Raw genomic sequence first — 72,089 nt, 5'->3', positions numbered from 1 at the left:
AGTATCCATGTGTGTTTATGAATACCTTCTTGAACTGAGTTGAGGCCTTTCCTGGCTGGACAGAAAGAGCTCTGAAGCCATGAAGGCCTTAATAAAAGAGGCTGTTCCTCAATTTGCAGTACTGGTTTGCATTCAGGGTGACAATGCTGCTGCCTTTGTGGCCCAGGTCACGTAGGATGTTTCCCAGTTCCTCAGTGTAACTTGGAATCTCCATACACCCTGGAGACCACAGTCCATGGGAAACACTGAAATGGTGAATTATACCATAAAAAAATGTCTTTTTCTAAGACTTGCCAAGAAACTAATCCCTAGGATAAGGCACTGCCTATTGCCCCACTTACAGTAAGGGCAGACCCCAGAAGCAGCCTCAAGTTGTGCCCTTTTGAAATTCTGTGTGGGAGACCCTTCCTGTGCTCTAGCTCTAGACTGCAGGATCCCAACAGCTCCCTCATCAGAGAGCCAGATGCCATAGACGTATACAGTCCACTGGCCTGATGCTAACTGCTATTCATGAGTTTGCTTCCAGCAGGTTGCGGTTCCCAGTGGATGTTCCCTTACATTGCATCTGTCCTGGAGGCTGGGTGCTGCTTAGGACTTGGAGAAATCAACAACCTGAGGACAACCTGAAGCCCCAGTGGAAGGGGCCCTATGAAGTCTTGCTGGTGACCCAGTCCTCTGTCAGGCTCTCAGGAGTCAAGCACTAGATTCATCATATTCAGGGGAAGCCAGCTCCACTGACTCCAGGCCCAGAAAGAAAAATTAGGAGAGATAGTGGGTTCTCATGAGTGAATAATTGAGCCCCTGACAGATTTTAAATATATCTTCAAGAAAAACTCTAGATAAGCAGTTTATCTTCTTGATAGAATTTAAGTGAAAACAATTATTCTGTTGATTGTAATCATTATCTTAAACATCATGGGAATCTTTGCTACTGTCATTGCTTTACATAAAAAGTTGGGATACCCCCTCCCACATTTCCTAGATATTTAGTTCATATGGTTATGCATCCTCACCCTAATAACCATTATTGTCGGGATTCTCTGTATCTGCCACATCCTAGGCTACACAGAATGATCCCCTGCTTCCCTTTGTTCAGATACCCTTAGGGTTTAGGCTTACTGAGGATGCCAATTTAGTGCTGTGACCTCACCACCCTCTGCCCCTCCTCCTTTTATCACACAGCCTAGAATGGCATGACCACGCAGTAGTTAAACTACCCCAAACTATTGCAATAGGGAGAAATATGCTTGTTGGATTTGCCAACATCTTTCAAAAAAAAGTCTACCATCTGTGACCCCTGTTACTGACTTTTTAGATTTCCCTGACATGACCACTCACTTAAGCTCTTCCTGTGTCCCTGACCACTTTTCAGGCTCAGTTGATCACCCATCAGGGTACCTCTACCTCATGTTTTGACTTGTTCCAACTTCTGGAGATCAACCAAGAGCAGTGGCCCAAGGGACCACCTCAATCCCTAGTTTATTGGACTAACAAATGTAACCTGGATCACACAGGGAATTGAGTTAAGGAGGTGCCAGCTTTATACCAACAGGTAATGTACCTGAAATACCAGACACATGGATTTTGGAAGGCTTGTTAATATTATGACACTTGGTTTGACTCCATGATGTCTAAACTCTCCGTGAATGAATCCATAAATGTATACACCCTTGGAGGTCTCACATACACAGCTCCAAAATACACATTTGTCTGTGACATGCAGGTCTGACCCTCTGTCACGGGGATGGACCCACTATTGTATACACAGTCTGCACATAGAAGGCCGTTGTCTGCTACATCGCTTCATAACCCCTTTTACTCTAATCCCAGAAAATAAGAGTCTCCCCCATCTCCCCTAAAGACTTAAGAGAGCATTGCCAGGAGGATACCATGGTACCTTGTGGCAAAGCGTGCTGGGAGTGCTCATCCCCCTTGTTATGGAGTACATGCCAGCAGAGATACGACTAGAAATCTGTCTGTGCCTCCAGGTCTGATGGCAGAAAAGACTTCAAAGAACCTCAAAGCTCAACAAAGTTCCCTCAACCCGCTAGCTCAGGTCCCAGGTGATCAAGCCGTGCTAGATTTCCTATTGGCTAAACAAGGGGGGTATGGGAGGTATCACATCCTACCTGCTGCATCTATGTAAATAACTCAGGAGAAGTTGAAAGCTGAAGAGAAAAAATTTCCCAACAAGCTGTGTGGCTACAACAGGTCACTGGTAGTGACCCCAAGTCTTATTTCCTGGGGCTTGTTATCTATCTCATAGTCTGCTGCTCACTTAAATACTGTGCCAAGGCTGTAATGAGAGTACTCATGCTCTTGTCATGAAAACCTTAGGTCTGCAATTAGCCACCTGTGAATACTTGAAAACAACTGCAAACAAATTCAATTCCTCTTATCCTGGGCTCAACCCCAAAATACCCCTTGTCAGCAGGAAGAAGCCAGATGGGTCATCTGTCATTTTCCATCTCATTAGCCCACACCTCAGAGATGAGATGGGATGAAGCCTGGGGGAAGCACAACTGTCCATTATAACGTTAATACGAGGCAACAAGGCAGGAAGGACGACATGAGTCTGCACTCTGCAAAGGTACAGGCATAGGGGAAAAAAATAATACTGGCCATTGTTCCAAAGCTTGCTTTCTTATAATTCCTCACTTCTCAGGAGTCACATATCTCATGGTCATGAAGATCCTTAGCTTTCTTCACTGCTCCCATAGATAATAGCACTTTGTGAAACCTAAGACTGGCCTTTGAGACATCTTCCAGGCCCTGCATTCTGGTGGACCAACTGACCCAACCAGACCAGTGGCCCATAACAAGGAACTGACTGCACTGATCTTGTGACCCCCACCCAGGAACTGACTCCATATAAGAAGACAATTTCTTTTTTCTTTTTTTTTTTTTTTTTCAGTTTTTGTCCAGGGCTGGGTTTGAACCCACCACCTCCGGCATATGGGGCTGGAGCCTTACTCCTTTGAGCCACAGGCACCTCCCAAGAAGACAATTTCTATACCCCTATGCTTTCCCTGAACCCAAAGCAATGAGCGATACTGATCCCCTGGCCTCATGTTTACCAAACTGTCTTTAATAGCCCTGGCCCAGAAATTCTTGGGGAGACAGATCTCGGATATCTCTCTGTGTCCTCTCTTTGTGCTCTGTGACAATAAACTTTTTGTGCCACAGCTCCTGCTGGTTCATTTACTGGCTCTTCTCTGTGCAGCAGGCGACACAACCCTGCTGGGTGGTAACAACTGGACCTCCGTCTCCCCTCGCCATGTGAGGGTATGGTAAGAAGGCAGCTGCCTGGCAGGCAGGAGGAAAGGACTCCCTAGGAACTGAATCTGCTGGCACCCTGACCTCAGACTTCCAGCCTCCAGCATGGGAGAATTACCTGTCTATTATTTAAGCCACCCCGTCTGTGGTCTTTGTTTTGGCAACCTGAACTGACAATGCAACCCCAAAACAAACACCAGTTACTCCCCCTTTCCAGTCTCAGAGCCCAGCTTTAGGGAATTCTGGTCACAGCAGTTATTCATTCATGTAACGAGTATTCGGTGACTGTCTCTGTGGCAGGTATTGTTCTAGGCCTAGTGATCATTTGATCAAACGCCTGCTCCCTGGGGCTAACAATTTGATGAGAAGACAGACCATAAATAAAAACATCATAACAGGAGTAGATTACATGATATGTTCTGGCAATGCATTGCTGGGTAGCAAATAACCTTAAAGACTTTGTATTATCTCTCATCTGGTGGCTTGAATGGGCTCACCCAGGCAGCTCTTCTGCTTCATGTGATATGGGCTGGGCCTGCTGTCATCTGGAGGCTGACTGGCCCAGGACACTCAAGAGGGCTCCCTCCCAGGACTGCAGCTGGTGCTGGGACTGTGAACCAGGTGTCCTGGTTCTCCTCCAGATGTTCCACGTGGCCTGGTAGGTCCTTGCTCCGTGCCAGGGGTCTTGAAGGGAGTGTTTCAAGCAGCCAACTCAGAACCTCAGAGGTCAGGCGGTTTCATTTTCTCCAAGTTCCAGTCACCAAAGCTAGTCACAGATCCAGGAGAGCAGGAATAGGCCCATGTCTTGAAGGTAGATGGCAAGGTCACATTGCTAAGGAGCCTGTGGGATGGGAGACGTGGCTGGGGCCATCTTTGGACAGAGACTTTTCATACTTAGAACGTGATAGGAAATGAACACAAAGAAAATCCAAAGCAGACAATCAATGCAAAGTAACACAGGGGGCTTTTAAACAAGGTGGTCAGGGAGGGCCTCAGGGAGGAGCCATCTGAGCAGACCTGAGGAGGAGAGGCGAAGGAAGAACATTCCAGACTCAATCTGCACATATCCAGCACTCTGCATGGGGGCTGACCCAAACCTGCAGCAGGAATGGAGGTGTCACACTCAGGGAAAGACCCCTGCAGGGAGTGGTGGGGCGCTGGTCTCCCCTTCCTGCCAGGCTGCCAGAAGTCCTGGGATGGGGGAGGGGAAGGCACTGGGGTGCAGGAGGCCTGGGGGAGGGGGAGAAGCTGAGGTGTGTCCCACCCTTACTCCACCTCTACTCTTCTCCTGCATCCAGTGCCCCCAGGTTGTGGTGACTGATAGGGAGGCCCTGAGGGCGATCACACCCTGCCAGGTAGCTCCTCACCTGCCAACAGAGCTCTGACCTGGGGCACGAAGGGGATGAGCTGATGCTGACTCAGGACTCAGAGAAACTCGATGTGGGGAAGACCAGACACGCCAGGCTGGGCAGCTGAGGGTCACCTGCCTGGTTGAGCCCATGGGCCCAGAGGGGCCCCTCAGTGTGACCGGGGTAAAGTGTTGTCAGAGGACCAGGGAGGAGGGGGGCGCATCTCCTGCAGCCTCAGCCCCACTCTCTGCCCCTGTACCCCAGGCCCTTCCCTCCCTCCTAAGTGGACCTGGCAGGTATGTCCTTGGTCACCCTCTGATCACTCCCACGTTCCCCTCACGGGAAGTCCTCCTGGCTCTAACCTCCTGCATTCCTGCTGCACCTTCTGCCCAGCCTCAGGCCCTGCCCTCTCTCTCCTCTTCTACCCCAGGGGTAACAGCTCACTTCCCACTGAGGAGCCAGCCCTATGGGAGAGTCTGAGCTCTCACTGGGGCTAGAAGAAAGGAAAGACTCCTGGGCCAGGGACTGAGGAGGGAGAACGGGCACAGCCAGAGCAGAAATTGAAGATTTGAGGGAGATGAAGTAGGCAGATGTTTCCACATCTATTTTTCTCTCATAGCACAGGGGAGCCATCCAGTCCCAGGCTCAGAGACATGGACAGAACAGCAGGAAAAGAAAAACATTTCACAGGAAAGAAAAGTATGAGATCCCTCCCTCTGCTGTCTGTTTCTTCTGGTCTATTCTGGGAAATTTTCTAAGTGAAACTTGTTAGTGAAATGTGAAATTTCTTTTTGAGAAAATCTCCAAATATTAGAAAATAACATTAATGGTTAATCCCAGCAGGCTGGCAAAACAGGAGCTTTAGGAAATAAAGCCAGGCGTGGAGAGTTGTGAGGTGGGTGTCACAGGCTGCTCTGGACAAGCTCTGATATGGAGAAGGAGTGAGACCCACGGACCTCCCTATGTGAGCTCCAGCTGGTCTGGGACCTCTGTGTCCTCTTTGGTAAAGTGGAAACAGAACCCACGTGCAGATCTTGCTTTTTACGTATCATTCTACAATAAAGGAAGCAGAGCTCCTTAGAAAAAATAGCTGTTTAAGGAAACGCAAGATGAGCAGGGAAAATCATGTACTGCCAGCAGGGGCGTGTTCCTTTCCCCAAAACACTGGGGTGGGAGTCAAAGGGACAAAGGAGCCAGCATGAAAAAGCTCCCTATGGACAGAGCCAGAATAATTCACAAAACAATAATAGTATTGGGCGGCACCTGTGGCTCAGTGAGTAGGGCGCTGGCCCCATATACTGCGGGTAGTGGATTCAAACCCGGCCCCGGCCAAACTGCAACAAAAAACAGCTGGGCTTTGTGTCAGGCGCCTGTAGTCCCAGCTACTCGGGAGGCTGACACAAGAGAATTGCCTAAGCCCAAGAGCTGGAGGTTACTGTGAGCTGTGATGCCCCAGCACTCTACTGAGGTTGACAAAATGAAACTCTGTTTCTAAAAAAAAAAAAGGAATAATAGTATTGACATACAACCCTAAATGTAAAATAAATATATATGTCCTACTGAAATACACAAATGATTGAATTAATAAATAAAAAGGGGAGAAGGGGAACATCTTCCCTAGAGAAGAATTCTACATAATATATGATGAAAGTCTCTAAATCAGGAAGTAGAGCTTAATTTCCTCCACTTTGAATGTGGGCTGGGCTTGCTGATTTGCTTAAAAGGATAGAGTATAAAAAGGAATAAAGAGTAACTGTACAGAAGAAAAACTGGGCAGACACTTCCTTAACCCTATCTGATCCTATGTTGGACCTCACCAACATGATTTTATTTGTGTTTATAAACAAAATTTTTTAAAAAAACACTTTAAATATTTTGTGCAACCTAAAATAGACAATAAGTCTCCACACCTGTAGCTCAAGCAGCTAAGGTGCCAGCCACATACACTAGAGCTGGTGGATTCGAATCCAGCCCAGGTCTGCCAAACAACAATGACAACTACAGTCAAAAAATGGCCGGGTGTTGTGGCAGGTGCCTGTAGTCCCAGATACTTGGGAGGCTGAGGCAAGAGAATCGCTCAAACCCAAGAGTTGAAGGTTTTGCTGTGAGCTGTGATGCCACAGCACTCTACTCAGAGTGACAGCTTGAGGCTCTGTCTCAATCAATCAATAAATCAATAAATAAATAAAATAAAATAGACAATAAGATCATCAGATGAGTTCATATTTATGTTTTTCTCTTACAGTTGTAGGATAATTACAAGTACTCCACCAACCTCTTTTCCAACACAAAATCAATTAACAGCTGGGGAGTAATCCAGTGGCAGAAAAATTGGATTGGGAAGGGTTAACCAAATGATCAAAGTCATGTTGAAATCTTGGACCCCTGAAATGGTGTGATGAAAAGTGCACGTCACTTCTACAATGTGCTTACCAAGTCCATAACCCTAAACTAATCAGAAAACATTAGATACACCAAAACAGAGTGACCATCTACAAATTATCTGGCCAATATTGTTTAGAACTTTCACGGTCATGAATACAGGTAATGACTGAGACACTCACCGGTCAGAGGGGACTACAGAGATATGACAATGAAATCCATTAAGACGCCCTGGATTTTATTCTGCTACAAAGAAGAAAAATAGTAAAAAAAAAAACCTGAAGAGACTATAAAATCCAGACTTCAGCTCATGGTATCATGCCAATGTTACTTTCTTAGATGTTTAGCCACCACATGATTGTTTATAAATGTTGATATTAAGGCAAGCTGGGTGAAGGGTCTATGGGAACTGTGTGTCTTCACTTTGTAACTCTTCAGTAAATTTAATGTTATTTCCCACAATTTTTTAATTAAAAAAGGTGAAATGAATTAGATAGCCTAATAAAGAAATTGAATCAATAGTTAATGATATTCCAAAACAGAAAGCACCATGTAGGGACAGACTAGAAATATCATAAAAGAAAAATGCCGTAAAGCATTTGTAAGGAGTTCAAAATAGCAACATCCTGGCTCCCTATATTGAAAGCTGAAAACAGCAACAAAAATAAAAAGATTGAGAAAGAGCAGAGAAAGGGAAGGAGGAAGGGGGGCGGGGTCTCAGTGTGTGACACATCTCTGGGGGGGCAAGACACAATTGTAAGAGGGACATTACCTAACAAATGCAATCAGTGTAACCTGGCTTATTGTACCCTCAATGAATCCCCAACAAATAAAAAAAGAAACGATTAACTTAATCATGAGTTAAGATTAGATTAAGAAAGCAGGTGTTTGGGCTAAATAGAATAGACAATCTTTTACAATATGTATTCTCTTTTAAAAGTTAATTCTAACCCAGACCCTTTGTCCACTTCTACACAGTATTCCCCTTAGGTCTTACACAAGACCATCCGTATGTCACACGTAGGGACATAGTTTTCTTGACTCCTAAATAATCATGATAAATCAACGCATGCTGTATTGTAAGGGATTGTGAAACATAACAAAAGGCCTGCAGAGATTTCAGAGCGGCGGCATTCTCCCTCTTTACGCTGCTGAGGGTGTTCGCCTCTCTGAGCCTCATCAGCTGTGGCCCTGGCAGTAGACGAGTGTGAGAATCTCTATTTGTCACACTGACCTCCTTTGCTTTGGCCACGTTTTAAGGAAGTCAGTGGAGGCAAACAGCAACAGTACCAGGTCCCAATGAGTTCACTGGTGAATTGTACCAAACATGTCAGGAAGAAATTATGCCAGTTCTCTATAGTTTCTTCCATAAGACAGACACAGAGACAACACACCTTATTGCATTTCATGAGGCCAGCATGAATCTAATGTGAAAATCAGAAAATAAAACTACAAACCAATATTGTGCATGAGCACTGATTAAAAGAAACTTCAACCAAATATTAACAAATGGAATCCACGGTTTATAAAAAACCTATACTCCATGATCCTACCTAGGATTTATCTAAGGTATGCGAAGCTGGTTCAACATTTCAAAATCAGTTAATGTAGTTCATCATCTAATAGGCCAAAGATGAAAACTGCATTATTATATCAATAGATGGAGAAGAAATAGTTTCTGCAGTTCTAGAAAATCTACTACCCACTCATGAAAAGAAAACTCACAGTGAACTAGGAGTACAGAGGCACTTCCTCAGCTTCATAAAGAATACCTACCAAAATACCTACAGATAACTTGATACTTAACAGTGAGAAACTAGAAGCTTCCCCACTCCAGTCAGGAGCAAGGCAGGGATGTCCCCTCTCACCAACGCCTTTCAACATCCTACTGGGGGGCTGAGCTAATGTAATGACAAGAACAGGAAACGGAAGGTGTGCAGATTGGAAAGGAAAAAGGAAAACTCTTTGTTCACAGGTAACATGACAACTATGTTGAAATAGGACAGAATCAACAAAAATGTCACCAATCCTAACAAGGTTGCAGGACACAAATTTAATGTACAAAGGCAGTGGCTTTCCTTGTGTTAGCAATGATCAATTGGAGTTTGAAATTAAAAACCCTATGTCATTTACATTGGCATCCCCCATAATTGAATATTTACTATAAATCTAATGAAATATGTGTAGGATCTCTGTGAGGAAAAACTGTAAAAACACTGTTGAAAGAAAGCGAAGAACTAAATCAATGGAGAAATATTCCATGTTCACGTCTACAAAGATTCAATAGTTGAAAGATGTTGGTTCTTACCACTCAACAGGCTCCCTATAAAATTCCCACAAAGTAATTATCTGGATATTTACAAGCTGATTCCAAAGCTTACACAATGAGGTAATAGAAACAGGTTATCCATGTATAACAAGATACAAGGGGAATAGAGCCAGAGGACTGGCAATAAAGGACTTGGAGAGTTACTATAAAGTTATACACAGTAATCAAGACAGTGTGACATTGGTCAAGGAATAGACAAATAGATCAAAGGAACAGAATAGAGAGCCCAGAAATGCGCCCACATAAACAGAGTCAGCTGACTGTGACAGAGGGACAAAGACAATACAACAGAGAAAAGAAAGTCTTTAGAATAATTAGTGCTGGAACAACTGGACATCTATATGCAAAAAATCTGAAATAAAAAGAGCTCTCTTGAAGGGGTGCTGTGCAGGTCACCTGTGATACGAACAATAAATGCCCAGCAGGGTCTCTGACACTTGATAAGCTCTCACTTTAAGTTAAAGGGTGGAATTCAATATCCCTCAGCCTCCATCCCCTTAAGAGTTTCCCATGAAGGAGACAATGATTTGCATCAGTCACCTGGCCCTGCTAACCCCTGAGTAGGATGAACATCAGTCACCTGGCCCAGCCAACCCCTGGGTAGGATGCAATACTGAAGGGGCCATCAGGACACTTGCCACAGGGGGCACTGCTGCCCCTTGACCATGTGCATGGTGCTGACCATAATCCCCTGCCTGACCCTGGCTGAAGACAGGCCCCTCCTGCAGAGGCCAGGCCAGAATTCTCATCTCATTAAAACTCTCTGATGACTCAGGAATAACAGAAGGGAAATGAATATACACAGTTACTTAGCACCAGGTGATCCAGTTTACATATCTTCATTCCTTCATTTTTATGCTTATGAGATCCACAGCTCATTCAGTATTTGAATTGACCCCAAATCCATCAATTTCCTTAATTTTCACACATGATCAAAGCCAACAACTATTTTAAGTTATGGTTTAAGATGACCCACTGTAAATTATTGGGGGTCAGCCCATTGCAGAGTTCATAACCTAAGAAGAAACTTAGATGGTTGGAATGTCCAGGTTTCAAGGACACTTGTTACTACATCATTCACATTTTCTTCCAGGAGTCCCATTTGTTGGCATTTTGTCTCAGTAGGTGCTAATTTCCCAATACAGTTAGTTTAGCTTCAGTGTTAGTTGGTGGTGTGTTCCTTAACCTTACACTGGAGACTTTCACATGTCTGTAACTGTAGTACTTTGGATCTCATTTGTAATACACGGCAATTCAAGAACGAGTCACACATAACCGTATCACTAACAGACAAAAGGGAAAGCCCCTCTCCCCTAAATATTTCACAAATGTTTTTGGTTCTTTTTCCACCAAGTGGGAACAAGTCAGATAATTGGAAACGTGAGGTCTCTGTCCTCATCTGCATTTCTTCAGCCCCCAACTGTGAGAACCACTGATCTCTAGGAAGCTCTCCCTGCCTTGTTCCTGGACCTGCCACCATGGCAGAGGCCACATTCCCTCCCACTCCAGAGTGATGTCGCCACAGCTAACGGGCCAGCAGCTGTACTCTCCAGCAATCCTGCCTTCTCAGGCACGTTCTCCTGTCTCAGCGCTTTTCTTCTCCCAGATGATCTAAACTAGGGCCATCCACTCCCTTTTGACACACCTCTGCCCATAAGCCTGAGGCTGTGCCCTCCACTCCCCACAGGGCACCACTTACAGCACCCTGCAGGAAGCCAAAATCTCTACACAGGGTCAGACACACACACACACACACACACACACACACACACACACGGTGTGCACAGGGCTTCTCTTTAAGAACTCTTGAGGGAGGCGCACCAGTCTGGCAAAGCCTGACACTGGTGTCCCTGTCACATGTCAGGAACCTAGGTGACAGTGATACAAAGTTGCCAGACTTAGGAGGGAAGGAAAACCCCTCCAACATTCATGCAGAACAGGGACAAAAAAAGGTCATTCTAGGCAAGCAAGAAAAGAGGAAAAGGGAAGAGAGAGGAAATCAGTGCTTGACCAGGGCAGTGAGCATGAGCTTTTAAGTCAGGTGCACGGGTTCTCCCACCAACCAGCTGTGCAGCCTTGAACACACCTGACCCTGAGCTTGCCCAAAAGACACCTGCCAATGAGTGAGCCCTGAATGAAACCATCTGAGGCAGGTTCCTCAACCGCAGATGAGTGGGGTAATTCCTGCCTTGCGGAGTGGACGGGAGTAAGTGAGAAAAGACACGGTGCTGAGAGACACAGACACACGCCTGTGGTTGGCTGGCATCAGTGTTTTCCAGCAAGTTCTGCCTCAACTGGCAGGAACATTTTTCATATCAGAAGCAGGAGCTGTTCTGGACTCTGTCTGGGGCCAGGCTGGGAGCGAGGTGGGGGCAGCAGAGAGGGCAGAGAACAGGCCTGGGCAGGGCCTGGAGGGAGCCAGTTCCTGGTGGCTATTGGCTACTCAGACAGCTCTCTGCCTTGCCTGCCCTGGTCCTCCGTCTGCCTTGGCTCTCTTGGGGCTGCTGCCTTCACCTCCTGCCCTCCTGGTCCTTAGAGTCCCAGGGCTCTGAGGGGGTGCTGCTCCCAAAGCCCCAAGGCAAGGCCAGAAAAGAAGACCAGCTCCAGGGGCTGGGAAGATGAAGTCCCCTCCCAGGGTAAGTGGTACCAAAGGCAGGGGTGGAGGACATGAGAAGAATCTGTACTGGAGGGATCCCCTCAATCCCGCCCTGTACCAGCCCCACCCCTGCAGCTCTAGGCCTAGTCCCAACTCTCGGCTCCCAGTGCCTATCCCCGCCACCCCAGTTCAGACTTCAGTCCAGAGACACAGACACACGCTCTCCTCACAGCAGCACAGTCCACAGGATCCTTGAACAGGAATCCCCGTGTCTGACAGATAAGACCACACTCCCTCAGCCCTTGTCCCAAGGGTGGTTCTGGGTGCTGCCTTGTCAGGTGCTCCTGTCTCCAGCCTCACAAATCCCCAGGGAGAGCACGTGGTTGTCAAGGTGTGGGACACTGTCAGTCTCCAGGGCGAGTGTGTGTTAGACTGTACATGAGTGTGTGTGTGTGTGTGTGTGTGTGGTGTGTTAGCTTAAGTGTGTGCACATGTGTGTGAGTGCCTGCCTCTCTCTGCCCAGTGTGAACTGGGGTTGTGTGGTGAGAGTGTCACCCCTGCTTCCCTTGCTTTCCAAAGTTGCACCTCACAGCACCCTGGGTGATGGATCATCGAGCCTCATGGGTATGAAAAAGAAAAGAAAAATAACTGAGATTGTGCAGTATGGGGAGAGGACTGTCATCACCCCGCTCTCTGAACCTCTCCCTGTGGGTTTGCACTGGAATGTGAGATGCGGAAGACCCCCTAGTACTGCTGGGGGGAGGGCACTGCAGCACATGGCCCCCAGGCCCTGACCCAGAGAGGGTCACAGCTGGCTTGTTGGAATGTGCAGCCCAAACCCAGTGTAAACGCTGCCAAGACTAACTACCAGCCCAGACCAAATACTCAGCGTGTGCTCAAAGAGGAGCTGAGATCTCAGAGGGGATCCAGGAGGGCAGAGTTGGGTGGGTCCAGGGAGCAGCCAGGAGGATTCCAAACCACAACCTTCCACATGACTTCCTCCCTCATGGGTCTGGTGCCCACCAGCAGGGACATGGCCCCAAGGCCAAATCCTGGGGTGATATCTCCTCTCAGTGCCATCCTTAGGGGTAGGGGCTCTCAAGGGGACAGTCCCTGGGTGTGAGCATTGGCTGACCCCTGGCCTGAGGGTGATCATCACTCCAATCCCCCCTTCCACCCACTCCCTGGGAGGCTGGGGGCTGGGCTGCCCTCTGCATGGCTCCACTACTGCGTGCTGGGAGGAGGGACTGTCCTCAGGGCACCCCAAGTGGGGTCCAACTGCCCAACTGAGGGGGTGCCCCTCACAGGCCATGCTCCCAAATGATCAGTAGTTGTTGGTAGACAGTGGTGTCTGCTTCCAACTCCAGGGACACACATGAGCCAAGAGACTGAGTGACCCATAGAAACCTGAAAGGAGTGACCAGGATTCTCTTAAGAAAGGCAGACACTTCAACAAAGAAACAGTGAAGAAACAATGGACAATCGAGACTTCCAAGGCCCCTAATTTGCTACTGAGAGCACAGGGAAGGGCATGTGTTTGGCAGAAATAAGGGAAAAAGACCTCAGTGAAGGTGACACATGTCTGGCACAGGGAAGGAAAAGATTCACAGAATCAGGGTTGCAGGCATCTGGGCAGGGGATGAGATTCCACCGCCCTTCCAGATTTCCCACTGACCATGCGGGCTCAGCCCTACAGGGTTCTTGATTCTGGAGCCACTTGCCAGGTGCGAGTGCCCTGAGGATGCTGTCAGAATGGGTATTTGATCAGGGAGACGCTCCTGTGAAATGGCCATGTGAGTGTCCTAAGGTGCACCGAGAGAGGCAGAAACCTCCCCTGGAGCAGAGAGGGAGGGTTTATTCTGATATTTTAAGAAGTACAGTCCATGAAAGCAGGGGTCAGGATGTCCTCATCACGGCTCCCTAACTGCCCTCATCCATTTGCCTCTGCTTTATGCAAAGGAAGCCCCCCCAAAACATGAGAGCCCCTGGGCCATGATGCTGAAGCCCACAGTGATGCCCTTCACCCCCTTTCCTCTCCCCTTCCTGGGGTCACGGCACCATTGAGACAACAGGGCTCTGTTGTAAAGCACCAGCATGAGAGGGGAGCTGCCAACCGCACCCCACCCTTCATAATGAGACTAGGAAAAGAGGGCCTGAGACCCAGCACAGCTCCAGCAGAGATGAGAGGGTGAAGCCCAGGATGGGGAACAGCCATGAGGGTGGTCTGCCCAAGGCACCAGACGTCATCACAGGATGGGCGCCCTCTCAGGCTGTCTGTGGGGGGCCTTCTAGCTCTCCATAAACTCTTCTGCTGAGAACTGTCAGCAGATCAGCAGCAGTAAATTCAGGGTTTTTATTCTGTAACCATAGCATTACTCTCCCTAACCCATGAAACAGACTGGGCTGCCCCTCACTCAGATACAGAGGGCTGCGAGTTCTACACGCTGCTCCTTTCTCCATCACGTCCAGCTCAGAGATCAAAACAGCTTCCTGTTACAGTTCCTGAAGCTCTCTCCTGCCAGGCCTTGACTGATCACAGCATGTTCATCAACAACAGCTTAGACAGGCCAGACGTAGACAGGCCGCACGCGGTGGCTCACATGTGTTATCTCAGCCCTCTGGGAGGCCTATGGGGTAGATTGTCTGAAGTCGGAAGTTCAAGACCAGCCTTGGTCTTGAGCAAGAGCGAGACCCCATCTCTAAAAATAGCTGGACATTGTGGCGGGCAACTGTAGTCCCAGCAAGTTTGAGGTTGCTGTGAGCTAGGGGAAAAAAAAAAAGAAAGAAAGAAAAAGAACCGTTAAGACAGGAGAGGATCCGCAGCCATCCCTTCTGAAGTCTGAATTCACTGATTGTTCCAGTAACTCTTGGGAATCACTGTTGACCCAGGGCTTCACTAGAAGAGAAAGTAAATTGTATTCTTTGGATGGTTGAATTGAAATCTACCCTTGCTGTCTAAAGAAGATTTAGAACCCATTACAAGAAAGCAGCACCACACAGGAATTCCATATCCAAATGGATGAAAAATTTAAAGAAACAGGTTCTGTTGATGATAAGCCATGGTCTGGAAGGCCACATGTTACTGAAGAAACGGTAGCATCTGTAGAAGAAAGCTTGCAAGTCCAAGAAAGTCATGAAGACAGGCATCCCTAGAGCTGAGGCTTTCAAAGTCTCAGACAAGACTCCACATGAAAGCGTACTACAAAATATGAGCACAACAAATGTTGTTGGAAGAGGATCATCATGCATCACTAACTTTGTCACCTGTTCAATGAAAAACTTAGCAACAATAATGCATTTCTGAGTAATTTAATGTTCTCTGATGAAGCAACATTCCACTTTAGTGGCAAGGTCAACAAGCATAATTGCTGTATTTGGGGAACTGAAAATCCACATGAGTCTGTTGAACATGGAAGACATTTTCCTGAAGTTAACGTGTGGTGTGCTTTAGGGAAAAGATATCAAGTCATAGGACCATTCTTTTTTGAAGGGTGTGTTGTTAATGGTTCTAGCTATTTAGAAATGCTGCAAAATTAATTTATTCCTCAGCTTGTACGATTAGGACTGGTAGAGAATACAGTGTTTGAACAAGACGGTGCCCCTGGTCACTTTGCATGTCAGACAGTTTCTACTTGAGAAATTCCCCAACAGATGGATTGGCAGAGCTGGACCATATTCTCAGCCTCCATATTCTTCAGATTTGACTCCATTGGGTTTCTTTTTATGGGGACATATGAAAACTAACATTTATTTAACCAAACCTCCATCTTTAGAAGACTTGCCAGCTAAGATAACTGATGTGATTGCTGGTATTACTGAAATTCAGCTTGAAAATGTTTTCTGAGAACTGCAGAATTGTATTACCATTTCTATGAGTAATACTGGTGGACATGTTGAAAATTAATAAGAACAACAAAAAAATAAAGAAGAGGAGCTACATTTCACTGTTAGGCATTGAAAATTAATACTTAATTTTGCATCCTTTGATTAACAAAGGGTTGGTAAACTTTGAATCTTTGGCACATGAATAGAAAAACATGGGGTATATATAATACCCATAAATTGAATTTAAAGTGATATTAAAAAACAAAACTTCCTGTTAAACAGTTTTTATCCATTTGTATATCTTATTATAGATTATGTACAAGTAACATCTAAATAAAATTACACTTTTAACCCTAAAAAAGAAGAAAGAAAACTGCCCTTTAATCACAGAAGTCTGGCTTGGCGCCTATAGCTCAAGCGGCTAAGGCACCAGCCACATACACCAGAGCTGGCGAGTTCAAATCCAGCCCAGGCCTGCCAAAAAACAATGACAACTACAACCAAAAATAGCCAGGCGTTGTGGGGGGCGCATGTGGTCCCAGCTACTTGGGAGGCTGAGGCAACAGAATCACTTAAGCCCAGGAATTGGAAGTTGCTGTGAGCTGTGATGCCAAGGCACTCTACCCAGGGTGACAGCTTGAGGCTGTCTCAAAAAATAAAAATAAAAAGTAAACACAAAAGTCTTCTAAGACAATGAATTCATATGGGAATTGGTTACAAATTCAGATTTTTGTGTCACCCATCACAGATGACTAGACCTTATGCCCAATTCCAGAGAGGGCTGGATGTTGGTATTTATGTTAAGAAAATATGGTCAGTGCCTGCAAAGTCATGACACTGAGATTGCTTAAATTTTCCCCTAGTTATTAAAGAGTGATGTTTTCATTTTGATTTTGTCTAGTGTACGTATCTGTAATTTGCCTCACAAAACCTCTACTATTTTTATGAATTAAAAATAAAGATGACAGCATTTAAAAAAAGAAGAACTGCTAAGACTCTACATATTATGTCATGGAACCGTTGCATGAAGTTTTCACGCATGGGCGGTGCTGCAGAGTACGGGTCCTGCTTTTGAAATTGTATATTAATAAAGGGGGCCACAACTCTCTCTTTATTTCTACTTCCACAAACTATTTCTTCCCAGCTTATATAGCTGGTACTGCACGTACACATTCTAATAATATACTTAATTGGCAGCCAATGGTTAATATGATAAGAGTACAAAGAAGCCATGCAGAGCGACCACAAAAACTTATTCAGCCATTTGTCTGAGAAAACAGGTGCATCATATAACTGAAATGCGCACTAACTTATCTTGTTTTCCACTTCCAAGGTCCCTTCCAGGTCATTCCACAGACAGCCAGACTCTGTTTGCAGAGTTTGCCTCCCATTAGACTAGTTTTGCTAATCAGCTTGGAGGGTCTTAAAGGAACATCCCTTCATATGAACTCTAAGAAAGCTTCTTGAAACATAAGTTAATGGCACTTGAAGTTACATTGAGGCTACAGGAACTAGCATAATCTCTTCCCTGTGCTAATTCCAAAACTTGGCTTACTACAAAAAATGTGGGGACAAAGAGGAATATTCTACAAACAAAGCAGGAGAGAGGGCAAAGGGGGGAACAGCCAGCTTGGGGCATCTGAGGCTCTGCCATGTGCAGAGGTGCCCTGGGCCTTTAGGGAGAGACAGCACGGCCAGACCCCAGGGATCTCAGCCCTCCTACAAAGTAATACTCATGTAAAGCCCCAACGAGGGGGATCAAATCTAAATATAAAAATACACACAAAGGAGAGGAACTGAGGCCAGGATTGACCTGCCATTCTCAGCCTTTCACCTCTATGGTCTCGGAGAACAGCTCAGCCTGGAGATGTGTGAGGCTCTAACCTGGAGCAGCACCTGCCCCCTATGAACAGGGACAAGTCACAGCACCAGGGGAGAACCAGACAAATAGGCAAGAAGTGACAGAAGAAGGAACTTTACTGAGCACAGGGAGGCTGCCCCCCACTCAGCACCTGTCTCCTCCCCCTGCCCAGCACATACTCAGAATCCAAGGAGAGAGTCTGACCTCCATGTGTTCTTAATACTCAATAGTGGTTTACCACATCTTCAAGGAAAGGAAATGAGAACAGTAACTAATAGAGCAGGAGGGCTCTAGGGTGAGTAAGTAACAAGGGAAACACTGTAACCATTTCATTCCGAGAAAAGGCAGGGTGATCCAGGGAAGGGGACCCACAGCCTGGACATTAGTGTATGTGGAGAAGGTTCTGGGGGATCAGGGAGTGCACCCCTCTCCCCACACCCTCCCACAGGTTCTGCAGGAAGGAGACAGACTCACCAGCTGAGCAGCTGGGGGGAGAGAAGTCAGGGGACAGACAGGAGAAAAATTCCTGTCTCGCTGGTCCACACAAGGCAGCTGTCAAGCTGTGGAGAAAATGACAGGGACCAGATTCAGCCCAGCCACTCTCTGTCTTGGTACCCTGAGCACCACAGACAGCCCATCCCCCACCCTCAAATCACAGACTCCCTGCACCCCAAGCTGCCCCCACTGCCTCACCCCTGCTAGCATCAGGCCTCGGCATCATATTTTAAGAAGGTGTCAGCAGTACATCAGTCTCAGGGACCCTGTCACCCCTGGAGAATGACAGTAAAGAGGCCCAGGCAGAGCCCACAGGAAGGGAGGATATTGAGAGCAGGATCAGGGACAGGAGAGGCACAGAATGGGCTTCCCCGGCCACCCTCTCTGTGCTGGTATTTACAGAGTAGACACTCCCAATTTCTAGTGAGAAGAGAAGATGCTGTGAGGGACCATGGGGGAGAGGGGCCCCGGGGGTCTTGAATACTTTCTCAATATGCTACTCAGCTGAGATTAGGGAGTTAATCCCAGGACCCAGGAGAGAAGGAAGAGACAGTATGGGACCATGTGGTCACTCTCCAGGGTGTCTGTTTGCAGCGAGGGTCTCTCTTCAGGGTCCAGGGCACCCAGGAGCAATGTCCTGAATGTTGCCACCCTGCCGTTCTCACCTGTGAATGAGGCTGAGCCCCTTCCTCCTCCAGCACAAACAACTGGGAGGATCAGTCCACACACCCCTGTTCCCTACACGTTGATTTATTCTGTCTGATTGTTTGATTTAATATTTTATAGGTCTTGCAAGAAATGAATAAAGTGGAAGGATAACTTCTTCGAACCTGAGAGAGAACTTCTTGGAACCTGTAATCCAATATGAGACTCAGGTTCTGGGTGCCTTAGGTACCTAATCTCCAGTGTTTAGAATCCTCATGGAAGATCAGGGCACATGGAGTCCAGAGATGGTCACAACAGCTGAAACTCCCTGGTGACGAGGACCTTCCCTGGACCCTGGGTCTCAGGGGGAATAACACAGCTGAGTCCCTGGGTCTCCAGCCTCCGACCTCTGTGGTCACCTGCACTTTCTTGGCCTTCCTGATGCTTCCCAGCAGCCTCCTCTCTTCTCTTAACTTCTTCCAACCCAGGAAAAATGGCCACTTGGCCAGGCAGTGGGCTCTGCACCTGTCTGCCTGTCTGCCTGTCCCCTCAGCTCCACCAGGAACAGGAAGTGGCACTGCAGCAGAATCCCTAAAGGTCAGATGGAGCAAAGCCATATTTACAGCCCCTTCCATACCTGAGAATTTCTTCTGGCTCATCACAGCCCCAAGGAGCAGAGCAGCAAGTAGCGCTCAGCCAGTGGAGTAATAATTCCATTTTCATAAGGACACACATGAAACTCTTTGTTCTGACTTGCTCATGTAGATGTTACTCACTCCACTTCCTCTCAGAGAGCCTCCTAACAAATTCCAGATCTCTGGTTCTCATTTCACACTCTGAGGCTCATGGAGTGAAGGTGATGAGAAGCATCTCCAGACCGTCCTCCCACGTTACATCTGTGTATATAAGTTACAGACATGGATATTTTTCTTGGAAGTTATCATTTATTGACATAAAATTTAATCATGGGATAGATGGATATTATTTCCCTTTTTTTCTTTTTCTTTCTTTTTTTATTTTGAGATATGATCTTATTCGTTTGTTACTCAAAAAATCTTATTTTTCACTGGATTTGGACTAAGACGTGGAAGCTCTCAGAGAGGACAGCCTGCGTCTCTGGGCAATCTGTTCCTGGAGCTTTTCTTTGGCCTCTCTAATTCTCTTGGCCAAAAGTTCAGCATATTCGGCAGCCTCTTCCTTACTTTTCTTACTATGCTGTTTCTTCACAGCAATACACCACCAGCGATTATGTTGCAGGACACAAGGAGTTATGAGACACTGATGGTCCTCAGTTTCTCTTCTTGTTTCTTTAGGGCTTTCTCACAACATATCAGCAAACATCATCATCTTTGGACAGACTGAAAAGTTTGCAGATTCTGCCAGCTCTTTTGGGCCCCACACACCAAGATACCACAGCGTCAGTCAGTCCAGGGATATCCTTCTCTCCTTTTTTTACAATAACCAAGTTGAGAACGCTCATATTGGCATCCACAGTGCCACCCGCACAGACTTGCGCTCCCTTTCTCCAGTTCTCCGTGGTCTGCAATGGGAACACCCTTTACTCATCACTAGGCAGACCCGGCCGTGGGTCAAGACACCCTGCTTCATGGGGAAACCTCGTTTGTTTTTCCACCACTTTTCAGATCACATAACCCTTCCATTCTTCACCCAGCGCATCAGCAGCAACTTCTGTGGCCATACGCTTCCCATAGAAAGTACGAAGGTTGCATTCTTCATCCACTTCACTGAGTTTCTGGCAGCCAATGGCTGGGAAGGAGATACTCAGCTTCATCCTGAAGTATCTGATCACCTCCAAGGCATGGAAAAGAGCCTCCATTTTGTTTTCATTCCCTCTAAGTTAACATACTTAATTAGCCAATACTCTGGAGTTTCTCTCTTGGTATGTAACTTTCACAGAGCCAGACCAGACACCCTCCACCCTGTGCCTTTCTGCACTACTACTGGATTCACTGTTTCAAGCTGCACTGCTGCAGCCCATGCAATGCCCAGTCCTAGGGAAACACTGCAGACATTCTGGTCTCTGCAGAGGTTGGGCTGCTAGACCGCCAGGCAAGGAGGGAAGGGTGGACTAGGAGTTCAAAATAGCAGGGAAAATATTTGTTCAACTTTCATGCTGAGCAAGAGAGTGCCCAGGCCCACAGCAGGGTCTCTCTGGAGAAGGAGTCCCAGCCTCCAGTGATTCTCTCCAGTACGGTGAGATAAGAGGTCTTCAGTGTAGAGATCACACAGCAAGCCACTCTGCTGGGAGAGGGGATAAACACTTATCTTCTTTGTGATGGGTTCTATACCTAAAATTTGATTCCTTGGAGTTGCAGCTTGCCTCAGCAGGGATGAAGTGCAGTTATCAATCTTCTCTCTCAGTTCAGCTCCTGACCTTCAGCTTTATTGGGATCTTTCTGGCCATTATCTCTCCCTCTGGACAGGAGTTGCTGTTGAAAGCTGGCTCCACTCTTTAAGATCTTTGAACTGAACAACAAGCCCTTTAGGAGACAATCACATGGAATGGTTCCAGGGAAATCTTGGTCAAACTGTTAGGTAGCTACGTAGATATAAGTGGGGCAGACAAAGGATGTGGTTAGACTGTTTGGGACTCATTTTCTTTTTATTCCCTCCAAGTTAACATACTTAAGTAACCAGTCCTCTGGAGCTTCTCCTTGGTATGTAGCATAGTCCTACAGAATTGTAGACTGTACTTAGTTTCAAGCAATTGCCAACTTGGTCATTTGGAGCTCCCCTCCCATTTAGTACAACTAGAAAAGCACGGGAAAAATACTTATTTGAAAATCTGGTTGAAGGTATGGATGGGCTAACCAAGTAGTGGAGATTTACCAGGCCAGGAAGCAGGAGAAGGCAGAAGACTAGAAGAGCAAGTTGTGGATCCGATACAGTGACACAAGCCTCCCTGGCCAGAGGCTGACTTCCTGGATTCAGAACTCAGCACTAAATTGTCCCAATACTTAGAAGGTCTCATGGTCTCTCCAGAATTCAGTGCTCATTTGGGCAGGGCAAAGACTCTAACACTAGAGGATCCCAGCTTAGAGTTTGCTGCGTCTTTCATGCTAGAGCAGCGGTTCTCAACCTGTGGGTCATGACCCACTTGTAACAATGAAAATACATCCTGCATATCAGATATTTACATTACTATTCATAACACTAGCAAAATTACAGTTATGAAGTAGCAGTGAAAATACTTTTATGGTTGGGAGTCACCACAACTTGAGGAACTGTATTAAAGGGTCATGGCATTAGGAGGCATCAGGAAGGTTGAGAACCACACATAGACTGGAGCACACACCACACAACTTTGTCCAAGGCACCTCCCAGTGTTCTTTTCATTACCTTTGATTACTTCTAATTGCCTTTACTTACATTGGCCATGTCCTCAGGAATTGAGTGAAATCTCTGTGTCATCACTGAGTGGAGGTGAGGTGAGATCACCAGGCAGTCAGAGTATTTGTGTCCCTGGGTTCTTTTCCTCCATCTTGACCGGAGACCACTTCTGGAAGCCCAAGAACAAGAAACTGTAAATGTCAGAAGGGAATCCTAGACCACTGGTCCATTCTGCCCAGAAGACTCAAGCCATCTGGGGAAGTGGTAATGAGAAGTATGAAGTGTAGGTCACTCCAACACTCTCCCCTAAAAGGATCCACTTTGACTTCCATCAAGGAAGGACCCCAGGCACTGGATATGACATTCTTTGTGATTTCTGATAAGGAACTGGAGCAGACCCAGAGAAAAATAGGCCTTGATTCAGTTGAGATGAGAGAGGACTTAGGAAAGGGTCTGCGTTAAGTCAGAGGCAGTTAATAAGGACCCTCTTAGAGCCTCCATCAGAGCATGAGACCCAGCACTAATTCCTCTCTGCTGTTGCTATATTTGCACTGTGATAACTGGAGCTTGGAGGAAGGGGAAATAGTTACATGTGCCGAAAAGCGTATGAAATTAGACTTGGACATGATTCTGAGAGTGGGAGGGACTCTTGTCTTTCCCATGGTAGATGTGGGGCTCTCCATCGTCTTCTTTCTGATGCTTCAAGTGCAAAAGAGAAACCTCCCTGCTTTTAGCTGAGTAACCAGAGTAACCAACAGTGGATGTTGGAATTAAGAGAATCAGTGGCAGCCTTTGCCCCTCTCTCTCCATCCCCCAGCCCAGTGAATTTAAGACAAAGGCTTAGGGCTCTGGCATTTCATTCTCAACATGTGTTGTCCTTCTCTGGTTAAGAAAAGAATGACATAAAAAGAGAACCATGGGCTGTGATTTCTATGACACCCAAAGAACTGTTCTAGTGACCAGTGGTACCTTATGTTGTCACTGCTCCACCACTCAAATGCTGTGACCTCAGGAGAATCTCTCTACTCCTGGGCCCTTTTTATTCATCTATGAATCATGGATAAACACAGCCATTCTGACAACCTTACTAAAATGCAATGGGGACCAAGGGGTCAATGTGGACAGAAAAATCAAAGTGATGACATTTCCTCCTAGACAGGGATTTTTAGGAACATGCCCTTTAATAAGTAGAAGGAAAACACAAAATACTTGCAAGCCCTGGCTAAAAATCCCTTTAGTTTAGTAACTATGATTTTTCATCATCTTTCTATAAATTTAGGGCAAAACTTATTCCCTCAGTATCTCAAATATAGTAAGTATTGTTTGTGATTATATAACAATTTTGGCTGACAAGTTTTCTTATGAGTGAAACTGAAAAGGAATGGGAATATCTCTACTTTGCTGTTGTCCATGGTGCCCACAATGACTTGGAAATGACCCTATACCATTTGCCCTTGTCCATTTTTAATGGATCCATTCTATACGTCAAAGTCCTGTTTAATTTATACTCTTAAAGTCTCATGTTCATATACATAGCAGGGCAGAAAAGGTAACATTTCTCTTTTAATACACTAGTGCTATCCTCACAAATTACTATAGAATTCGAAGTCTTACTATTAAATTCTTGAACTGGCCACTCTGCACTTACATTGGCAGAACTGTACAATTTGGTAAGGTTGTCAGCAAGGTTTCATAGCATCGGTATATCAGCGTCTCACAGCTGTGCTCATGCAGGCCTGTGGTGCTGTCTTGCTGACTGGTGTTCATTGTTGTTACTGTGTATATTTGTGTGCCACAGGAGAATATCAGAGCTTGAATTAGAGCAACAAACAAACACTAAATTGCTTGTTAAACTTGGCAAGAATGGAAGTAAAATCAGGGACATGTTAGTCCAAGTTTGTGGGGATAATGCCATGAAGGAAATGGCAGTGTGCAAATGGATTAAACACTTTTCTGAGGGGAGAGAAAGTGTCACTGATGGACAGAGGTCAGGGTGGCTAGCAACATGCAGAACTAATGACAACGTTGCAAAAATTCATTGAGTTGTGCATCAAAATTGCTGATCAATGTGACAACAGTTCAATGGCCATTCCAGATAAAGACTTCCAAAATTGCTTTCAAGAGTGGACTAGGTGGTGGCGTCAGTGCATAACTTCTCAAGCAGAGTATTTTGAAGTCAACCATAGTAATATTCGGCAATGAGGTATGTAGCGCTTTTTCTAGGATGAGTTCATGACCTTAGTTCTCAGACTTCATAGGTGACTTAAACAAGAGAAACTGATTGTCTCACAGTGCTGGAGGCTTCACAGTCCACGATTAAGGTGTGGCCAGGGTTGATTTCTTCTGAGGCCTCTCTCCTCAACTTCTAGAGAGCTGTCTTCTCCCTCTATCTGCTCACTATATGACTTCAACAGAGGAATTTTGGTGGGAGGGGGACACAATTAGCCATAACAGACTGGATCATCCTTGGCTGAGCATATTCTAAGAAATAAAAGACAGAGCCTCCCTTTAACTGGACTCTGTTCCTTAGTATACTGAAATGTTGGTCTTAAAATAAGAACAAAAACAGAGAGTTATGATTTAGTTCTACCTATGAGATGAACTCTCCCTAAGTCTGACTGTCTCAGGACACCAACGCCCAGTGCTGTGCACTGCTCCCAAGCCCTGCTTTCTCTAGTGTCTCTGATTCTGTCTTTTTAACTGAGGATTCTCTCCCAGTATAGCAACCACTTCTGCTGCTGTGTAGCCTTTATTTTCCTTACATTTATGGGGAAAGAAAGTTGATTTAATTAAAGGGAATGTATGTGTGCATTTTTATCATGCTAATAATTTTGTACCTTTTTAAATAGCCACATCGTGCTTAGTTTGTTGGTTTTTAAAATTTTTTCATTGACATGTAATATTTCTGTCTATATGGGTACATGTGACATTTTGATACATGCACAGAATGTATAATGATTGAGTCAGTGTAGGATTTAGAAAATCCATCACCTTAGGCGTTTATCATTGCTTTGTGTTGGGAACATTTCACATCTACTTACCCTTCTAGGCATTTTGAAATGTACAACATTGTTGATAACTATAGTCACTATGCTGTCAAACATGTGCCCATTAACCTCCCTCTCCTCATCATATCCCTCTTCATCCCCCCACCCACCCTTCCCAGTCTCTAGTAACTCTCCCTCTACTCTCTACCTCCAGGAGATCAACTTTTTCAGTCTGATGTATGAGAATCTGTGACATTTGTCTTTCACTTAACATGATGGCTTATTTCACTTAACATGATGGCCTCCAGTTCCATGAAAGGGTTTTATTCCTTTTTATGGGCAAATAGTATTCTCCTGTGTGTATAGACTGTATTTTCTTTATCCACTTATCCACTGATAGACACTTAGGTTGATTCCCTATCTTCGTTGTTGTGAGCAGTGCTGCAGCAAACACGGCGGTGCAGGTGTCCCTTGAGGTTCTGACTTTATTTCCTTTGGATAAACAGTAGTGGGATAGTTGGGTTGTGTGGTAGTTCTGGTTTTAATTTTGGGGGAAATCTCCGTGTTTTACATAATAGTTGCACTAATATATGTTTCCACCAACAGTGGATAAGAGTTCCCTTTTCTCCACATCCTTGCCAGCATTAGTCATTTTTTTGTGTGTTTTTGGTGATATCCATTCTAACTGGGGTTCATTGCGATTTTGACTTGCATTTCTCTGATATTAAGATATGTTCAACTTTTTACATATACCTATTGACCATTTGTGTGCATTCTTTTAAGAAATGTCTATATAGATGCTTTGCTCACTTAATGGATTATTATTATTATTATTAATTTACTTTTGAGTACTTTGCATATTCTGGGTATTTGTCCCTTATCCGAGAAATAGTTTCCAAATATGCTCTCTCATTCAACAGGTGACCTTTTCACTGTGTTAATTTTATCCTTTGCTATGCAGAGGCTTTTTTGTTTAATTTAGTCCCATTTTTCTACTTTCGTTGTGGTTGCCTGTGCTTTTGAGGACTTACACAAAAAGCCCTTGCCCAGACCAAAGTCCTAGAGTGTTTCGCCTATGTTTTGTAGTTTAGGTCTTATGTTGAAGTCTAATCCATCTTAAGTTCATTTTTATTTGGAGTGAGAGGTAGGTAAATACATAGATTTATTTCTGAGTTCTTTATTCTGTCCCATTGGTCTATGTGTCTATTTTTATACCAATATCATGCTGTTTTGGTTACTATAAATCTGTGATATATTTAGAAGCAGGGTAATGTGACACCTTTAACTTTGCTCCTTTTATTCAGGATTGCTTTAGATATTTGGACACTATTTTTGTTCCTCTGGGAATTTTTGGACTATTTTTTCTAATTTTGTGAAAAATAATGTTGGCATTTTAGTAGGGATCACATTGAATGTGGAGCTTGCTGTGGTCATTTTAACCATATCAGTTCTTCTGATCTACAAGCATGGACTATTTTCCATTTTTTGGTGTCCTCTTCAATTTCTCTCATCAGTGTTTCTCAGTTTCCCTTGTACAGATCCTTCATTTCTTTTTTTTTTTTTTTAAATCATAACTGTATACATTGACAGATCCTTCATTTCTTTGGTTAAATTCATTCCTAAGCATTTTACATTCTGTATCTGCTGTAAATGATATTGCTTTCTTGATTTCTTTTTCAGATTGTATGCTGTTGACATATGTAAATGCTGGTGATTTTTTATGTTGATTTTGAGCCCTACAACTTTGCTGAATGTTATCAGTTCTAAGAGCTTTATGGTAGAGTCTTTAGATTTCCTAAGTATAAGATCATATCATCTGCAAACAAGGCTACTTTGATTTCTTCCTTTCTTTCTCTTGCCTAACTACTCTGGCCAGGATATTCAGTACTATGTTGAATAAAAGTGATGAAAGTGGTCGTCCCTGTTTTGTTCCAGTTCTTTATGAAAGACTTTGAGCTTTTCCCCCACTCAGCATGATGTTAGTATGTTGTCACATATGACCTTCATTCATGATGAGGTACATTCCTTTTATGCCTAGTTTGTTTAGAGATTTTCTTATGAAGGGATATTGAATTTTATCAAATGCTTTTTCTACGTCTATTGAGATGATTATGTGCTTTTTATTTCATTATATTCCTGAATCACATTTATTGATTTGCATATGTTGAACAAGCTTGAATCCCTGGCTTATATCCCACCTGATCATGCTGCATAATCTTTTACACCATCTGTGTCGTTAGTTTCAGTTTGCTAATACTTTTTGTTACTCATCATTTTTTTCTTAATAAAACTTTTTGTCATAAGCATTTCAAACTGTTCAATTTACATGTAAAAAATCTATCAGTGGATTTTAACAAATCTAGCCATGCCATATCATCCATGGCCCCATCAAGATATAGAAAGTGCCCTTTCCCTTCTTCCATTCAGCCACCCCCTCCCAGCAGCCACTGCTCTGATGACTATCACTACAGAGTGGTTTTGACTGTTTTAAAACATCATAGGAATGCACTCATGGACTATGTCCTCCTTTGGAGGTGGCTTTTGCATCTGCCACAATATTTATTTGATTTATATATATATTATTGCATGTATAAGCTGTTCATTTTTATCACTGATATCTATACCATTGTATGATTGAGTTGCAAATTTTTTACACTGGGGCATAGTCCTGGTTTTTGGCTATTACAGATAAAGCAACTATCAACATTCTGGTCCACTTTTTTGTGTACGTTGATCTTCATTTCTTGTGAGTAAATACCTGAGAATGGAAATGCTAGCCACAGAGTACTAGTTTGTTTAACTTCAGTAGAAGATAGAAAACATATTTTTTAAGGTATTGTTTAATATTCTTATAGGCAGTAGTTAAGAACGTAGGTTGTTCCACATCCTTGGCAACATTTACAGTTTTTAATTTTTACTGTTTTACATTTTACTGTTAAGCATTCTAATGAGAGCTTAGTGGTTTCATTTTGCATTTTCCTGATGACTATTGACATTGGGAGCATCTTCATATACACGTTGGCCATGCCCATATCTTCCTTTGTAAGTCACCTGCTTAAGTCTTTATTTTTTCTTTTGTAGTTGAGATTTTATTGGTTGTGTTGAGCATCAGTAAAGACATTTCAGTTTGTACACAATTCTTTTTTTATGTGATAACTTTTAATAGTTTATAGTGACAACATACCAATTTTCATATGTGTACACACATTTATATAGTTGTAGACCATAAGTACCCATATGGCAAAATATCTATCTCAAGGCAAAAAAAATCTTTCCAACTAAATAAACAGCCTTAAGTAATATTGAGAAAAACAAATGTAAGGTAATTTTTCATCAAAAGTGACTATACCATAGGTTATTTTTACTGTAAAAATTCAAGTAGTTATAAAATACTTGTATCATAACTCAAAAATGGAACTTTAATGCACACCTTCAAATGAAAAACATATTTTGATTATAAATAAAATAAATAGTTACTTCTGCAGCAATTCAATCATGCCATTATTTTCATGTATGTCTATATGGGATTTTCATTGTGAATAAGAAATATCCGTCCCTTTTTTAATCAAAGTATATTCTAATTATGAAAATATTTATTTCTTTTAAAAGATCGCTTTTCATAGGATACACACTGATCAGTATTTTAATTTTTAGGAACATCTTTAGAACGTGTACTGGCCTTAATACATTTTAACTGCATCAGTTGAGTCAAGTTGTACTTTTTTCATTTTCCCTAGTTATACAAAATCCTCTTTTCTCATTTTATGTTCAATGTGCAAGACTTTGACTGGCATCAAGTAATCCTCCTCTAAAACCCAATTTTTTCAAAGTTATTTTCCAGTTTTCCACACTTTCCAGTTAACCCCACGGAAGACATTTAATGAAAGTCATCTGAACAGAAGCAATACAATTTCAATCAGAACAAACAAATTAACTTATTTCACATTATGTAGTGACCTATGCAATCAACATTGAACATAACATTCAGTGTTCTCAGAATGAAATTTGTCCTTTTAACAAGATCATATATATATAAACCAAATAGTATACAGTGCTCTGGAGTTGGCACTGAACTGTTTCTTTCAGCCTTAATCTTATTTTCAACTCCTTTTATACCAGGCTGGGCAATGACCTTCAGCAAAAATTACAGAATAATTCTCTAACTAAAAAAAGTGTTGTTTTCAAATAAACAAAGTAGTTTCACAATGTTCTCACATCCCCAAAAATGGCATATGAAAAACCCAATAGAAATTCTTCTGAGGTGTTTCACCTTCAGTTTTTAAGGGCGTCCACAGCGAGTGAATGCTCCTTCTCACTCTCAATTACAGACAATAAGACCTCTCTTCGAATTGATGAAATTTGTACCACTTGCACCTATTGTGGGAAACTTCCCCTTCGAAGGAGTCCCGTTATGCACAAGTTTTTGTTGCAGTCAGGTTCCTGAGCAGAAGAATCTGGTTATCAGATTCAGAAGTTTCTGCCGGAAATTCGGTTTGTCTCCCAGTCTCCTGAGCTGAGCTGCACACTCCTCCTCGTCCGCGCGGGGCTCGGTGGCGCGTTCTTACGCGCCTTGGTTCCGGCCATCTCGGCAGGTGCCGCCGCGAACGCCGCTGCGCATCCCGGGGTCTCAGTCTCCCAGCCCGAGCACCTCGGGCGCCTGCAGGATGCCAAGTGCGCGCGGGCGGCCGGGCGGGACCAGGTGGCGGGACCGGAAAAACGAGAAGCACGAAGCTGCCAAGCACGCATAATCGTGCCCGGAACCTCTGAGGTCCCCACAATTCTTAACATACGTACCCCAAATCTAAAAAGCCATTTATTGTAATTCTTTTTTAAACAGTTATTCCAGTGACTTTCCAGATTAGAACTTGGAGGCAAATTTTCCTTAAGAGGATATCAAGTACCAGTATCTTCAAATGTTAAGCTGTTACGTAACGTAAATCCCACCAATTCACAATTTATTACCGTATATGCTGCGTACTCACATTTTCAGTCCTTCACAGCACAGTAACAAAGTTATTAGGAAAGCAGAACTACCACAACCAAAGGTGTTACAGAGTGAACACAATTCTGACAAGGAGAGCCATGATCATGGGAGTGGTTTTGTTTAGGAAACAATTCTACTAAAAAACAACATGGGAATAGAATTTAAAGTGTTCAAGACATTAAATGCAGGACTGGGACTCCATATGGCCATTTAGTATGCTTTGTATGACAGGATATAAAAACTAACCCGCATCTATGGACCGTTCAGCTCACACCCAAGACAGTCAAAGCCTCCCATCAGTCAACATCCCACACTATTTTCTGGTTGCACCAAAAATAAACAACTAATGACTCATTTCACCTCTTTACAAAAAGGATTTACACTTAAAAAAAAAAATGGGAAAAGGTGGGATTCCCTCCTTCTTAAAAATGTATCTAGAGCTACTAAAAAACTTTCCTTTGCAAAATAGTTGATAAAAATACTCCTCTGGATTATACAAGCAGGGAGACGGGACCACTGATAGATGTGGTGTGTGGCGCTACTCAGACTCGGCTTCTTTCTCTCCTGCTTCATCAGCGGCTGGACTCTCCTCGGTTGTAGCTTCTCTGTTTTCTGCAGGTGAATCTGCTTTAGTCTCTTGGTGAGCCACTCCGGCGGCTGTCCCTTTGCTCCCCTTTTCCCTTTTGGTTGCACTTTTTTCTCCGAAGATTTACCCCTTGCTGCTGCCTTTTTTGCCTTCGTTTCCACGTTTTGCAGGAGCAGGTTTAGCTGACAGCCACTGCTGACCTCCTCTTGGGCTCTTCCTTCCCTGCCCAGGGCAGAGCTGACCTGTGGGGATGGGCTCAGAACTAAAGTCCTTAGGGCTTTTTTGTTGTTGTTGTTTGTTTGCCATTTTATTCTAGAGTCATGGGACTTATTTACACATTCTGGAAGAAATCTTTCGTCAAATTAATGTAGTGCAAACATTCTAGCAAAGAACCTCCCTTTTGGCTCACTGCCCATTGCACAGTGGTTACCGCACCACATGCACCGAGGGTGGCGGTTCGAACCCAGCCTGTGCCAGCTAAACAATGACAGCTGCAACAAAAAAATAGCTGGGCATTATGGCGGGCACCTGTAGTCCCAGCTACTTAGGAGGCTGAGGCAAGAGAATAACTTAAGCCCAAGAATTTGAGGTTGCTGTGAGCTGTGATGCCAAGGCACTCTACCCAGGATGACATAGTAAGACTCTGCCTAAAAAAAATAAAATAAAAATAAGAGAACTGCCTTTTTTAAAAACATAAACTCTCCTGGAAGGCAAAACCCTGATTCTTCGCACATTATCCAAAATCATAGCCCCAATGATGAGAGATTTCCTATAGCTACTCACATTATTGTCTTTGCATCAGAAACCAGGCCAAAGCATTTAATTTCTCTGAAGGATCCAAGAACTGTTGGTGGAATTCATTCTCCACTGAGTAAAGCTTATTTAGAAGATTTCTCTGAGGACTTTGGAAAGAGCTAAATGAACATGAATTCTCTGAGGCTCGACCTACAGCAGATGCTCAGATCCAACCACCTCCCAGCCCAGCCCCGCCCCCCAGACCCATCACCTGAGGCCTATTTGCCCCTGAAGCCCACAGCCCTTCGTCCCTCTTTGACCTTCTGTCCACATCTTCTGGCTTCAGCTCGCACTCCCCCAGGAAATCTGTGCTGTTACCATCACTAGCGCACTATACTGCCAATTCTTCACCCTTCTTTACTTCTCAGCAGCCTCCTCCCTCTCCACAGCTCTCTCCTTTTATTCATTTCTCTCAATTCCTGTGGATTTACTTCACGAGTTTGTTATGAAGTTTTTCTAGCTGGAAGAAAGAACAGAGAATTATAAGATTTTTGTGAAACTACCACCCAGGATTCTCAATTCCTATCATTTTAACATTATTCACTATATGCAGAACACATGGAAAATCATGGAAATACCTGCCAAGTCCTCATTTTGCACAGTTCTGATGCTCATGCGTATCTGTCAACACTGTGCCGAGCAAAGCCAGGACCGCCAGGGGTAGGGGGAGTGTCTTGCATTTGATGTTGGCCTTTATATTTTTTACTAAGTTTAAAAAAAATGCCTTTGTTTAATATGTTCCCTGTCCTTAGACTTTGTATAAACTCTTTCTCGCTGGATGCATCATTCTGTGACTTTCTTGTTCAGTTAATATGCTCTGTGGGATGAATCCATGTTCATACACATACTCCGTTGGTTTTCACTGCTGGACAGTATTCCATGGAGGAATGTGCTACAGTTTCTCTCTCCCCTCCTCAGTGACCTTTAGGCCATTTCTGCTACAGACATTGCTGCAATGACCACCCTGAGGCCTCCCTCTCTGGTCCCTGTGTGACTTTCCCTGGGATGTGGATGTGGGAGGGGAATCACTGTGCCATGACCTCATGAGGCCACATGATGCCAAATTGTTCTCTGAAGAGGTTGTCCCAGTCTCTCCTCCTGTCCCCCCTTAGAGGCTCCAGTGACACCGTCCAGTTCCGTTCTCTTCCTCCCACACTGGCTGCTCCTCAGTTCCCTTCACTGGCTCCTGTTGTTGTAGCTCCAGAAGTTCCCGCCTTGCTAAGTGCTCTTGTGTTCCCCACTCCCAGAGTTATAGGAATCACGTATTCATGATAGATCTGTACTTTACAAAACAATTGCACCAGAACAGGCACTCTTCTATATTGCAAATCAAATTGCAAACTGGCAACATTTTTGTTTCTTTGCTTTGTTTTGTTTCGTTTTTTCTCTCAGAGACAGAGTCTCACTATGTTGCCCTTAGATGTTGCTCTCAGTAGAGTGCTGTAGCGTCACAAATCACAGCAACCTCCAACTCTTAGGCTGAAGCAGTTCTCTTGCCTCAAGTAGAGACTCCTAAGTAGCTGGGACTACAGGCGCACGCCACAAAGCCCAGCTACCTTTTGTTGCAGTTGTCATTGATGCTTAGATGGCCCAGGCTGGGTTTGAATCCGCCAGCCTCAGTGTATGTGGCTGGTGACGTAATCACTGTGCTACCAGCACCAAGTCCAAACTGCCAACGTTTTTGAGAGTGACAATTTCTGACCAAATTAAAAATCCATCCATCTATCAGTCCCACTTCTAGGAACACGTCCAGAAATACACTTGCATCCCTACAAAATGACTGCATTTAAAACTATAAGTTGCAGCCCTGTTTGTAACAGATGAAAAAACAAATAGAGGAAGAATCCAAATATCTATCAGTAGCAGACTGGTTACAAAGCATTGCATTCAAAAGAGCAATCTCTCAGAAAAAAAAAAGGATTGCATGTCTAGGCAATGAAGTACCATGAAAATTTTAATAAAAATGAAAGGAAACGAAAGAAGACATAGTAAGCTTTCCATCTTCTCTTATGGGATGCTCTCCATGATGCATTGTTATAAGAAAAAATAAGGTACAGGAAAACATAAATAGTTTGCTAAATCAGTGTGACACGGGGAAGACTACATGCACTTACATTTATTTTGCTTACACAAGCATAAAATGTCTCTGGAAGAATAAGCAAGAAACATATGGCAATGGCTGCCTGTCAGAGATGGGACAAGGTAAGAAAGACTTTTTACCTTTCAAAACGTTTGAATTTTGAACCAAGTCAAAACACAAAATAAATAATAATTCTAAAAGAGACAAAGCAAATAAAACTAAAATCTTCAAAATGAAACCCTTAAGAAAACTGATAGAAATAATTCTTTCACTTCTTTAATATAAAAAAAATTTCTAAAACATATCATTGCTTAAATAAGGATGTTTACTATCATTTTAATTCAGTATGTTACTTTCTTTTTAATTGCGTTATCTTTCTTTACATATATGAGTTTCTTTTATTAAAAGGTAAAATAAAGGCATAAGGAATTAACAAAAGCAATTTGTTTGGTGAAGAAAATTTTGACCAAATTTTGGTGTAAGCCAGAAAGCCCAATCTACAAGGGATCCTAGGTGGTGCAATGCCACAATTGTGGCTTCAGAGCTCTCAGGGCACCGTCTACTGTCCATGTGGAGTCAGAGCTCCTCTGGGCACATCACAGGCCCAAACAGCTGAGGGCAGCAGAGCAAGGCCTAGAGGTCAGTATGGAGAGGTAGGAAGGACCTCAGGGTGCAGGAGCCCCCAGATATGTGAGTAAAGCCCTGCCTCTGGCTACCCTCTGACCCATGTTCAGCCTCTTCCTGGATGTCTGCCATTCCCAGGACCCCAAGGAAATCAAACAGTCCTGCAGTGAGGTGGGCAGCTCCCTACGAGGGACCTGGTGAGGTCCAGTTGATCCTAGTCCTCTGCCTCACAGCTTTCTTCCAGAATCTTCTGATATAGAAACCAAACCAGACTGGCTTAGGTGATGGTTGTCAAAGTGAGGTTCCAGGATAAGCAGCATTGGCATTAGCTGGGAACTTGTTAGAAATGGGATTTTAAGGTCCTGTTCCAGACCTACTGAATTCCCAAAGAACTAAAAGTTGACCTTTCATTTGATCTCACAATCCCATTACTAGGTATGTACTCAGAAGAACAAAAATCATTTTACCACAAAGACACTTGCACCAGAATGTTCATTGCAGCCCACTTAATAATTGTCAAGTCTTGGAAGCAACTCAAATGCCCATCAACCTATGAATGGATTAGCAAACTGTGGCATATGTATATCATGGAATACTATTCAGCCACAAGAAACGATGGAGGCTTTACATCTTCTATTTTACCGGAACGGAGTTGTGACACATTCTTAGTAAAGTATCTCAAGAATTGAAAAATAATTATCCACCCAGAAGACCAAAAATCACATCATAACAAAGATATTTGTATCAGAATGTTTATTGCAGCCCAATTCATAATAGCTAAGTCATGGAAAAAGCCCAAGTGCCCATCGATCCACGAATGGATTAATAAATTGTGGTATATGTACACCATGGAATATTATGCAGCCTTAAAGAAAGATGGAGACTTTACCTCTTTCATGTTTACATGGATGGAGCTGGAACATATTCTTCTTAGTAAAGTATCTCAAGAATGGAAGAAAAAGTACCCAATGTACTCAGCCCTACTATGAAACTAATTTAGGGCTTTCACATGAAAGCTATAACCCAATTACAACCTAAGAATAGGGGGAAGGGGGAAAGGGAGGGGAGATTGGTGAGATCCAGAGGGAGGGGGATTGGTGAGGTTATACCTGCGGTGCATCTTACAAGGGTATATGTGAAACTTAGTAAATGTGGAATGTAAACGTCTTAGCACAATAACTAAGAAAATGCCAGGAAGGCTGTTAACCAATGTGATGAAAATGTGTCAAACAGTCTATGAAACTAGTGTATGGTGCCCCATGAGCATATTAATGTACACAGCTATGATCCAATAAAAATATTTGTATATAAAACCAGCACATTCATTTTGGATTCTTATGAATCTTGGAATATGGGCATATAAATAAAGAAATGTCTTAGAATTGGGAAAAAAAAAAAAACCAGCACATTCTACCCCATGATAGAATTAATGTGCAAAGCTATGATTTAATAAAAAAATAAAAAAGAGAAAGAAAAATAATTATCCAATGTGCTCAATACTAATATGAAACCAATATATAAACAGTAACAAACCCATACAAATGATAAAACACAAATATGGTCTAATAAGAGGGAGGCATAGTGCAGAGGCCCATTGCTGGGATCTCACCTAATATGCACAGTGGGAGAGTATTCAACATGCCCCTGGGTGAACGGCTCTTCTACAACTTTAACTCAAACTTGGAAGTGAGAACAATGGAACCTGAAATTTTGTACCCTCATATTCATTTGAAATAAAAATAATAATTAGAGACGGTTAAGATAAACAATATCAGAACTAAAAAGGAGACATTGTAAGTGATTCCACAGAAACACAGAAGATCATCAAAGACTATTATGAACAATGATACATGGATTGTACAAATTAGAAAACCTGCACAAAAATGGATAAATGTCTGGAAATATACAACTTCCCAAGATTGAACCAGAAAGAAATAGATCCCCCAAACCGAACAATAATGAGAGTGAGATTGAATCAGTAATAAAAAATCTCCCAACAGCAAAAACAACAAAAAGCCCATGGCCAGAAGCATTCCCAGCGGAATTCTACTAAACATACAAAGAAAAAGTAATATTAATCTCCCAAAATTGTTCCAAAAAATTAAAGAAAAGGGCATTTTCCTTAACTTACTCGATAAAGCCACATCATTCTAATACGAAAACCAGGCAAGGATACAAAATGAAAAAGAAAACTACAGACCAAGATCCCTATGAACACAGATGCAAAAATGCTCACTCACCAAGTTACTAGCAACTGAGCCTAACAGCACGTCAAAAAGATAATTCACTATGATCAAATGAGTTTTGAGGGGTGCAAGAATGCTTCAACACCCACAAATCAGTGAATGTGATATATCATATAAATAGAATTAAGGGCAAAAACCATATGATCATTTCAATAGATCTAGATAAAATCTGGATCTGATAAAATTTAGCATCCCTGCCTGGTAAAAATCATTAACAAACTAGGGAAAGAAGAGACATACCTCAAAATTATAGAGGCCATATATGATAAACACACAGCCAATACCATACTGAATGAGAAAAAGTTGAACAAATTCCCTTTAAGAACAGTAATGAGACAAAGAGTCCTACTCTGACCGTTCTTACTGGAAGTCCTAAACAGAACATTCAGACAAGAGCAAAAAATGAAAGGCAACAAAATTGGAAAAGAGGAAGTCAAATTGTCCCTCTTCTCTGATGATATGATTTTATGTCTAGAAACCTATAGACTTCACCAAAAACACTTACATTTCATAAATGAATTCAATAACATTTCAGGATACAAAATCAATGTATAAAAATCATCAATAATGATCTAACTGAGAACTAAATCAAGAAGGCAACCCCATTTACAAGTTAGAAAAACAATAATTAGGAATATATGCAAATAACATGTGAAGATCTCTGCTATACAAACTACCAAACACTGATGAAAGACACTGTAGCTAGCACAAACTAGAAATACACCCACGCTCATGGAAAGAATTACAATCATTAAAATGATCATACTGCCCAAAGCAATGTGCAGATTCCATGCATCCCCACCAAAATACCAAAGTCACGTTTCATAGAATTAGGAAAAAAAATTCTAAAGTTCATATGCTACCAGAAAGAAAAAAAAAAGCCCAACTAGCCAACAAAATCCTAAACAAAAAGAAAAAAGCTGGAGGCATCACACTGCCTGACTTCAAATTGTGGTATAAGCCTGTAGGAACTAAAACAGCATGGTACTGGCATAAAAATAGACACACAAATTAATGGAACAGAATCGAGAACCCAGAACTAAAGCCATATATCTACATCCAGCTGATCTTTAGCCAGGGCAACAAGAACACACACTGAAGGACACCCTCCCCAATAAATGGTGCTATAAAAAATGAATTCCCATGTGTAGAAGAAAGAATGAACCCTTATCTCACACCATATACAAAGATTAGGGCTTGGGAAGAATTAAAGACTTAAATGACAGACCTAAAAATACTAGAAGAAAACCTAGGAAAGGGCGGCGCCTGTGGCTCAAGGAGTAGGGCGCCGGTCCCATATGCCGGAGGTGGTGCGTTCAAACCCAGCCCCGGCCAAAAAAAAAAAAAAAAAGAAAACCTAGGAAAAATTCTTCTGGAATTGGCCTAGGCAAAGAATCCATGACTAAACCTGAAAAGAAAATGCAACAAAAACAAAAGAGACAAAGAGAACTTAATGAAACTAAAACACTTCTGCCCAGAAAAACAAATAATCACCAGAGTGAAGAAACAATCTGCAGAATGGGAGAAGATATTTGCAAACTAATATCCAGAAACTACAAGAAACTCAAATAGGAGCAATTATGAAAACAACCCCATTAAGAAGTGGGCAAAGCATGTCCATCTGGGAATTTTCTAAATATTCTAAAAGTTTCACCTCAAGTGTTTCCTCCTCTCCTTTGCAAAAATATTCACTGTTGCTCCTGGGCTTTCCTAAGTATCTTGCTCATACCAATCACAAAGCACTAACACAACATATAACTTTAGGCTGAGAGTGATGTCTTATTTACAACTATGTCTCCAGCAATGATTAGGCTCAGATACTTAATAAACATCCACAAACTGAATGAATAAACCAGAAGATTAAAGTATTAGAAAAGCAAAAAAAAAAAAAAAAAAGTGGGCAAAGCATATGAACTGATATTTTTCGAAAGAAGACACACAAATGGCCGATAGGCATATGAAAAAATGCTCAACACGACTAATCACAAGAGAAATGCAAACTAAAACCATAATGAGATATCATCTTACCCAGTCAGAATGCCTAATATTGAAAAGTCCAAAAATAACAGATGTTCTCTCTTTAGACAAAAGGCAACACTTATATACTGTTTGTGGGAATGGAAGTTAGTACAATCTCTGTTTCTCAAAGAACTAAGAATGGAGCTGCCACTGGATCCAGCAGTCTCACTATTGGGTATCTGCTCAAAGAAGAAGAAATCATTATAACAAACAGATGCCTGCACTTGCACGTTTATTGCAGCACCATCTACAATAAAAGAAACGTGGCTAAATTTCTTCTTTTTTACATTTGTGTATAGATACAGGTCTCAGTATGTTACCCTAGCTGGTCTCAAACTCCTGGCCTCAAGTGACCCTTTCAACTTGGCCTCCCATGTCCCTGCGATTAAGGTGAAAGCCACAGTATGGCTGATTCTTTGTGATTTCTGATGAGGAGGTGGAGAGGTCTCAGAGCTTATAGGTCTTAATCAAATCAGGGCCGAAATGGAGGCAGGAAAATCTCTGCATTGACTCAAAGGCACCTAAGTGTAAAATAAGGTCTCACTCAAAGCTTTCATCAGAGCACTGGGCTCAGTGCTAATTCCTTCCTGCCATTGCTGTATTTGTCCTCTGATAACTAGAGCTGGGAGGGAGAAGAAATCTTTCTGCGTACAGGCAAACATATGTAGTTAGAAAACTGAGGGACATGAGTCAGGGAGTGGGAGGGACCCTTGTCTGTTTCCATGGTAGATGTGGAGGTCTCTGTCATGTGTGTCCTGATGCCCCAAGTGCAGAACAGAAATCTCCCTGCTCTCAGCTGAGTGACTGACAGTGGAAGTTGGAATTAAGAGAATCAATGGCAGACTCTCCTGCCCCCAGCCCAGCAAATGTAAGACAAGGGATTAGGGCTCTGGCACTTTGATCTCACCATGCAATTTCCTTTTCTGGTTAAGGAAATAACCATACATATAAAAATTGAAGGCTGCAATTCTCATGACCCCCAGAGAACTGGGCTATGGACCAAAGGTACATGGGTTTGTCACGACTCCACCACTCAATTGTTGTGACTTCAGGAGAATCTCTCTTCTCCTTGGAACTTTTTGTTCATCTGTGAATCATGGATAAACACAGCTATTCCAGCAACTTTATTAAAATGCAGTGAGGACAAGGGGTCAATGGGGAGAGAAAAATAAAAGTGATGACATTGACTCCCAGGCAGGGCTTTTTAGGAGCATGCTTACTGTAGAAGGAAACAGGTAATACCTGAGAGGCTGTGGCTATAAGTCCCTTTTGGTTTAGTGATTATGATGATTTCTCATCTTTCTGCAAAATTAGTGGGAAAGGTACTTCCTCAATATCTCAAATAAGTTGAATGTAGCCTGTGATTATACATGAGATGGGGCCCATGAATTTGCTGAGTGAAACTGAAAAAGAATGGGAACATCTCCACTTTCAATACAATAATCCTAAATTATGTACATTTAATAATGTAGTGAAAATCTATAAAGCAAAAATTAGAACTAAAAATAGAAAATAGCAAACATACCATTGTTACAATTAGAGATTTGAACACACCTTTCCAGTAGCTAATAGAAAAATAAGTTTAAAAACCACTAAGTTTTTCTTATACCATTTTAGCACACTATCAATCACTATGGTCAGATATCATCTATAGAACTGTGTGTACAAGACTACAGAAGATACAGAGTTCTCAAGTGCACATTATACATTTCAAAAATAGCCCTATGTTGAGACAAAAAACAATACTGATCAAAGTACAAAGCACTAAAATAATAAAGAATCTTATTTTATAATTGTACTAAAAATCAACAACATAAAAATAATTAGAAAATATCTAAGAGTATGAAAATTATCAATACACTTCTAAATAGCTCATAGGTCAAAGGTGAAACCATGGATGAAAATTAGAGAATATTGTGAGGGAATAACAAGGAAATTAAAACATTTCAAAACTTGTGAGATGAAGTTAAAGCCGGTCTTAAATTTTATAACCTTAAACAACATAAATATTCTAGGATAAAAAAAATCAGCAAATTAAATACAAACACACAGAGGGAAATAACAAAGATAAAAGCAAGTATTAATTAAATAGGGGAGAGGATTGCAATGCCACAGATTGGTTCTTTGAAAAGACACTTGACTCAATTCTAATATAAAGGCAGTAAATGATCTAATACAAGGTGGGGGGGTAGGAGAATGAGGGAGCAGGGAAGGGGAGGAGGAGGGATGGGGGTCATGGTGTATGACACAGCTCTTGGGGGCGGGACACAATTATAAGGTGGACTTGACTTAACAAATGCAATCAATGTAACCTAATTCTTTGTACCCTCAATGAATCCCAAACAATGAAAGAAAGAGGGAGAGAAGGGGGAGGGAGAGGGAGAAGGGAAGGAAAGGGAAGGGAAAGGAAAGGAAAGACAATTGAAGTGAAAGGCATATTTTATCCTTTTAAGGGAAAAATCTGCTTGGTATAGAGCTAAACTTTCCTGTTCTGGTTCATTAGACTTTCCAGTAACACTATAAAATCAGAAATTTCCCCTAATATACACACACTATGGACATTGTCTTTGATAACAGATTGGCCACCAGTGACAAGGCAATGGAGAGACCAGAAGGGGGTGGTGAGATGAGTTCAGAAGCAGATGACCTGCTGCTGTCCTCAGCAGCCTCCTTGCCTCTGATTCTGGGGTCCAGACTAGAAGAATAAGCCAGCAATGAGGCAGATGATTTGTGAGGCATAAGCTGCCTCTGGATAGTTAGCTCACTGGCCAGGCTGCAGGGGTAATGATGGTATTTCCTTGTTCTATAATTCATCTGCAAGAACCCCACATGGTGCCTGAAGGTCAATGGCAAAAGTAGACTTAAGATGCTCAGAGAGAGTACTCAACTGTGACAGCTGCCACACCCCCAGGGATAGGAATGTTTTTCTGGTACACCTCCCTCCTGAACACAACTTTCTTTCTTGTAACTGTGGACACTAGAAGCACCTGAGAAGCTTCCCAAAATAACCATGTCTGGGTCCCACTCCCAGAGATTTAATTAGTCTGCCCCCACCCCAACACATCCATAGATTTGAAAATCTCCCTAGGTGATTAGAAAGTGCAGCCATGGCTGGGAAATACTTTCTGATGAAAAGCAACAATTTCAGAAGAAATAATAGTGACGAAATACTGAAAAGATCAATGTTTATTGAAGGAATTCACTCAACCAGGTAAGAACAGGTTTAGTATACGTTGAGACAGTAAAACTAAGTTAGCTTTTTCTAATTTTGCACCAATTCTATTAAAATGTGCTAATCCCAATTCTACCTTGACCCCAAAATGTGAACTCATCTGCCTTTATGGTTCTGAATGTCATGATTATTGCTTTACTGTAAGAAAGAGAGTCTTGTTTTATCATTGCTCACCACAGTCCAAATTTTGATTTCTTAATCTCTTCGAAAACCACTCCTTCCTATAACTAGGTATTGGCCCCTCACTGATTTAATTCTTCATTTCTCAATATGGGACAAGGTTTGAAGAGAATTCTTGTTTGCATCTATTTTCTAAACTATTACTTGGCTACGTCCTTTGGGAGTGCAGTAATTTGTTAAAAAGCAACCATTTACCTATAGATGCAAAATGTATTAGATACATTTGGATGGAAATTTTTGAGTGGGAGCCTCTGGATTCCAATCTTGACATATCCAGATCTCTATTCCAATACCCCAAGCTCAAGATCCAGCCAGATGGGTCCAGAATAGTTGCATGTCAAGGTGGGTCACAATCCACTACTGAGTATCTACCCAAAGGAAAAGAGAAATCTTATCAAAAAGACCGCTGCACTTGAATGTTTATTGCAACACAATTCACAATTGCAAAGATGTGAAATCAACCCAAGTGTCTAACAATTCATGAGTGGATTAACAAAATGTGGCATATGTATACCATGGACTATCACATGGTCATGAAAAGGAATGAATTAATGCCTTTTGCAATAATTTGGATGGAACTGAAGACCATTATGCTAAATGAAGTATCAAAAGATTGAAAAAATAAACACTACGTGTGCTTGCTATTAAATCGGAACTAACCAATGAGCACAGCTGTGCACACAGGAAATAAAACTCAGTGGAAATTAGGCAGGGGAGCAAATACCTATCGAACAGTCACAATGAGTACTATGCAGATAGTGGGCACACTTACAGGCATGACACCTTTTTTCTGAGCTCCTTACTGGGGCGGAGTCATCAGAGGCCCCTTGAGGTTTTGCACGTGGTGCTGAGACAGCAGAGAAGGAGGAGGTGGAAAGGTAGATGGAGCCGGCTGTGGCCAGGACAGACAGCTGACACGTTTTGTTTTTGAACTTTTTATCTAAAGGTACATTTTTACTGAAACTAAAGAACTTAACATTAACTAATGAGCTTTTAGTTAAACTAATAAGCTTAACCAAAGTTATAACTTAACCAAGGACGCACACAGTATCTCCGGAGAAACAAGTGGAAAAGCGTTTGCATAATATTCAGAAATGCCACAAAAAATAACTCTACGAGAGGAAAGTTTCACTGGCTAAAAATGGGATAAAACCCACTTTTCTGTCTGGCCGCATTTTCTAGCCTCTCAGCTTTCCAGCTAACCATCTACACACAATAGGCCCAAAGCCCTATGTTCTCTCCACAGGTGGAAGAAGATGAGAAATCCACAGCTGCCCAAGGAAAAGAAAAGGATCCATAAGTAACAAGTGCCTCAAAAATTTGAAAGTTACATAAATAGCAAACCAAAGAAGACTCAGTCCCTCACTGATGAGGGATAGAGTCTGGGGAGGGTCCACAAGAAAAAGAGGCCAGCTGGTCTCTGTCCAACCCTAGTGAAACAGTTACTCTGGGTTGAAGACTCAGCTGTGGAGAAATGCCAGCAATTAAGTCACCCCACCCCCCACAGGCAACAATTGGAAAAGGAAAATCAAACCTTCCTACAACCACGCACCCGGGGCACCACTTGGATAGTCCTCGGGTGATTGGCTCAATTCAAAAGAAGATGTTTGGAGAATAGTTAGAGATCTAAAAATAGACCTGCCATTCAATCCTATAATTCCTCTACTAGGTATATACCCAGAAGATCAAAAATCACATTATAACAAAGATATTTGTACCAGAATGTTTATTGCAGCCCAATTCATAATTGCTAAGTCATGGAAAAAGCCCAAGTGCCCATCAATCCACAAATGGATTAATAAATTGTAGTATATGTACACCATGGAATATTATGCAGCCTTAAAGAAAGATGGAGACTTTACCTCTTTCATGTTTACATGGATGGAGCTGGAACATATTCTTCTTAGTAAAGTATCTCAAGAATGGAAGAAAAAGTATCCAATGTACTCAGCCCTACTATGAAACTAATGTATGGCTTTCATACGAAAGCTATAACCCAGTTACAACCTAAGAATATGGGAAATGGGGAGAGGGAGTAAAGGGAGGGGGGAGGATGGGCGGAGGGAGGGTGATTGGTGGGATTACACCTGCAGTGCATCTTACAAGGGTACATGTGAAACTTAGTAAATATAGAATATAAACATCTTAACACAATAACTAAGAAAATGCCAGGAAGGCTATGTTAACCAATGTGATGAAAATGTGTCAAATGGTCTATGAAACCAGTGCATGGTGCCCCAGCAGAAGAAAAGAAATAACTAAAATTAGAGCAGAACTAAATGAAATTGAAAACAAAAGAATCACACAACAGATCAACTAATCAAAAAATTGTTTTTTTGAAAAGGTCAATAAAATTAGATAAACCTTTGGCTAACCTAACCAGAAGCAGAAGAGTAAAATCCCTCATTTCATCAATCAGAACTGAAAAGGGCCAAATAACAACAGACTCCTCAGAAATTCAACAAATCCTTAATGAATATTACATAAAACTCTATTCTCGGAAGTATGAAAACCTGAAGGAAATAGATCAATACTTGGAAACATGCCACCATCCTAGACTTAGCCAGAAAGAAGTGGAAATGTTGAACAAGCCTATAACAAGTTCTGAAATAGCATCGACTTTAAGAAATCTCCCCCAAAAAGAAAAGTCCAGGACCACATGGCTTCACATCAGAATTCTACCAAACTTTTAAAGAGGGTTAGGGTGAGGGTTAGGTTGGTACCTATGTTACTTAACCTTTTCCAAAACATAGAAAAAGAAGGAATACTTTCCAACACATTCTATGAAGCAAATATCACCCTGATACCCAAACCAGGAAAAGACCCAATAAAAAAAGAAAATTATAGACCAATATCTCTAATGAATATTGATGCAAAAATATTCAATAAGATCCTAGCAAACAGAATCCAACAACACATCAAACAAATTATACATCACGACCAGATGGGTTTCATCCCAGGGTCTCAAGGATGGTTCAATATACATAAATCCATAAATATAATACATCACATAAACAAATTAAAAAACAAAGACCATATGATTCTCTCAATTGATGCAGAAAAAGCTTTTGATAATATCCAGCATCCTTTCTTGATCAGAACGCTTAAGAAAATAGGTATAGAAAGGACATTTCTTAAACTGATAGAGGCCATCTACAGCAAACCCACAGCCAATATCATATTAAATGGAGTAAAATTGAAATCATTTCCACTCAGATCAAGAAACAGGCAAGGATGCCCACGGTTTCCACTGCTTTTTAACATTGTAATGGAAGTCTTAGCCACCACAATCAGGCAAGAGAAGGCAATCAAGGGGATCCACATAGGACCAGAGGAGATCAAACTGTCACTCTTCGCAGACGATATGATTATATATCTGGGAAGGGAATCAACTACAAAACTCCTAGAAGTGATCAAGGAATACAGCAACACGTCATGATACAAAATTAACACTCACAAATCTGTAGCCTTTATATATACCAACAATAGCCAAGGGGAAAAAACAATCAAGGACTCTATTCCCTTTACAATAGTGCCAAAGAATATGAAATATCTGGGAGCATATCTAAGGACATGAAAGATCTCCCTAAAGAGAACTATGAAACTCTGAGAAAAGAAATTGCTGAAGATGTTAACAAATGGAAAAATGGAAAAGCACCTCTGTCATATTTTAAAGACCTGGAAAAATTAGTACTTCGTTTCATATGGAAACAAAAAAACCTTGAATAGCCAAGACATTGCTCAGAAATAAAAACAAATTAGGAGGAATCACGCATCCAGACTTCAGACTATACTATAAGTCAATAGTGATCAAACATCATGGTACTGGCACAAAAATAGAGAGGTAGATGTATGGAACAGAATTAAATACCAAGAGGTAAACCCAGACACTTACCGTCATTTGATCTTTGATAAGCCTATCAAAAATACAAGTTGAGGGAAAGATTCCCTATTCAAAAAATGGTGCTGGGTGAATTGGCTGGCGACCTGTAGAAGACTGAAACTGAACCCACACTTTTCTCCTCTAACAAAAATTGACTCTCACTGGTTAAAGGACTTAAACTTAAGACATGAAACTATAAAAATTCTTAGATAGAGTGCAGGGGAAACACTTGAAAAAATTGGCCTCGGAGAATACTTTATGAGGAGGACACCCCAGGCAATTGAAGCAACATCAAAAATACATTACTGGGATCTGATCAAATTAAAAAGCTTCTGGGGTGGCGCCTGTGGCTTAGTGAGCAGGATGCTGGCCCCATAGATCGAGGGTGGAGGGTTCAAACCCAGCCATGGCCAAACTGCAACAAAAAAAATAGCCAGGTGTTGTGGCAAGCACCTGTAGTCCCAGCTACCTAGGAGGCTGAGGCGAGAGAATCACCTAACCCAGGAGCTGGAGGTTGCTGTAGTCTGTGTGACACCACAGCACTCTACCGAGGGCAATAAAATGAGACTCTGTCTCTACAAAAAAAAAAAGCTTCTGCACTGCCAAGAACACACTAAGTAAAGCAAATAGACAGCCCTCAGAATGGGAGAGGATTTTTACAAGTTATATTTCCAACAAAGGTCTAATAACCAGAATCCACAGAGAACTCAACTTATTACTAAGAAAAAAACAAGTGATCCCATTTCCTTGTGGGCACGACGCATGAACAGAAGCTTCTCTGAAGAAAGCAGGTGCATGGTCTACAGACACATGAAAAAATGCCCATCATCTTTAATCATTAGAGAAATGCAAACCAAAACCTCTCTGAGATACCGTCTAACTCCAGTAAGAGTAGCCCACATCACAAAATCCCAAAACTACAGATGTTGGCATGGATGTGGAGAAAAGGGAACATTTCTGCACTGCTGGTGGGAATGGAAGCTAGTATGTTCCTCTTGGAAGGAAGTTTGGAGAACACTCAGAGATCTAAATATAGACCTGCCGTTTGATCCTGCAATTCCTCTTCTAGGTGTATATCCAAAGGACAAAAAATCATTTGGCAATAAAGATATTTGTACCAGATTGTTCATTGCAGCTCAATTCATAATTGCCAAGTCATGGAAGAAGCCCAAGTGCCCATTGACCCATGAATGGATTAATAAATTGTGGTATATGTACACCATGGAATACTATGCAGCATTAAAAAAAATGGAGACTTGGAAGCCTAATTAACACATCTATATGTAAAGATAAAAATTAAAATTAAAAAAAGGGAGACTGCTGAACTGCAACAAAAAAATAGCCGGGCATTGTGGCAGGCGCCTGTAGTCCCAGCTGCTCGGGAGGCCGAGGCAGGAGAATCGTGGAAGCCCAAGAGCTGGAGGTTGCTGTGAGTCCGGTGATGTCATGGCACTCTACCGATGGCGGTAAAGTGGGACTCTGTCTCAACAAAAAAAAAAAAAAAAAGAAAAAGGGGGGGGAGACTTTACCTCTTTTATGTTTATATGGATAGAGCTGGAAAATAGTCTTCTTAGTAAAGTATCTCAGGAATGGAAAAAAATATCCAATGTACTCAGTACTACTGTGAAATCAGTTTATAATCACTCACACTTGCATATGAAAAATGAAACACAGCTATAGCCTAGGATGAAGGAGGGAAGGGGAGAGAGAGGAGAAGAGAGGGGGTGGGTTGATAGAGGGAGGGTTAGTAGCAGAACCACACCTATGGAGCATATTGCAAGTACAAGTTGGATCTATCAGATGTAGAACACAAATGTCTTAACACTGTAATTGGGTAAATGAGGTGAAGGCTATGTTGATTAGTAGGATGTAAGCACTCCAATTTGTACAAATAATCAGCACATTGAAACCCATAATGGCATAAATGTATTCCTGATCTATGTACAAATGAATTAATAAAAAAAAGAAAGAAAGAAAGAAAAAAAAATCTTGCAGTGACTTTTACCTTCTGCTCAACAAGATTGTACAGACAGGCCAAGAGCATGGCTGGTAAGAAAGTCTCACCCTTCTCTGCCAGCTCATCAGGCTTCAGACTTTTCTCTACTGCAGATTTTCAGAAGAACAGAGAGGCTTCAAATTACAGGGAACAACAGCTTTTCGCGCATAAAGGTTTCCTGAAGAATCACTGATAGGAGGTTGATTGAATAATTGGAGTAAAGGACATTTAAGTTAACTTGTAATGGGTATACACAATGTTGGGGGGCCTAACACAGCCACACACAAACCCTTTTCCCCTCCTCCCCCTACTCTCCTCCTAAGACCCCTCACCTGCCAACATCTGAACCCTCTGACTTCATCGGAATTCCACATTTGAAGTCTTGATAGAGAATAGAAACCCCTTCACAGCAGGGGACAAGTCTCCAATCTTCCCTGCAGGTGGACATGGACATGAGGCTTAGGCTCCACCTGCCAGACTCTGACCAGGATGAGGGGACACACAGAGCCTGGGACTGTGCAGAATGCATTTTTGTAAACACGACTGTGAGTGGCTGTAGCAATGTCCATTTCCCAGGAGCACCAGTGACGGCAGTCCCAGCCCCAGGTCTCAGTGTCCAGCATCAGGATGTCAGAGGTGTGAGCAGTGGCATCTGTGCCCAGCCCTAGGCCCAGGGGTTCTTACAAGGGAACTAAGTTAGGGTGGACTGTGCATGCTGTGTCTCACACCTGGTTTTGTGGCCTTCCCTACAATAAAATTGGTCCCCAATAGCACACAAATTCTGATAATTAAGTTTTCAAACTTGCCACTGTACACTTACTTTGGCAGCAATGTACAAACAACTGAGTAAGGTTTCATAACCTTGGTATATCAGTGCCTCACAGCTGTGGTCATGTTCACATGTGGCAGCATTTATTATTGTTGTTGCATTTTGCTTACGGACGTTAAAGAAGTGATTAGACCATGAGGACTCTGCTGGCATTAGTGGATTATTTATGATTATACTGGGGATGCCAAAAATATTGGCATTTTGAGAGATGTTATCTGTGTATTGAGAGATGTTATCTATGTATTACTTTTATTATTTGTTTAGACACTAAACAAGTAACTGTATTGGAACAACCTCCCTATTGACTGAATCTGGCCACCAATGGCTTTTTTCTTTTCTTTTTTTTTTTAAGTCAAAATTAAGTTTATTTCACATTGATAGAAACCGTGAAAAACATTACATTTTCCACATTACAGCATAACATTTCAATGGACTATTTCTTGTCATAAATAAGATCTTGATAATCGTATAACTGAAACAGCAGTTTATGTTCTTCAAGGTAAAGCAAAATGACTTAATGATTGTTTCAAAGTTTTAAATACAGACGTAAACATATGGCTTCATTACTAACATCGTATATAGTCCATGACTAAATTATTTCCATTATCGTGTAGCACCCATTTATAAAGATGCATTCTTAACATTGTTTTGGTCAATTAGAATACAGCAGAAAAATTAACAGTTCAGAAAAATTAAGCATACACTTTTGCTACATATTAAAATGTATGGCAATTACATCATATGTATAGGGTTCTGACTAATCTTTCTTACCCACAAATTTGTTCTCAAATAATTTTTGCCAGTAACCTAGAAATTTTGACTATTTAAAATCAAATGATTGGGAGGCGGAGCAAGATGGCAGCCGAGTAACAGCTTCCTTGCATCTGGGCACCGTGAGTCTGGGGAGATAGGACTCTAGGCATCTCTGCCTGGTGGGAACTGCCTATCATCACTCCTATAAGGCTACAGGGAGTCAGCGAGAGACTTCTGGACCCCAAGAGGAGGACTAAAACAGTGGAAAACCGGCAAGTGGTCGCGTGTGTTCAATCCGTCTAAACCCGCCCACAACTGTAAGTTCAGTAGCAGCGAGACTGCAAACCAGAAAGGCCTTACCTGTGAACTGTTTTGATGTCCTTGGACTTGGCACTGAGTTGAACTGCCTTGGGGAAGGCCTGAGCGGGAGTGCGGAGAACTTTGGCCGTTGTCTAGGGCCCCAGTCTGAGCCGCTGAGCCAGACGGAGCTAATAGTGTTTGGCGGTGGGTCACACAGATCCATTGTCAGTGATCTGCCCCGGCAAGCTCCGCCCTCAGGGTCGCAGAGCTAGAAACGGGTGGGAGCTGGTAACCCAGCAACCAAGTAGCCTAAGGGTGGGGTCTGAGCCGTCTTGCAGCCCTAACCCTCAGGGGCAGAGTGAGACCGGTTTTGGCACCCTGGGTAAGTGGATAGCCACTTCAGCAGTGATTCCAGCAAGAAAGCTGGGAAAGCTTCTGCTCAGCAAGTTTACAAGTTCAAAGTGCCTTTTAAGTGGGCTGAAGAGAGATTTAGGGTGTCTACCTGCTGGGGTTTGAGAAATCAGCTGCCTCCAGTCGTATCAGAACTGTGACTAACATCTCATACCCCACAAGACCACGTGTTGCCCAGACAATATTCAATAACATATACAAACTGCTTTGTTTTTGGTTCTGTATTTTTTTCTTTTTTTTTTTTTTGTTTGTTTATTTTGACGTTGTTGATGCTCTTTTGTTTTTTAATTTCAATCTTTTCCATACAGATCCCTTTTTCTTTCTCAATTTTTCTAGTTTAATTATAATTTCCCATTGCTGCCGTTTTTAATAACTACAACTTCATTTTTGCTAGTGTTTCTACCGCTATCATTTGGTTTTTCACCCCATTGTATCCCCGTAAAGTTTTCTGTTTGCTTGTTTTGGTTTGATTTATAGCATTTTTGTCTTTCCTCTCTACTTGGTGGAGGTGGGGTACTGTGTCTGATCAGGTTAGCAAAGAGCTGCTGACCTCAAGGGAACCACCCAACTGGGGCACACCCAGAAGGTGGGGTTTTTTAAGGTTGTGTCAAAGTACCCTACTATACACCTATATTGCCCTGTCTCCCTCTTTCTGTGCCTCTCTTCTTTTTGTCAATATTCCTTATCCCCACCCCCTCTCCTTTCTCTATCTTTCTTTTTTTTTTTTTTTTTTTTTTCTTAGCACTCGGTCCTCCTTTCTTTCATCCCTTTTTTGCTCTTCAATCTTCTCACCCTTCTGGTCCTGTAACCCTTAGTCCACAGGCACAAGATCTTAAAGAGCAAGAGGAAGTGAAAGGAAAATTAGGGCAAGGAAACAGATAAAAGAAATCACTCATGAGGAAGAATCAGCAGAAAACTCCAGGCAACATGAAGAACCAGTCCAGAACGACCCCGCCAAGGGACCATGAGGTAGCTACTGCAGAGGATTCCACCTATACAGAAATGTTAGGAATGACAGAAAGGGAATTTAGAATACACATGTTGAAAACAATGAAAGAAATGATGGAAACAATGAAGGAAACTGCTAATAAAGTGGAAAATAACCAAAAGGAAATCCAAAAACAGAATCAAATCAGAGATGAACGATATGAAGAATATAAAAAGGATATAGCAGAGCTGAAGGAAATGAAACAGTCAATCAGGGAACTTAAAGATGCAATAGAAAGTATCAGCAACAGGTTAGACCATGCAGAAGAAAGAATTTCAGAGGTAGAAGACAAAGTTTTTGAGATAACTCAGATAGTAAAAGAGGCAGAAAAGAAGAGAGAGAAAGCAGAACGTTCACTGTCAGAATTATGGGACTTTATGAAGCGTTCCAACATACGAGTTATAGGAATTCCAGAAGGGGAAGAAGAATGCCCCAGAGGAATGGAAGCCATACTAGAGAATATTATAAAAGAAAATTTCCCAAACATCACCAAAGATTCTGACACACTGCTTTCAGAGGGATATCGGACCCCAGGTCGCCTCAACTCTAACCGAGCTTCTCCAAGACACATTGTGATGAACCTGTCCAAAGTCAAGACAAAAGAAAAGATTCTGCAAGCTGCCAGGAGTAAGCGCCAGTTGACCTACAGGGGCAAATCCATCAGAGTGACCGCAGACTTCTCTAATGAAACTTTCCAAGCAAGAAGACAATGGTCATCTACCTTTAATCTACTTAAACAGAACAATTTTCAGCCCAGAATTCTGTACCCTGCTAAGCTAAGCTTCAAAATTGATGGAGAAATCAAATCATTTATGGATATACAAACATTGAGGAAATTCGCCACAACAAGACCAGCTCTACAGAAAATACTTCAACCTGTTCTGCACACTGACCACCACAATGGATCAGCAGCAAAGTAAGAACTCAGAAATCAAAGGACAGAGCCTAACCTCCACACTGATGCAAAAGATAAAACTAAACAATGGACTCTCACCAAATAAGACGAATAGAATACTACCACACTTATCAGTTATCTCCATAAATGTTAATGGCTTGAATTCCCCACTGAAGAGACATAGATTGGCTGACTGGATTAAAAAACACAAGCCATCCATTTGCTGTCTGCAAGAAACACACCTGGCTTCAAAACACAAATTAAAGCTCCGAGTCAAGGGATGGAAGACAATTTTTCAGGCAAATGGAATTCAGAAGAAAAGAGGAGTTGCAATCTTATTTTCAGATACATGTGGATTTAAAGCAACTAAAGTCAAAAAAGACAAAGATGGTCACTTTATATTGGTCAAGGGAAAACTACAACAAGAAGACATTTCAATTCTAAATATTTATGCACCCAATTTAAATGCTCCCAGATTCTTGAAGCAGACCTTACTCAGTCTGAGCAATATGATATCTGATAATACCATCATAACAGGGAACTTTAACACACCTCTTACAGAGTTGGACAGATCCTCTAAACAGAAATTAAACAAAGATATGAGAGATTTAAATGAGACCCTAGAACAACTATGCTTGATAGACGCATATAGAACACTCCATCCCAAAGATAAAGAATATACATTCTTCTCATCACCCCATGGAACATTCTCCAAAATTGATCATATCCTGGGACACAAAACAAATATCAACAGAATCAAAAGAATTGAAATTTTACCTTGTATCTTTTCAGACCATAAGGCACTAAAGGTGGAACTCAACTCTAACAAAAATGCTCGACCCCACCCAAAGGCATGGAAATTAAACAATCTTCTGTTGAATAACAGATGGGTGAAGGAAGAAATAAAACAGGAAATCATTAACTTCCTTGAGCATAACAACAATGAAGACACAAGCTACCAAAACCTGTGGGATACTGCAAAAGCAGTTTTGAGAGGAAAATTCATCGCTTTAGATGCCTACATTCGAAAAACAGAAAGAGAGCACATCAACAGTCTCACAAGAGATCTTATGGAATTGGAAAAAGAAGAACAATCTAAGCCTAAACTCAGTAGAAGAAAAGAAATATCCAAAATCAAATCAGAGATCAATGAAATTGAAAACAAAAGAATCATTCAGAAAATTAATGAAACAAGGAGTTGGTTTTTTGAAAAAATAAATAAAATAGATAAACCATTGGCCAGACTTACTAGAAATAGAAAAGTAAAACCTCTAGTAACCTCAATCAGAAACGATAAAGGGGAAATAACAACTGATCCCACAGAGATACAAGAGATCATCTCTGAATACTACCAGAAACTCTATGCCCAGAAATTTGACAATGTGAAGGAAATGGATCAATATTTGGAATCACACCCTCTCCCTAGACTTAGCCAGGAAGAAATAGACCTCCTGAACAGACCAATTTCAAGCACTGAGATCAAAGAAACAATAAAAAAGCTTCCAACTAAAAAATGCCCTGGTCCAGATGGCTTCACTCCAGAATTCTATCAAACCTTCAAGGAAGAGCTTATTCCTGTACTGCAGAAATTATTCCAAAAAATTGAGGAAGAAGGAATCTTCCCCAACACATTCTATGAAGCAAACATCACCCTGATACCAAAACCAGGAAAAGACCCAAACAAAAAGGAGAATTTCAGACCAATCTCACTCATGAATATAGATGGAAAAATTCTCAACAAAATCCTAGCCAATAGATTACAGCTTATCATCAAAAAAGTCATTCATCATGATCAAGTAGGCTTCATCCCAGGGATGCAAGGCTGGTTGAACATACGCAAGTCCATAAACGTTATCCACCATATTAACAGAGGCAAAAATAAAGATCACATGATCCTCTCAATAGATGCAGAAAAAGCATTTGATAAAATCCAGCATCCTTTTCTAATTAGAACACTGAAGAGTATAGGCATAGGTGGCACATATCTAAAACTGATTGAAGCTATCTATGACAAACCCACAGCCAATATTTTACTGAATGGAGTTAAACTGAAAGCTTTTCCTCTTAGAACCGGAACCAGACAAGGTTGTCCTCTGTCACCTTTACTATTCAACATAGTGCTGGAAGTTCTAGCCAATACAATTAGGCAAGACAAGGAAATAAAGGGAATCCAAATGGGAGCAGAGGAGGTCAAACTCTCCCTCTTTGCTGACGACATGATCTTATACTTAGAGAACCCCAAAGACTCAACCACAAGACTCCTAGAAGTCATCAAAAAATACAGCAATGTTTCAGGATATAAAATCAATGTCCACAAGTCAGTAGCCTTTGTGTACACCAATAACAGTCAAGATGAGAAGCTAATTAAGGACACAACTCCCTTCACCATAGTTTCAAAGAAAATGAAATACCTAGGAATATACCTAACGAAGGAGGTGAAGGACCTCTATAAAGAAAACTATGAACTCCTCAGAAAGGAAATAGCAGAGGATATTAACAAATGGAAGAACATACCATGCTCATGGATGGGAAAAATCAACATTGTTAAAATGTCTATACTTCCCAAAGCAATCTACCTATTCAATGCCATTCCTATCAAAGTACCTACATCGTACTTTCAAGATTTGGAAAAAATGATTCTGCGTTTTGTATGGAACCAGAAAAAACCCCGTATAGCTAAGGCAGTTCTTAGTAACAAAAATAAAGCTGGGGGCATCAGCATACCAGATTTTAGTCTGTACTACAAAGCCATAGTGCTCAAGACAGCATGGTACTGGCACAAAAACAGAGACATAGACACTTGGAATCGAATTGAACACCAAGAAATGAAACTAACATCTTACAACCACCTAATCTTCGATAAACCAAACAAGAACTTACCTTGGGGGAAAAACTCCCTATTCAATAAATGGTGTTGGGAGAACTGGATGTCTACATGTAAAAGACTGAAACTGGACCCACACCTTTCCCCACTCACAAAAATTGATTCAAGATGGATAAAGGACTTAAATTTAAGGCATGAAACAATAAAAATCCTCAAAGAAAGCATAGGCAAAACACTGGAAGATATTGGCCTGGGGGAAGACTTCATGAAGAGGACTGCCATGGCAATTGCAACAACAACAAAAATAAACAAATGGGACTTCATTAAACTGAAAAGCTTCTGTACAGCTAAGGAGACAATAACCAAAGCAAAGAGACAACCCACACAATGGGAAAGGATATTTGCATATTTTCAATCAGACAAAAGCTTGATAACCAGGATCTATAGAGAACTCAAATTAATCCACATGAAAAAAGCCAACAATCCCTTATATCAATGGGCAAGAGACATGAATAGAACTTTCTCTAAAGACGACAGACGAATGGCTAACAAACACATGAAAAAATGTTCATCATCTCTATATATTAGAGAAATGCAAATCAAAACAACCCTGAGATATCATCTAACCCCAGTGAGAATGGCCCATATCACAAAATCTCAAAACTGCAGATGCTGGCATGGATGTGGAGAGAAGGGAACACTTTTCCATTGCTGGTGGGACTGCAAACTAGTACAACCTTTCTGGAAGGAAGTATGGAGAAACCTCAAGGCACTCAACCTAGACCTCCCATTCCATCCTGCAATCCCATTACTGGGCATCTACCCAGAAGGAAAGAAATCCTTTTATCATAAGGACACTTCTACTAGACTGTTTATTGCAGCTCAATTTACAATCGCCAAAATGTGGAAACAGCCTAAATGCCCACCAACCCAGGAATGGATTAACAAGCTGTGGTATATGTATACCATGGAATACTATTCAGCCATTAAAAAAAATGGAGACTTTACATCCTTTGTATTAACCTGGATGGAAGTGGAAGACATTATGCTTAGTAAAGCATCACAAGAATGGAGAAGCATGAATCCTATGTACTCAATCTTGATATGAGGACAATTAATGACAATTAAGGTCATGGGGGGGAAGCAGAAAGAGGGATGGAGGGAAGGGGGTGGGGCCTTAGTGTGTGTCACACTTTATGGGGGCAAGACATGATTGCAAGAGGGACTTTACCTAACAATTGTAATCAGTGTAACTGGCTTATTGTACCCTCAATGAATCCCCAACAATAAAAAAAAAAAAAAAAAATAAAATAAAATAAAATAAAATGATTACTATTTTTATATTCAGACAAAAATTAATTTTAAAAGAAATACCACTGACTAAAGTGAAAATTTCATATTAAGTCCATTGGCAGATAAAAATAAAGCAAAAATTTTTAATGGATTGTCCATTTTCTACAGTAGTTGGTTTCAAACATGTATACAAAATAAACTTAAATTCTATGCTATAAGGAGATCAAATCATCTTAGAAAGTGGTTTTTAAGATCAGTCTTAAATACGGCAGAACATACTGGAATATGATCTAATTATTCTTTCAGTTGCTTACAGAAAAAATTAAATCACAGAGTTATTCCTGTTATCTGGATCGAATTGTCTATTAATTAAGTAGATTTAAATTTGGACTAAGGTATAGCTATTTGAAACAAGTAGTGCAGAAAGTTTGTTTTGTTTTGTTTTTAATTGTTGGGAATTCATTGAGGGTATAAGAAACTGGGTTACACTGATCGCATTTGTTAGGTAAAGTCCCTCTTACAATCCTGTCTTGCCCCCAAAAGGTGTGGCACACACCAAGACCCCACCCCCTCACTCCTTCCCTCTCTCTGCTCTTCCTTTCCCCACCCAGTAGTGCAGAAAGTTTTAAGTAACATCTGCTTTGTTTATAAAGTATAGATTTTAATACCTTATGTCCATGACTCAGAACGTCAGAGTACAGCGCATATTGACAGTAGTTGCCTATGGCAGGGAGACAATGTGTGGCCTTCTATGAAGGACAATAAAGAATGAGAAGCCTTTTTTTTTTTTTTTTTTTGCTTGAGGGAAAAATAGAATATTAAATAAAAATGGCATCAAGGAAAGGAGAAGCCCAGTCACAAAACAAAAGGGCATTAATTGAAGAGAGCAATAGTACTCTATATTGACACTAAAAAGCATTATCCTTATTATTATGAATAAGGTAATACCACCTCATTCTCAGCATGTATTACAATCATTACGTGTAAGTGAACACACATACAAAGATACAGACATTGCATGGTGACTAAGCAATTTCGGAATAAATCTATAGACTTCAGTCACAGCATGCATAAATCATTTATATCTTAACAGCTCATTTATACCTGAACAAATTTTCATTAAGCATACTAGTAATTTTCAAATGACGTAATAAAAGGTCTGGTTGCATTATTTTATTATTTTGGTTAATTACTTTTGAGAAAATAGAAGCTAGCTGCTTCACCTATTTTAACACTAGTGATTTTCTGAATCACATTATAAGAACATATGTATAGAAATTTAAAAGATCATAAATTTCCTACAAGGAGACATTATTGAGTCTGTGTCATTGGCATATATTTGCAAAACATTTTAACACTGCAAACATTTGAAGTTTGAAGATTGGGCACAGGAAAAGGTTTACACTCTCCTACAATGATGCTGGTGTACTTCTACCAAGGCCTCTTAGTGACGTCAATCAATAGGAGGTAGGAGTTTATCGGTGAACTGTGCATCATGCCTTCATAAGTTTTAAAGGTTACATTGGCTGGATTTACCAATGTTTTCAGTTTTTCAGCAGTAAGAGAACCAAACCTCAGGGGAACCAGAGGGTCGCAATCTTCTTGGCACTGAAGAACAGAAATAACCATGTTAGTACCACTGATAGGACCCTGAAATGAAGCCCGAAGTGGAAGCCAACAACTGAGTGCAGTGACACCTGCCAGCTTCTGGTGGGTGGTTAAGAGCAGTGTATAAAGAAAAGCTCCAGGGCGGCGCCTGTGGCTCAGTGGGTAGGGCGCTGGACCCATATACCGAGGGTGGTGGGTTCAAACCTGGCCCCAGCCAAACTGCAACAACAAAAATTAGCTGGGCATTGTGGTGGGTGCCTGTGGTCCCAGCTACTTGGGAGGCTGACGCAAGAGAATCGCCTAGGCCCAGGAGCTGGAGGTTGCTGTAAGCTGTGTGATGCCATGGCACTCTACCCAGGGTGAAAAAGTAAGACTCCGTCTCTACAAAAAAGAAAAAAAGAAAAGCTCCACCCTGAGAAAATCCTCCCAAAATAATGCTGTTAGAAGGAATGCCATTCTTCACCTCCTGATCTATCATGATACTTTCTGCTGCATGTTTAATTCCAGGTTCATCTGCTGTGACTCTGGTGACAGCCCAATAATATCAAACCAGGAAGGCATAGCCATCCATGTTCATGTTCAATGTAACAGGCATAACTGGCGCATGCAGACAGATATATTTGATATGTGAGTTTCTGACACCGCCAAAGGCTTCTACCCATCCATGCCCAGTATCCCCCAATCCATGAAGGAAAATCACCACAGCAGTGGCCTTCCAGGCAGCAGGCATAGTGACAGGCCGCAGAGCAGACGTGATATTGCCACACATACGTCGGCTCAGCTGACAGCACGAGAGGAAGCCAATGGCTTTTTTCTTTACCTGAAGATAAAGTAACTATTAAAAGGAAGATATCTTGATGTCATGCAGGACATTAAGGGTAATGTGACAACAGCTCAATGGCCATTACAGAACGAGTTTAAAAACTGCACTGCAAGGTGGGCTAGGTGCTGGCATTGGTGCATAGCTTCCCAGAGGGAGAGCTTCAAAGGTAGCCCCATGAAGGTAAGCAATGAGGTATGTAGAACTTTTTCCAAGATGAGTTCACAAACATTTTTTTATATTAAGGTAAGGGTTATACAATTAGGTTGCATTGTTTGTGTTCGTAAAGTCCCAGTTGTAGCTAAGTCCTTCACCAAGGAGTGTGCCATATGCCCCTACATCGTACCCTATAGATGGGAGCTTACTAATGTCCCTCCCTCCTTCCCCCTCCCCTCTTCCTGAATTTGATTGTGTTTTTCTCTCATACAGGCCTTTGTTTCTTTGTTTGTTTGTTTTTTGCAGTCTCTGGCCAGGGCTGTGTTTGAACCCGCCACCTCTGGCATATGGGGCCGGCCCCCTACTCCTTTGAGCTACAGGCACCACCACAGGCCTTTATTTGTTGATATATTAGTTTCAAATTAGTACTGGGTACATGGGATGATTGCTTTTCCATGTGTGAGATAACTTACTATGGAGAATGTTCTTCAACTCCATCTTTTTAATGGTTGAACAATATTCCATGATGTATATACATGTGTATATATATCACAGTTTGTTAATTCATTCACAGGCTGATGGGCAATGGTGTGCTTCCCACATCTTTGTGATTGTAAATTGAGCTACTATAAACATTTGAGTGCAAATGTCTTTATGGGAAAATAATTTTTTACCTTCTGGGTAGATACCTAGTAATGGGAGTGCAGGATCAAATGGAGGGCCTACTTTTACATCTTTGAAGATTCTTCATATTTCTTTCCAAAAACACTGTATTCGTTTGCAATCCCACCAACAGTGTATAAACGTACCCTTCTCTCCACACTAACACTAGCATCTGCAGCTTTGGGATTTTGTGTTATGGGCTATTCTTACTGGGGTTAGGAGATATCTCAATGTGGTTTTGATTTGAATTTCTCTGATAATTAGGGACAATGAGCATTTTTTCATGCGTTTGTTAGTCATTTGTCTGTCTTCTTGGGAGAAGGTACTATTCATGTCTCTTGCCTAACAATTAATGGATTTGTTGGCTCTTTTCCTGTTTCTTTGCTTGAGTTCTTTGTAGATTCTGGGTATTAGCCATTTGTCAGATTTCCGACATGTGAATATCTTCTCCCATTCTGAAGGTTGTCTATTTGCTTTATTTATTCTCCTTAGCTGTGCAAAAACTTTTAAGCTTGATCAGGTCTCATTTATTTATTTTTGTTGTTGCTCTAATTGCCAAAAGTGTCTTCTTCATAAAATCTTTCCTCAAGGCTCGGCACCTGTAGCATAGTGGTTATGGCGCCGGCCACATGCACCCAGGGTGGCAGGTTCAAACCTGACCTGGGCCTGCTAAACAACAATGACGACTGCAACAAAAAAAGTAGCTGGCATTGTGGTGGGCACCTGCAGTCCCAGCTACTTGGGAGGCTGAGGCAAGAGAATCGCTAAGCCCAAGAGTTTGAGGTTGCTGTGAGCTATGACACCACAGCACTCTACCCAGGCCAACATAGTGAAACTCTGTCTCAAAAAAAATTTTTTTTACCCAAGCCAATATCATTAAGAGTTTTTCCACACTTTCTTCTTAAGTTTTTATCATTTCATGTCTTAGATTTAAATCTCTTATCCAGTATGATTAATTTTATGTAACTGATGAGAGCTGTGGGTCTAACTTCAGTCTTTTACATGTGTCTAACCAGTTCTCCCAGCACTATTTATTAAATAGGTAATATTTGATATTCTTTCCCCAGTGTGTGCTGTGGTTTGTTTATTGAAGATCAGATGGTGGTATCAGGCTGGCTTCACCTCTAAGTCCTCAGTTCTGTTCCATAGGTCTCTGTTCTCTATCTCTATTTGTATGCCAATGTCATGCTGTTTTCATCACTATATACTTGTAATATAACTTGAAGTCTGGTAATGTGATGCTTATAGATTTCTTTTTATTTATTAGAGTTGCATTAGATATTCAGTATTTTTTCTGGTTCCATTCCAAATGAACTAGTGTTTTAAGTATTTCAAAGTATGATGTTGGTGTTTTAATAGGTATTGGGTTAAGTCTATAGATTGCTTTGGGTAGTACAGACACCTTAACAATGTTGACTCTTCCCAGCAATGAGCATGGCGTGTTCTTCCATTTATTACCATCTTTCGCTAATTCCTTTCTCAGATTTTCATAGTTCTCTCCTTAGAGATCCTTACATCTTTTTTAGGTATATTCCCAGGTATTTCATTTTCTTTGAAGCTATTGTGAAGAGAATTGTGTCTTTGATTTCATGCTCTGCTTGATTGCTGGTGGCATATATGAAGGCATTGATTTTTATATCCCAAGACATCACTGTACTTCTTGATCACTCCCAGAAGTTCCATGGTTGAGTCCTTTGGATTTCTAAGTATAATACCATATCATCCTCAAAGAAAATAATTTGACCTCCATTCCCATTTGGATACTGTTTATATCTTTCTCTTGCCTAACTGCATTGGCTAGGAGTTCCAGCTCTGTGTTGGTTAATAGAGGCAGAAGCATAAATCCTTGTCTGATTCCAGTGCTAAGCAGAAATGCTTACAGTTTTTCTCCGTTCAGTATAATACTGGCTGTGGGTTTGTCATACATGGCTCCTATCAGCTTAAGAAATGTCCCACCTATGCCTGTTTACCTGTTTTCTTAAATGTTCTTATCAGGAAAGGATGCTGAATTTTGTCAACTGCTTTTTTTTTTTTTTTTTGCATCTATTGAGAGGATCATGTGGTCTTTATTTTTACTTCTGTTTATGTGGAGAATTATGTTTATGGATTTGCTTATGTCGAATCAGCCATATGTCCCTGAGATGAAGCCAACCTGGTCATGACGTATTATTTTTTTAATGTAATTGAGTTCTATTTTCTAGGACTTTATTGAGCATTTTTGTGTCAATATTTATTAATGACACTGGTCTATTGTTTTTTTCTTCGTTTGTTGTTGTTGTTGGGTCCTTTCTGGGGTTTCACATCGGGGTGATATTTGCTTCATGGAAGGAGTTGAGCAGGGTTCCTTCCTTCTCCATGTTTTGGAATAGGTTTTGCCACATAGATACCAGCTCTTCTTTGAAGGTTTGGTAGAATTCTGGTGTGAAAACAACTGGTCCAAGACTTTTGTTTTTCTTTGGAACTTTTTTGTTGTTGCAATTTCAGTGCTTGATGTTGGTCTGTTCAGTTCTATTTCTTCCTGGTTAAGTCTAGAAAGATAGTATGATTCCAGGAATTTGTCCATTTCCTTCATGTTTTCAAATTTCTGGATGGAGAATTTTTGTAGATTTCAGGCATGATCTTCTGTATCTCTGTGGTTTCTGTTGTATTTCCCCTTTTATTGTTTCTGATTAACCTTATTAAAGAACTTACTTTTCTGTTTCTCGTTAATCTGGCCAAGGATTTATCAATTGTATTATCTTTTGAATGAACCAACTTTTTGTTTTATTAATGGTCTGAATGGTTTATTGTTCTTGATTTCATTTAGTTCCAATCTAATTTTTAATTCTTCCTTTTCTTCTACTTAGTTTGAAATTGGATTGCTCTTCTTTATTTGGTTCCTTGAGATGATTCCTTAGATAATTGACTTGCACTCTTTTGGTCTCCTGGATGTGGGCATTTAATATAATAAATTTCCATCTTAGGACCTCTTTTGCAGTATCCCACCCTTTTGACAGTTTATGCCTTCTTTATTGCTTTGTTCCATAAATCTCATGGTTTCCTTCTTTATCTCCTCCTTGTGTTCAGCAAAAGGCTGTTTAGTTTCCATGACTACATGTGGAGATGTGTATTTCTGTTAGAAGTGAGATCCACTTTAATTCTGTTGTGATCTGTGAAGATACAAGGAAGGTATTTTTTTTTTTATTATTGAGGTTTGGTTTATGTCCTGGGATATGATCTATCTTGCAGAATGACCCATGGGCTGATGAGAAGAACATATATCAGTGGTAGTAGTGTAAAATGTTTTGTGTATGCCTCTTAAGCCCATTTGCTCTAGCATAGTGTTTAAGTCCATCATTTCTTGCTTAGTTTCTTTTTTATCCTGCAGAGTCTCACTTTGTCACCTTTGGGTCGAATGCAATGGCGCCATTGCTCACAGCAACCTCAAACTCTTAGGCTCAAACAATCCTCTTGCCTCAGCCTCCCTAGAAGTTGGGACTACAGGCACCAGCCGCAACTCCCAGCTATTTTTTAGAAATGGGGTATCACTCTTGCTCAGCCAGGTCTTAAACTCCTGAGCTCAGGCAATCCACCCACCTCAGCCTCCAAAGAGTGCTAGGATTACAGGTATGAGCCACTGTGCCTAGCCATCATTGCTTAGTTTCTGCTTAGAGTATCTGTCCAGTTCTGTCCTTGAACTACTGATGTGCCTGACAATTATGGTGGTGTAGGATACCATTCTATTCAAATTGAGTAGTGTTTGTTTTATAAATCTAGGGGTATTAATTTTAGGTGCATAAACATTTACAATTGAAATGTCCTCTTATTGTATTGTTCCCTTGACCCATACATAGTGACAATCCTTCCCTTTCATTACTTTTGTAACTTTAAAATCCATTGCACCTGTGAGAAATAATGCAGTTCCCGCATTCTTGTGCCTTCCATTTGCCTGAAATATTGTTTTCCATTCCTCCACCCTGAATCTAAATCTGTCCTTGGCTCAGTGCCTGTGGCTCAAGCGGCTAAGGCACCAGCCACATACACCTGAGCTGGTGGGTTCGAATCCAGCCTGGGCCCGCCAAACAATGATAGCTGCAACCAAAAAAACAAAAATAGTCAGGCATTGTGGTGGGCACCTGTAGTCTCATCTACTTGGGAGGCTGAGGCAGGAGAATCGCTTGAGCCCAGGAGTTGGAGGTTGCTGTGAGCTGTGATGCCACAGCACTCTACCCAGGGTGGCAGCTTGAGGTTCTGTCTCAAAAATAATGTACACAGCTATGATTTAACAATAAAAAAAACTTAAAAATAATAATAATAATAATCTGTCCTTGTCAGTAAGAGGTGTTTTCTTAAGGCAGGAAATACCTGGCTTGTATTTTTTTTTTTTTTTTTTTTTTTGTAGAGACACAGTCTCACTGTACCGCCCTCGGGTAGAGTGCCCTGGCATCACACGGCTCACAGCAACCTCTAACTCTCGGGCTTACGCGATTCTCTTGCCTCAGCCTCCCGAGTAGCTGGGACTACAGGCGCCCGCCACAACGCCCGGCTATTTTTTGGTTGCAGTTTGGCCGGGGCTGGGTTTGAACCCGCCACCCTCGGCATATGGGGCCGGCGCCCTACTCACTGAGCCACAGGCGCCGCCCCCTTGGCTTGTATTTTTTTAATGAATCAACCAGCCTATGTGTCTTCAGTGTTGAGTTCAAGCCATTTGCATTTATTGAGAGAATTGTAGGGGGCAGTTATCATCTTGTTGTGTGGAGGTCTATTGCCTTATTTTATCACTTGGGCCATTGTGGAAGAGAGGGTTTGTCTTTCAGTTTCTGAGTGACTTGACTTTGCTGGTGGCCCATTGTGTTGGTCTGCATGCAGTTGCAAATTATCTCAATGTTTGTTTGTCAAGAAAAGATTTGATTTCTCCATTGAATGGAAACTTAATTTTGCAAGATACAGAATTTTAGGTTGGCAACTGTTTTGAGTAGATTGAAAGTGGGTGCCTACTCTCTTCTGACTTGCAAAATTTCAGCTGAGAAGCCCACTGTACCTTGATGGTTTTGCCCTTGTGGGTCAGCTGCTGCTGACGCCTGGCTGCTTGCCGTTTTCTCTTGCATTTTGACTTTGGCCAGGTTCGTCACAATGTGTTCGGGAGATGCTCTGTTTGAACCAAAGCAATCCAATTTTTGGTATTTGCCTAGAAGGGGTTTGTCTGAATCTTTGGCAATGCTTGGGACATTTTTGGTTATGAGAATCCTCCAGGAGGGCTTTTGTGCCATTTGGTCTCTCTCCTTCTCAGGGGTGCCTATAATGTGCATGTTTGTATGCTTTGCGTAGCCCCATAATTCTCTAAGAGAATGCTGCCCTTTTACTCTTCTTTTCTGACTCATTAAATGACTGAATTAGCTCAAGAACCTTGTCTTGAAGCTCTGTGATTTTTTCTTCTCCATGATTTAATCTGTTGTTAAAATGTTCTATTTTTGAAACTCTCTGAATGACTCCTTCAATTTGTTACCCTGTGTTATATAGATTCTAATTTTGTTATGTCTTTCATTCATGTCTTGGGTCAATTTTTGGATTTCCTTTTGGTGGCTTTCCACTTTCCCTTCAATTCCCTTCATTTTTCCCATTCACACTCTTAATTCTATTTCTGTAACTTCCTTGAGTCCTTTACAAATGGGTAGCTGCATTGTAGTAGCTGCATAGTGAATCTTTGGGGCAGTGATATGCTCTAATTTTTCATGTTCCTAGAATTCTTTTGTTGGCTCCTTCTTGTCATTTCTTGTTCTTTATTTCCTTCCTCTACTTATTCTCGTGCTTCCTAGTTCCCTTCAATCTTCTTCCTCTCTGTGCTTTGATGTTGAAGTGGCCTTTGGAACAATGACAAAGGCAGAAAAAAGAGAATGAAAAAAATTTTAAAATAGGCCAGGTGCAATGGTCCACACCAGCAACCGTGGCACACTGGGAAGGTGAGACAGGAGGCTCAGGAGTTTGAGACAATCCCAAGCAACAGCAAACTCCCAAAATAGAAAAAAATCAGCCATGGGTTTTGGCAGGGACTGCAGTCCTACCCACTCTGGGGGCCAAAGCAGGAGGGTCCCTTAAACCCAAGGGTTCAAAGCTGCTGTGAGCCTGGCCAATACCACAGCACTCCAACTCAGGCCTCAGAGCGAGATTCTGTCCATAAAATATGTCTTGGTTGTCTAGGGGATTTATGAGAGAAAGATGAAAAAAATAACAAAACAAAAGAAAATTGAAAAGAGAACAAAAAAGTTAGTATTAAAAAATATATTGTATGAGCTCAGCACCCATAATACAGTGGTTAGGGCACCAGCCACATACACCAAGGTTGGAAGGTTCAAACTCGACCTAGGGCAGCTAAACAACAACAACTGCAACAACAACAAAAAAATAGCCGGGCGTTGTGGCAGGCACTTGTAGTCCCAGCTACTCGGGAGGCTAAGGCAAGACAATCGCTTAAGCCCAAGAGTTTGGAGGTTAGTGTGAGCTGCGACACCACAGCACCCTACCAAGAGTGACATAATGAAACTCTGTCTCAAAATACATATATATTTTTTTAAATATATATATATATATGAGCTGTGATGACACAGCACTCTACTCGGGGTGACAGCTTGAGGATCTGTCTCCAAAAAAAAAAAAAGAAAAGAAAAGAACACACAAATACTACCTGGTGGTTCTAAGAGGTTATGTATGGGAGGCAGGATCTCCCCAGTTTAGCCCCCATTTCTATGGCAGTCAACCCTGAGATGGTTGTCCTAACCTAGAGGCTGGAGTCAAAGCCAGTCTACACTGGGATCCTAGAAAGCTGCTCCAACTGGGCCGCACTGAGTGTGAGCTGTCTCAAGCTTTCAGTAGTCTTTGCTCCCCTCCTATGGCTCTCTGAAGGTGGCAGGATGCCTGGCAGCCCATTTCCTCTGGTGAAAGCTACAGTCTAAACTCACCCAGTGGCACTCCCCTAAGTGCTCGGGCTCAAGCCTCTGGCTCTGTGTCAAAGAAGCAGCACGCACCATCTCCAGCCTTCTGCCCAAGGGCTAGCTTCTGTTCCCCCAGAGTCCTGTGAGGCCTCGGTTACCCTTGTTTCACACCCACAACCTGTGCCTAGAGGGATAGGCCCTTCTGGAGTTGGGTCTAATACCTGGGCCATTCCAACAGAGTGTGGAGGGTGGGGAGTGGAGGATGGGAGATTGGGGGGTAGGGGGGAGTAGAATCTCCTGCAGACTTAATCTCTAGGTTTTCCACCTGTAGGCTCTGTCCCTGGATCTGCTTTCCCTTGCACCTGCTTTCTTTGCCTCCTACCTTGTTTATCTTTTTTTCCTTCTGATGTCCTAGGCTGTCTCACTGAGCCATGACAATATTGTTTCTAACTCCAGAGAACTTACTGAGGGTAGCTTATCAGGAAATGTCTCTATTCCGCCATCTTGAAGCCCTTTCCAAGTTCACAAACTTAATTCTCAGACCTCATATATAATACCTAACATGTACATTACAAATATTTGACTTCCTAATGTGTATATTAGAAATATCTGACTTCCTAACGTGTACCTTAGAAATATTTGGCTTCCATTGTTTACTCCAAGAAATGAGTGAGAAATCGATCTTGAGAATAGTGTCAGAGCACAGAATTCAGAGATGTTCTTTATGCAGAATGTCACTACCAGAATCCTCTGCCTGGCCCTAGCCTGCTGTACAGAGAATATATGAATCTCCCAACATCACATCTCATAATTAATGATATATGTTCTCCCTTTCATTCTAAAGGATAAAAGGATATTTAAAAGGGGTTTGAAGACGCACCCTGATTACTCTCTGATCACTGGCATCAGGGCTTCCCACTCTGGCTGAGCACTAGGATTGCTGGTGTTGCTTAGAAAATACTCAGGCCTCTCCCCAGAACCAGTCTCAGAGTATTATGCACAAGACTAAGGACGCATTTATTTTACAAGCCCTACATATGAGGCTGATACACACATCTGGGGATCCTGGTCTGCAGTCTTGCCACTAAAGTGTCATCTCAAGACCAGCAGCTTCAGCACCACCCTTGTCATGAACACAGGGTCTCATGCTCAACTGTGTCTCACCACCATGTCCAGGTGATTCCCGCACACAGTACATCCTGGGACTATGTGGTTTCATGCCTTCTGGATGTGGTGTCAGAACTGTGCAGTCTGCTCTGGGCATGTGATCAGATCACATCCTCAGCCCTGCAGGTCCAGGGTTCATCCTTGCTCATATTCTCTTCTACAGACCAGTCACTCCCTGAGCCCTCACCCAGGCTTGAGGCTTTAAATATCAATTATATGGTGTCACCCCCCAAATCAATTTCTCTAGCCCAGACATTTCTCCTCAACTCCAGACATCTCTGTCCAGCTGCCTCCCCAGCTCTCTTCCCTCCACTCCAAGTGGAGATCTCCTCCACTGAATGCCTAGGATTCCCCTTCCTCAAACACACCCCTGCCAGATTTGTCTCCATCTCTACCGATGGCAGCTCCATCCTTCTGCTCACACAGCCCACAGCTGTGCGTGTCCTCATGGACTCCCCTTCCTCACATCCCAGATGCATTAGAAGATGCTGTAAAATCCATCTTCAAAATGTATCCAGAACCCATCACTTCCCTTGATTCGCACTGCTCAAACTGGGATCTGCAGTCTGGAATCCTGCCCTCCTTTCCTGCTGTTTCCCTGCTGCTCCATTGCCCGCTACCTCTCAGCTCAGTTCTCAGCACAGCAGCCAGAGACCCTGTTAAAAGAGAAGTCCTGCCATGTCCCTCTTCTGCTCAAAACCATCCTGTAACTCCCCATCTCAATCAGAGCAAAGGTCACACCCTTTCCACACCATCCAGGCCTACCTGTTCCAGCCCCCACCTCATCTGCTCCAGTCACCTCATCTTGGTGACTCTCTGTCCAGCCCTCCTGGCCTCCTGCTCTTCCTAGAACACAGACACCTTCCTGCTCCGGTGCCATTGTAGCTGAAGGTTCCCCTGCCTGGAAAGAACTTCCCCAGACATCTGATTGATAATTCATCATGTCCCTGAAATCTTTCCTCAAAGATCACCTTTACAACAAGACCTATGCTGACCACCCAGCACAATAACCACCATCCCTGTCCCCACACACCCTCTGGGTCATGCTCCTGGTAGTACTGACCATCTTCTAACATAAACACTTTTCTTATTTGGTCCACTCACAGAATATAGTCTGTCTCTTCCCACTAGAACACACGCTCCACAAAGCTTGCAGTTTTTCTGGTTTTACTTCAATGATGTTTCCCAGAAGCAAATTCACTCTGTCCTACATCTGGCAGCCAAACTTCTCACTGTGCCTTTCTCCCCAGTGCTGCTGTGTGCCCTCCCTCACGCTCCCTTACACGCTGACCTTCCTGCACACTGCACAGCACACAGTGATATTTCTTTCCTTAGAAATAACAATCCTCAACAATGGGTCTAATTTTGCAAACAGGTATAAATCTAACTTAGAGCCTACTTTATAAACCCATGAGTTTGGAAAGGAGCCAGTGCTAAGATTACTAGAAATAAAGGGAGGGAGGGGAGAGGGAACAGAGCTGAAGAGAAAATTTACCTAAGATGAGAAGTGACAGGATCCCTGCTCTCTGCTAATTCCAGAATCTGGTTCCTTTAAAAAGGTTGGGGGCAGCATGTATAGAACTGGAGGATGTTATATTAAGTTCGATCAGCAAGGCAGAGAAAGACAAAAGTTATGTTCTCTGTGGCAACTGAGAGTTAAAAAACTGATTACATGGATGTAGAAAGCACAATTGTGATTACTAGAGGCTGGGAAGGGTAGTGTGGGGGGGAAACCAAAGAGGGGTTGGTTAATGATACAAAAACAGTTAGATGCCAGAAATGAGACCCAGCATTCAGTAGCACAATTGAGTGACAATCATTACTAGGCTGGATGGGGTGGCTCATGCCTGTAGCAGAATTGCTTTAGGCCATGAGTTCAAGACCAGCCAGGGCAACAGTGAGGCCCCATCTCTACAAACAAGTTTTTAAAAAGTTAGGTGAGCAGGCATTAGCATCTGTAATCTAAGCTACTCGGGGGGTGAGGCAGGAGGTATGTTTGAGCCCAGAAGTTTGAGGTTTCAGTGAGCTATGACAATGCCACTACACTCTAGCCTATGCAAAGTGAGACCCTGTCACAAAAAAAAATTTTAACACAATGACTAATTATATATTTCAAAATAATGAGAAGAGAAGATTTAGTCTAATTTAATTTAGAACATTCCCTACAAAAATAAATGATAAATGTTTGAGGGGATGGATATCCCAATTACCCAGATTGGATCATTATACATTATACACTTGTATCAAAATATCACATGTACCCCACAATTATAGAACTATTCTGCATCCATAAAAATTTAAAATAAAATACAAGGGTTGGGGGAAAGACCAAAAATGCCATCTAGGAAAGAGCCCTAGAAAGAGGGCAAGAGCTGGACAATGTGAAAATTCTACCTCTGTGCAGGCCCGACCCTCGGCCATGTGTCAGTCCCTGTGATCACAGGTGCTGCTAGGACAAGATTCTACTGAAGGGACAAGGACAATGGAACAGTGAGGATGACCCTGCAGAGGAGCGACCACATAAAATCCATGATGGACTGAGCACCGACTGGGCACACTCAGCTCCTCATGGCCTTTAACTGTCCCCACCTGCAGCAGACTCAGCACAGTAAACACACAGATTCTGGAAGGTTCTCAGGTCTTCCTTTTATTTCCGCTCTTGCCTCTCTCATGGAAAGAATTTGAAAAAACAGATTTATTCAAATTCTTAATTTCAGTAGGGAAGCAGCTCAGTGCATGAAGTTGAGACAGGGATGGAGACCTCCCACCCCCACCTCTCTGAAACAGGAAAGATAATCAAGAAGAGACACAGGTCAGTGTGGGAGAAAGGGTCTCCATGAACAGAAGGGTAGGCTGCCCCTGCCACCTCCTCACATTAGGCAAACAGGGATGCAGTCATTCAGAAGCATTTGCTGAAGAAGTCAGAGGCTCTTGAAGTCACAAAGGGAAGGCATGAACACTTAGTCCCACACAAGGCAGCTATGTCAGGCTATAGAAAAAAGTAAGGAACAAAATGAGATTAGTCACAGCAAGTGGTGACACTGAACAGCCCACCACACATTCACAATGTCCCATCAAAGACTCCCCACAGCCCAGCTGTGTCCCCTCTGTCCCAACCCATCCTCAGCCTCATACTGGCACTTACCTTTACAAACTGTGAGAGACACATCCGATCCCTGGGCACTGTCACTAACTGGGGAAGAGCAAAACAGGACCTGGTCAGAGCCCACAGAAGATGTGGCTACAGGAGGAATTACGTGACTGGGAGCTCCACCATGGACTCTTGTCTATACTATCCTAAAGGTCTCAGATATCACTGCCCCCCATACTTACTTGCAGCCTGAGTGTAGCTCCCTCCTTTCCCACCTGTGGAAAGAAAATGCTCTATGAGATGCCAGGCAGTAGGCAAGCCCCCTCATCTTGGATCCCAGAGAAGTTTCCAGAACTCTTGATGACCCAGGGGAGAACCAGAAATCAGAGAAGGAAAGAGTGGATCAACTGCCCTCCTGGAGGTCTGTCCTGAGCAAGGTCCTCCTCTCTGACCGGTGACTGCTGGGGATCAGGTCCCCATCACCCTAAATATCATGTTAAAACTCTGTCCTTCACTGTCACGTGCTATATAAGACAACAAGTGTTGGCACACAGGCTGGGGAAGTCAGTGTGTGTGGATGGAACTTCCCAATAATGGGGCAGGGCAGCCTGCTACCTGGGGTTGAAACCCCAGTGGGACGAGAAAGACCCTGCCCCTCAGCCCTTCCCTACCTGAGCTCTTCTTCCTCCACATCACAGTGGCAACCACAGCTCCAGTCAGCACAGTTCCAAGGAGAACCAGGCCAGCAATGATGCCCACCATCGGGATGCTGGGCTGGGAAGATGGCTCTGGGAAAGGACAGGAAGGTGAGGGGCCTCACCCCAGGCCGCAGTCCTGACCCTGCTAAAGGGCTCCAGAAGGGCCCCTGCTTTCCCTGATAAGAGATGTGATGCTCCCACCCCCCTCTTACCCCATCTCAGGGTGAGGGGCTCCCGCAGCCCCTCATGCTGCACATGGCACGTGTATCTCTGCTCTTCTCCAGAAGGAACCACCACAGCTGCCCACTTCTGGAAGGTTCTGTTGTCCCCTGAAGGCCTGGTCTCTATCAGCTCCGTATCCTGGGTCTGATCCTCCCCATCCCACTGCCAGGTCAGTGTGATCTCCGCAGGGTAGAAGCCCAGGGCCCAGCACCTCAGGGTGGCCTCACGGTCAGAGGTGGGGTGGCGGGTCACATGAGTCTTTGGGGGATCTGAGGAGAAGAGTCAGAAAATGCAGGCACTTTGCATCCCTTGTAGGACACTCCATCCTGAGAATGGACAGGACAAATGGGATGGGCAAAGGAGTGCAAAATCCAGACGCCAGTCTGGACCCAGGGGTCTGGGATGATCTCCTGTTCCTTGAAACTTCCGGTCTCTAAGAAAACAGGGACTTCTGGTCCTGACCCGAGTGACCGGGAAGGGCTGGAATCAGACCTCCGAAAACACTGAGTGGGGCAGAGACCAAGGCCTGAGAGAAAAGGTCCTGGTGCCCAGGGCCGCTGCAGGGTCAGAGGGAACCGCTGACCAGTATTTCAGGGACTGTCTGTTCCTCTGTTCCCTGGGAGATTTCATCCCTTAACTGACCCGGAAGGAAGGCCGGTCCCTCAGAGTCACTCTCTAGTACAGGATCTGGACACTGAGGGGGCGTCTTCCTGCTCTGGATCAGAGCGAGGGCGATATTCTA

At 42.4% G+C, this 72,089-nt stretch overlaps 1 protein-coding gene and 4 pseudogenes across 1 annotated transcript in view; 1 reads left to right on the top strand and 4 right to left on the bottom strand.

Annotated features, from left to right (window-relative positions):
• Positions 1-495, top strand: part of LOC128594687 (probable G-protein coupled receptor 34) — an 8,030-nt pseudogene extending 7,535 nt beyond the window's left edge.
• Positions 496-19,814: 19,319 nt separating this feature from the next.
• Positions 19,815-20,550, bottom strand: LOC128594094 (40S ribosomal protein S6-like; annotated as a pseudogene).
• An 8,978-nt stretch (positions 20,551-29,528) lies between these two features.
• On the bottom strand, positions 29,529-29,680 carry LOC128594101 (phorbol-12-myristate-13-acetate-induced protein 1-like; annotated as a pseudogene).
• A 27,765-nt stretch (positions 29,681-57,445) lies between these two features.
• LOC128594686 (acyl-protein thioesterase 1-like) lies at positions 57,446-58,391 on the bottom strand (annotated as a pseudogene).
• Positions 58,392-69,963: 11,572 nt separating this feature from the next.
• Positions 69,964-72,089, bottom strand: part of LOC128594089 (patr class I histocompatibility antigen, A-126 alpha chain-like) — a 3,282-nt gene continuing 1,156 nt past the window's right edge. The window contains exons 4-8 of the mRNA XM_053602628.1: positions 71,338-71,616; positions 71,099-71,215; positions 70,670-70,702; positions 70,482-70,529; positions 69,964-70,325 (exon numbers count right to left, since the gene is read on the bottom strand). Of these exons, the coding sequence (XP_053458603.1) occupies positions 70,321-70,325; positions 70,482-70,529; positions 70,670-70,702; positions 71,099-71,215; positions 71,338-71,616 (482 nt within the window). The 3' untranslated portion in view covers positions 69,964-70,320. The remainder of the gene's footprint in view (positions 70,326-70,481; positions 70,530-70,669; positions 70,703-71,098; positions 71,216-71,337; positions 71,617-72,089) is intronic.

Source organism: Nycticebus coucang, chromosome 9, assembly GCF_027406575.1.
Source record: "Nycticebus coucang isolate mNycCou1 chromosome 9, mNycCou1.pri, whole genome shotgun sequence".
NCBI lineage: Eukaryota > Metazoa > Chordata > Mammalia > Primates > Lorisidae > Nycticebus > Nycticebus coucang.
The sequence above is the reverse complement of the archived record's forward strand: the minus strand, read 5'-3'. Positions and strand labels throughout refer to the sequence as shown.